We start from the raw sequence: 70536 nt of genomic DNA, 5'->3' as shown, positions 1-70536 counted from the left end.
GCCCAGGAGCCTTAGGGGGCCCATAAGGCCTCTCTTCTCCATATAGGGAGCCCAGTACTATGAATAAAGCATTATAGTTGGGGGCCCTATTACAGGTTTTGCATTGGGGCCCAGAAGCTTCAAGTTATGCCTCTGTGCAGCATGGTTTAGGTATGGGTATGGGTACGGGTACAGATACAGATAGAGGGGGGCCCCAGCTCACCTTTTGCATCAGGGCCCCTGAGCCTTTAGTTACGCCCCTGGACTAAAGCTTTGGTATTAGTGCTGTTTTGTATGTGGCTTTTCTTTCTTCTTATTGCTGCTCCATCCTTCATTATTTTTGCAGGATCTCCGTTTGCTTCTTGCTCTATTATAGAGCATATGAACCACCCCATATCCTCCATTGCTTCCTTTTATGCATCACTGTAACCGCCCTTATACGCTGTCAGCTCCATTATATTGTACATGCTGCTAGTTTGTGGAGCGCGGTTATTCTTGCCCATTTATTCAGCGTTCGCGCTACAATACCTGCACACGCATGCGCTTTGGGAGTCGGGGGATGTTTTTTATTGGTGCATGCGCTTGAGATTTGTTAGGATTTATGGGATGTGGTAGTGAGGCCCATTCGCAACCAAGATCCTACACCGACAGTTAGCCCGAAGCGGTGGGGGCATCCAGAAGACATGGCTCACACTCCCTACAGATGGCTTCCATCAACTCGTGCATTCGATGCCTCATCGAGCTGCTGCCCTTATCCAGGAGGAGGGGGGGGTCCTATGTGATATTAGTTCCTGGCTCATGACTTTTGGCACCTCAGGGTATATTACTGTATTCTTTGGCCCATTTTCACGCTCCTTTTTTTCTTGCTGAAGAGTAACATTGCTCGCCTCAAGACGTATTTTCCATGTTCGGAGGGCAGCGCTCGTGTCATGAACATAGTCACCCTCTTCCTTACTGGTTTTCATTGCTAATTTGCTACTCAAAGTACAGTTCTCTCCAGCGCAGGGGGTATTTATTAAGGGGTCTCTCACTGGAGGGGGGCTCATGGCTTGCTGTTGTGTGATGATTTGGTTCTTCTGTGGGGTAAGGCTGTTTACATCACGTTATCTAGGATTCCCAATCAGCTCATCCATTTAAAAATCCCAAAAACGTAAACTCCTGGACGGACCCCATCTGGGCCATTATAGAAAGCTGCTACAACAAGCACCAATAGGTCTCAGGTTGGGGGCAGGTTTAAGTTCATTTCTGGCACTGTGACAAAGTAAGGAGCAGTCCACCACACAGAATACGAAGGGTGCTGATAAGTCTTTGGCTTTATGTTCTTTTTTGTTTCTATGGTAACGGATGTTATATCACATGAAAGCCTTATGTGTCTAATATATGTTCCCAAAGTTTTGTCTTTGTAGCTTATGGCAGCAGTGATCTCGGCACGCGGGAAAACAAAATGGCGGAGTCTAAGGCGATATTCACAGCGAATGAGAGCAGAGGAGGGATACAATTCTTGTTTCTGCAAGGAAAGTCTGTGAAGGATTTTCCTGGTGATATGTCGCAGACATTGGGGGATCAATGCCCTTCATACTCTACAGTTAAGAACTGACGGGCCACTTCAGCCCCAATGATGAGGAACGTCCTGGACGACCGAGAGAGGTTGTTGCTCCGGAGATCATCGATGCTGCGCACAACCTCATACTGGAGAATTGGCCAATTTCAGCTGCATGAATAGCCGCCATCATAGGGATCTCTGGTGAACGGGTTTGTGTCATTATCCATGAAGAAGCTATCTGCACAGTGGGTCCCTAAATGTTTGACAACAGATCAGAAAAGCATCGAGTAAAAACTTCCCGGTCCATTTGTCAGCGTTTCCAGACTGATAAGAACTTCCTGGATGGACTGGTCACCATGGATGAGACCTGGATTTATTTGTATGACCTTGAAACCAAGGAGCAGTCAAAAGAGTGGAGGCACAGTGGTCTTCATCCACTAAGGTGATGGCGTCTGTGTACAGATATATACAGCCACCACTAGGGGGAGCTCACTACATACAGATATATACAGCCACCACTAGGGGGAGCAGTCAGAGAGTGGAGGCCCAGTGGTCCTCAGCCACTAAGGTGATGGCGTCTGTGTACAGATATATACAGCCACCACTAGGGGGAGCAGTCAGAGAGTGGAGGCCCAGTGGTCCTCAGCCACTAAGGTGATGGCGTCTGTGTTCTGGGATAAGGAGGGCCTGCTGCTAGTGGACAACCTTCACAATGATTCCACCATCAATCCAAGATATTACATTGAACTTTTGGACCAATTGAAGGCAGCTCTGAAGGCCAAAAGGCGCGGCAAGCTGTGCAAAGGAATCTTGTTCCTGTAAGACAACGCCTCCGCTCACACTGCACAAGCGACCACGACACAACTGGTGGAGCTAGGCTTCCAGCTGGTTGACCACTCACCTAATTCACCAGATCTAGCTCCCTCCGACTATCATCCGTTTCCAAACCTGAAGGGGACCACATTTCACACCATTTCTGATCCCATGGCTGCTACGGACTGGTTTGAGGCACAACCGAAATCCTTTTTGCAAGGCTTACAGAACTTGGAATACCGATGTAAGAAGTGTGTTGGCATCAGTGGAGAGGATGTGGAAGAAATGGAAAGGTTCATATTCCTATCTCGTTTTTTCTGGGTAAAGCCAAAGACTTATTAGCAGCCCCTCGTATAATGTATCAGAGCACCGCCCCTCGTATGTCAAAAATTAACAGAAACCTGCCAAAACTGAGACCTCTTAGTTTCCATTTCAGCAGTATTCTATAATGGCCAAGATAGGGTCCATCCATGGGTGTTCAAATGACCACTCAGGGTTAAGAATCGTGATGCAACATGTCCTAGGATAGCTAATTAATGACTCAATATCTAAAACTGTAATTAAAAGCAGAACAGGCAGCGGTCAGGAGGTGCAAAGGGAAGGTACACATTGGGAACACAGCATCCTATGAGGGTGCAGTGTAAAATGTCAGAACAAGCCACTTACTGGTTTGGGGGTGACTCCTGCATGGACCCCGTTCCCCTGCAGAGTACCACAGCGATGAGAAATGGAACGTGATCAGCCACAGATGTGTCCAAGGTTCCGGTTTAGTCAGTAAAATTACAGTCACAGATCAGGTTACAGCAACGCGTTTCGGCCTAGGAACGGCCTTTTTCAAGCTCCCTCGCCCGAAACGCGTTGCTGTAACCTGATCTGTGACTGTAATTTTACTGAATAAACCAGAACTTTGGACACATCTGTGGCTGATCAACTTCCATTTCTCATCACTGTGGTACGCTGCAGGGGGCCGGGGTCCATGGAGGAGTCGTACGTAAGTGGAACCAGTAAGTGGCTGGTTCTGCCATTCTCCACTGCACCCTCATAGGATGCTGTGTTCTCAATGTGTACATTTCCATTGCACCTCCTGAGCGCGGCTCGCTTTTCTGTTCTTCTTTGCACAACTTCCTGGAACGCCTCCCGGGTCGTCTGGTGGCTCTGGCTGACTGCTCTCCACATACATTGTGGATTTTGGGTGCAGCCGGAACCTTATATCATTCCATCCATTGTTTGGAGCGCTGCCCCCCCCCCCCCCCCCCCCTGTAATTAGTGATCCGTATGATGGGCTCAGATGGCACAAGAAACCGCACTACCCCATCACAGGGTCTTCAGACCGGAGAGACAAAGCTGGACCATCTACCAAATCTTCAAGGCCAAAGTCTTCTTCTTACACCCCCCACACAACGCGCCCGGGACCACACAGGTGATAACGAAGGTAATGTCAGTGGCTTTGGCAGTGGGGAGTCTCCAGGCATCCAGAAGGGACAAGGTGATACTTCGGCAGATTCCCTGGGGTGACCACCAGGCTATGGCCACACTCCTGCGACTCTCCTCTGCACGTTTAGAGGCCGCATCCATTAGCGACATGCAAGGACCAGTTGACCAATATCCACATAACATGCCCAAGTCTCACCCACAGCTGGGCAGACCACCATCTCCGGGGTCGGTCCATTGTCATCTTACTGGAGGAACAATGAAGCAGCCCACATATCTTCTCCAAGTCTCCGTATTACGCAGCATCTTATCAGCCCTATCAGGGTTCCTTCTGGTACTTCCATAGATCTTGGTCAAACTTTCTGCAGCTAATGCAACATTCAAATCTATGGAAGTCACTAAAACTACCCGCTAGTCAACTAAATAGAATCTATGTAACACATATCCAAGATCTCTGCTTAACGATACAGTGTGGGCCACGGAAAAGTAGCCCGCCTCCGACAATACTGCGACAGGAAGAATGAGCAAGTGGATTTTTTTTTTCCAAAGCTTTATTGATTTACCCACATTACAACAGGTGCTAGAAGTGGTCCCCATTCACTTCAATGCACCTCTGAGCACGTCCCAACACGTTGGCTGATACTGCCTGCAGCTCTTCAACAGTGATGCTGCAAATAGTCTTCATGACGTTTTTCTTGAGATCATCCGGGAATGGGGATTATTGGTGTATACCATCTGCTTTAAAATTTCCCCACTGATAAAATTGCATGTGGACAAGTCCGAGGACCGTGGTGGCCATAACCCCTTGCTTACAGTTCGCATGAACCAGTGCCAGTAAGTCGGGGGAGACATGTTGCCCCATCTTCTTAGAAAGAGCAGTCCATTAACGTGTCCATATACACTGCAGCATTCATGGTGGATTTGAAGAAAATTGGGCCCGCTAGTTGTGTTCCTGCTCATTTTCTTGTGCAGTGGCGTTTCGGGAGTCAGGTGGGAATTTTCAGTAGACCAATACTTCGTATTCTGTGAATTCACGTGAAACCGCGCGCCGTCCATCGTAAAAGTGCAGTAATGGATCCAAACGCCATCTGACAACCATAGTCAGTAACCACATCCAGTTATTAATGCGCTTAGCTTTGTCGCGCTCTTTCAGTGCCAGCGCACGTTATTCGGTAGGGTTTCAGGTTAATAGATTTCAGCGCTCGTCGACCCGTTGTTCCTGATCCACCAACTTGCTGGGAAAGTCTCTGAGTTGATTTCCAAGAGCTATTTGCAATCCTCTGCTAAATATCACAGACGACTTTGGACGTCCACACGGGCCGAGGCCTTAGTTTATTGCTTGTGGCAGACCCAGTTTGACGCCATTTCTGAAACACGCTCTGAATACATTTAGCGGGTGAGTTTTGTACCATGGGGGGCTGCCTCAAAGAAAATCTGGTCTTTGCCATGCATAGCAACCAATCACAGCGCAGCTTTCTTTTCGTCTACTGCAGAGGTAAAATGAAAGCTGCGCTATGATTGTTTGCTATGGGCAACAAAGGCCAAATTTTGTATAAGGGTACATTTACACGTCCCTGATATGTACCAAAAGCCGCAGCAAATCAGTGACGTTTAAACGTACCCTTAAGACAGCTTTCATGAGAGTGCGGGGCTGGGATCAGAGACGGGCTACTTTTCTACGGCCCACCCAGTATACGCGCTACTAATACAGTATCAAAATTGTTACAATGTATCAAGTGCTGCTAGAATGTTCCCATCTTTGAAAGCAAGCAGAGATCTTAAAAATGGCGAGGCACTGAACACAGTCTCTTCGATGATTGGCCCTGTAGAGCTGCAGCTTATCCTCTGCCACTTGCAGGAGACGGCGCTGTCCGGGCGGCAGCGCTGCTTCTTCTGGCGCTGGTGGCTTCTCGTGGACAGATCACTGGCGCTCCACCCGCTGAATAAGTTAGGAGTTTAATTTTGGTCCACAAAGAGGAGAACACGATAAATACTGAACCTGCTGCCACGCAGCAGGAAACACGGGAAGGAACGTAACAACCTCACCTCCGAAAACACGGGGAGGGAAGTAATGGCCCAGGCCTCGAGCAGGAAAGTAAGAGACCACGGCTCGGCTCACTTTTCTTTCTTTTCCTTTTTTACAATTTTTATACAAATTAGAAAAAAAAAAAAGCAGCCGAAACGAGCCGGGTGTCAGGAGTGCGGAGCTGCGGCGGGGGTCTCGGCTCACAGTCTCTCACTCTTGTTAGCAGCAACAGTTCAAGTCTTCTTTAAAACAAAAAAAATATATATATATGTATATGCTCCTATGTATATACAGCCAAGAGAGGGCGCCACTTGTGTACAGTCCACATGGCTCCACAAGCCTCTGCACTCAGTCCACCAGGTGCCACCGCAGGAGAATCTACCTTATCTGTAACTGGGAGAACTGGTGCACGAACCATCTGAAAGACACAAGGAGGCAGCAGTGAGGCAGCGACGGGCGGGGTCTTGTTTCTACCTGCACTAGCTGTAAAGAGTAACTAGACTTTTCACAGACTTTTGATATGTCAAAAGTTTTGATTCGTAGGGGTCCTGCTGCTGAGACCCTCAGTGATCAATGGAATGAGGGGGCTGTAGCACCCACCCAAACTCTGTACCTCCCTCAACTGTCTTCGCAACTTTCTGGCTCCTGGAGACTGATGCTTAGAGGTCTGTGCAAGCTTTCAATAGAGCTCTATGCAATGGTATTTCAGGAGCCGAAAAGCCACGAAGACAGCCAAAGGGATACAGAACTGCAGCCCCCTTTGTTCTAGCAATCTGTGGGGGTCACAGCAGTGGGACCCCCACTGATTAATACTTTTAACAATGAAGAGTTGCTGCACTTCTGACATAAGTCTCCTCTCAATGTGTTAATTGAAGAACTGCGAGGTTCCTACTCCCTGCATTACCTTAAATCCTTCCTGTTCCCTCCTACACCTCTCCCCCGTCCCTCAGCCTCTTCTCGTGCCCCCCTCCATTCTCGTGCCGCCCACCCTCCCATTTATTCCCAATACAGTGGTGCCTTGATATCCAAGGTGGAGCTCGTAAGGCAAAAAAACTCACATGTCAAAGCACTTCTCCCTATTGAAATGCATTGAAACGCCATTAATGCGTTCCAATAGGAAACTACCTGTAGAAAAAGGCTCAGGGGAAAGTCTATACTCACCTGTCACCGCCGTGTCATCCTCCCGATGGTCTGTGGTGCTGCTGCAGGCTGTCGCTCCCTCCTCCACGCCGACAGAGCATTGCTTTCTGGATTCAGGGCTTGAATGCCCCGCCTCCAGCAAGCTAATACTCTGATTGGTTAACGCAGCGCCAGCTTTCATTGGCTGACGCCACGCCGAGTTAACCAATCAGAGCATTAGCTTGCTGGAGGCGAGGCATTCAAGACCCGAATCCAGAAAGCAATGCTCTGTCGGCATGGAGGAGGGAGCAACAGCCTGCAGCAGCGCCACAGACCATCCGGAGGACGACACACCAGCAGCAGGTGAGTAGAGAGTAGAGACTACACTCCTCCCCTCCCCTTCCTAAGCATTAGCTTGCGGGTTTTTTGACTTGCAAGCAGGCTCGTACCCTGAATTTTTGCTCCTAAATCAGAGCAAAAATTCAGGAGAGAGCCTGCTCGCCAGTCAAAAAACTCGCAAGCCGAGGCACTCATAACCCGAGGTATCACTGTATCAGCAGTCAGGCTCCAAGAAAGTGATTCTAGAGATATACCTGCAAGGATCTGATACTTACTGTAGGCCAACTCATCTCCCGCTCTTTTCCTGGACTGGTCACCTCTGAGGGGAGAGAGACAGAGAGAGGACAAAGACAAGACTGGAAGGTGAGGCCGACAACATCAAAGACAGCGAGTATCTACAGAGTTGCCACCCATGATTATGGATATAACACCCCCATAGCATGTTGTCATCATGCAGTGACCTGATGATATCAAGTGATCCTTCATGGCAGAAGAAACTGACCTGTTAAATCCATTCTGCATGAGGTCTTGCTGCAGCTTTTGGTCCTGCGCGGCGTAATCCTGCAGCTCCGATTCCAAAGCCGGCGGTAAGATATTGGGGATGAACTTGGAGAAAAGTGCTGGAGCAAGCTGGACCCACTCTGAAAGAGGCAAAGGAGGTCCATAGTAATAATGCCCTGTGGGAGCACATGTTAACTGCAACTGGCCATGCCCAAAACAGGAGAAAACTCTAGAGCACCGACCACTACAAAGAGGTGGACCCCCGACTTTGGTAACACAGCAGCCGAGCTCCCCTCACTGCGGGGAATCTGAACCACTGACCAATACAGAGAAGAGGACCCTGACCCTGGTAAAGCAAGGAGTAGGCAGAGCATTGGCCACTAGTCATAAAAGGGCCTGGCTCTCCTCACAGCCAAGTGTGATCGGGCAAGAGTGGTAACTGTGTACATCGTGAGCCTACGGTTACCTGGCCTCAGTGTGTAGAGCCCCTTCACAATGCTTGCCATGGTGGAGGGAGTAATCTGGAACGGTGTAGACTGCGCCTCTAGTAACAGGGCTGAAAGAAAGGAACAGACAATTAGGTGGAATCCTCCGTAATATTCACATCTCCAGTTATGACCACGACGACCTGGGGCAGGACTGATGTCCACCAACGAGCACCCCCGACGACCTGGGGCAGGACTGATGTCCACCAACGAGCACCCCCGACGACCTGGGGCAGGACTGATGTCCACCAATGACCACCCCCGATGGCATATATCTATATTACACTCAAGTTCGGCACTATGGAGCAATTCCAGCAACCTCATTGGTTCTGATTCACAATTCAAACACTCTCATTGGGTGATTGGCTTGTCTGATTCAACCTCATTGGTTGTTTGGGTTCCCTGATTCAACCTCATTGGTTGTTAGTGCCCAACTTGAGTGTAATATAGATATATGCCCCCCGATGACCTGGCACAGGGCCGATCTCCATTAATAACCCCCAATGACACAGAGCAAGTCTAATGTCCACAAAGCCTCTCCGCTGACCAGGCTTAAGACTAATGTTTCGTAACGACCGGTGAACACTTACGCATCAAGCTGTATATGTGCTTCTCGGCCACGTGGTCGGTGAAGAGCTGGATGAGGTCGTCCTTCAGGTCTCTGTTCAGTTTGGTTTCTATATAAAACTTGTTCTGGAAGATCATGAAAAAAAATAAAAGTGATCGTGGCGGGAGCCGATAACTGCCCAACTCCTTACAGGTACGAATACACGTACCAGAAAATGGCGCAGGTTGTCCGCAGCACACGGTCCGCAACAAACTCCGCGGAAGAAAACATGTCCGTGTCTCCACTGTGCGAATTAAAAGGGAGAAATCCACTGCAGATCCGGATTATAAACCACTTTAGGATCCGCAACCATGACACGGATTCTGGCCGTCTCCACTGCGGTTCTGCTGCTGCGGCCAACCTGCGCCATTTTCCGGTACGTGTAATCAGAGCCAAAATCCGTGGGAGACTGAGGCGTTCACTTACTTCTTCGTGCATCTGTACTGTATGATGAAGAGGGGCCCGACGCTGTGTAGACTTACCATATAGATGAAGAGTGGGACGATGCTGTGCAGAGCCCCCATATACTGACTCAGGGCAAGGTTAAACTTCTCTATATAATGCTCCGGAGACGTCGCCTGCAACACAGCGAGGAAAGGGTTACTGGAAAATATAAGCGTGGACTGACTAAATGCAGCGCCACAGAGTAATGACCCCCATATAATACAAGAGAGCAGCGGTGACATCACCAGGAATGCCGCCTATCCATTCACTAGAGAGCAGCAGTGACATCACCAGGAATGCCGCCTATCCATTCACTAGAGAGCAGCGGTGACATCACCAGGAATGCCGCCTATCCATTCACTAGAGAGCAGCAGTGACATCACCAGGAATGCCGCCTATCTACTCACTAGAGAGCAGCGGTGACATCACCAGGAATGCCGCCTATCCATTCACTAGAGAGCAGCGGTGACATCACCAGGAATGCCGCCTATCCATTCACTAGAGAGCAGCGGTGACATCACCAGGAATGCCGCCTATCCATTCACTAGAGAGCAGCGGTGGCATCACCAGGAATGCCACCTATCCATTCACTAGAGAGCAGCGGTGACATCACCAGGAATGCCGCCTATCCATTCACTAGAGAGCAGCGGTGATATCACCAGGAATGCCGCCTATCCATTCACTAGAGAGCAGCGGTGACATCACCAGGAATGCCGCCGATCCATTCACTAGAGAGCAGCGGTGACATCACCAGGAATGCCGCCTATCTATTCACTAGAGAGCAGCGGTGACATCACCAGGAATGCCACCTATCCATTCACTAGAGAGCAGCGGTGACATCCCCAGGAATGCCGCCTATCCATTCACTAGAGAGCAGAGCTGACATCACCAGGAATGTCGCCTATCCATTCACTAGAGAGCAGCAGTGACATCACCAGGAATGCCACCTATCCATTCACTAGAGAGCAGCGGTGACATCACCAGGAATGCCGCCTATCTATTCACTAGAGAGCAGCTGTGACATCACCAGGAATGCCGTCTATCACTAGAGAGCAGCGGTGACATCACCAGGAATGCCACCTATCCATTCACTAGAGAGCAGCGGTGACATCACCAGGAATGCCGCCTATCCATTCACTAGAGAGCAGCAGTGACATCACCAGGAATGCCACCTATCCATTCACTAGAGAGCAGCGGTGACATCACCAGGAATGCCGCCTATCCATTCACTAGAGAGCAGCGGTGACATCACCAGGAATGTCGCCTATCCATTCACTAGAGAGCAGCGGTGACATCACCAGGAATGTCGCCTATCCATTCACTAGAGAGCAGCGGTGACATCACTGGTGAAGCTGCTTACCCAGTCAGAACTAGTGCCTGTAGGTGCGGGCACTTACCTGCAGCTCCAGGGACACCTTCTCCAGGTGGCAGGTGATTTTGCACATGAGGTCGCTGTACATCTGCTCCGAGTGTTGTTGGCAGACACACTTGTAGACGCAGCTGTAACAGAGCACAAGGCGCACACATGAGGGGGTGTCCTGTCCGTCTGGGGTCACCGGCCCCCCACATGACATTACCTGTAGATCTGCTCGTAGGAGATGGGTATGTAGTCCCCCGGGCTCTGCGTCAGCAGCTGATCGATGGCGCTCTCCAGCTTCGGCCAATACGTATTCTTGTAATCATCAATGGTGATCACGTTCATCACTGGAAGAGGGGAATGGCGCCATCAGGGGGAGCGGATCCGTCAGTACACCGTAATACCCCCAACACTAGAACCAACCTCTGTGAGCCAGCAGGGGGAGCGGATCCGTCAGTACACCGTAATACCCTGAACACTAGAACCAGCCTCTGTGAGCCAGCAGGGGGAGCGGAGCCGTCAGTACACCGTAATACCCTGAATACTAGAACCAGCCTCTGTGAGCCAGCAGGGGGAGCGGATCCGTCAGTACACCGTAATACCCTGAACACTAGAACTAACCTCCGCGAGCCAGCAGGGGGAGCGGATCTGTCAGTACACCGTAATACCCTGAACACCAGAACCAACCTCTGTAAGCCAGCAGGGGCAGCGGAACCATCAGTACACCGTAATACCCTGAACACTAGAACCAGCCTCCGCGAGCCAGCAGGGGCAGCGGATCCGTCAGTACACCGTAATACCCTGAACACTAGAACTAACCTCCGCGAGCCAGCAGGGGGAGCAGAGCCGTCAGTACACCGTAATACCCTGAACACTAGAGCCAGCCTCCGCGAGCCAGGAGGAGCAGCAGAGCCGTCTGTACACCGTAATACCCTGAACACTAGAACTAACCTCCGCGAGCCAGCAGGGGGAGCGGATCTGTCAGTACACCGTAATACCCTGAACACCAGAACCAACCTCTGTAAGCCAGCAGGGGCAGCGGAACCATCAGTACACCGTAATACCCTGAACACTAGAACCAGCCTCCGCGAGCCAGCAGGGGCAGCGGATCCGTCAGTACACCGTAATACCCTGAACACTAGAACTAACCTCCGCGAGCCAGCAGGGGGAGCAGAGCCGTCAGTACACCGTAATACCCTGAACACTAGAGCCAGCCTCCGCGAGCCAGGAGGAGCAGCAGAGCCGTCTGTACACCGTAATACCCTGAACACTAGAACCAGCCTCTGTGAGCCAGCAGGGGCAGCGGATCCGTCAGTACACCGTAATACCCTGAACACTAGAACCAGCCTCCGTGAGCCAGCAGGGGCAGCGGAGCCCTCAATACACCGTAATACCCTGAACACTAGAACCAACCTCTGTGAGCCAGCAGGGGCAGCGGAGCCATCAATACACCGTAATACCCTGAACACTAGAACCAGCCTCTGTGAGCCAGCAGGGGCAGCGGAGCCGTCAGTACACCGTAATACCCTGAACACTAGAGCCAACAGGGGGAGCGGAGCCATCAGTACACCGTAATACCCTGAACACTAGAACTAACCTCCGCGAGCCAGGAGGAGCAGCAGAGCCGTCTGTACACCGTAATACCCTGAACACTAGAACCAGCCTCCGCGAGCCACCGAGCCCCCGACTACACGACACCTTGGAAGTTTTGAGACTTTAGCGGCAGATCCTGAACTGGCTTGTGGAGATCCTGCTGGAGGCTTACAGGCAATGCTCCTTGGGAAAGGGATGCAAATTAGCTCTCCCTACAGAAACCCGTCTCCGCAGTGCCCTCTATAGGTCAGGACCTGGTGGTCAGACACACGAACTGCAGCTGCACTCACTGGGGAGGGGTTAGCGGGAGCCAATGTGATCAGAGGTCCGACAATTGTAAACCATCAGTGGTCTATGCTCAGGTTAAGTCAGCCATAGACAGGTGGGGGTCTGCCATCTGAGACCCCCGCTGATCAGGCCAGTGCATGTTAGTTCAAAAGTGAATTCTGCAGAAGCAGACAGCTCCGTTCTTACTGCAGTGGCCAAGAATGGTATTGCAGGCAAAGTTCCCATTCATTTCAGTAGGATCTTGACCTCCAATACCAAGCTTGGCCACTGCAGTCAGAACGGAGCTGTCTACTTCCTGCAGAAATGGCGCACAGCTGATCAGCGGGGGTCCCACGCAGCGAACCCCCACCTGTCTACTATTGACAACCTATCCAGAGTATAAGCCATCAACGGTTTACAACCGGACGACCCCTTTAAGGACGCAGTGTTGTGTCGCTGTATTGTGCGCCATCGCCTGCTAGTCTTAGAGCTGACAGGGGGCGTGGCTTCTGTGGGGGGTGTAGTAGCGCCATTCTGGTGACAGTTCTCCCGTTCTATTTAAGTCGCTTTACCGCTCTGATCGCCGTGGCCGCCATGCTTCTCCAGTAATTTCCTAGTTACATACGCGGCGGACAGCGACACTCCGGCATCTTCTAATCCGGTCAGATACGTGCGGTTTTATGGGTCGCCGCGAGCGGCCAACGGGTAAACCGCGCAGATCTGCAGGACGAGCGCAACCGGAGGAGCAGCGCTGCGGATTCTATATAGCAGCAGTCTGATACATATATACTGGCGGGGCTGGGGACACTCACGGAACTTGGAGGCGCTGGAGCTGATCCCCGGGAGGCCACCGCTCCCGCTGCTCTTAGCACCTCCGTCCCGTCCTCTCCGGGGGCAGAGCTCCGGGGCCGGGGAGCAGTCGGGCCGCAGCTGCCAGTGATTGTGGTTGGGATCCTCCTCCTCCATGTATCCGGCTCCGTCCTACCATCCTCGGCCCGGTGCATACACTTCCGCTCCGGCCGCACGGCACGCCGGGAGTTGTAGTCTTCCGCTTCAGCTGATCTCCGCTGGCCAATCAGCGCTCGCGGCGACGGAAGTTCCCCTAACAGACGCTGTGATCCGTTACTCCCGCGCAAACGGCAGCATATCGCGATTAGCAGCATCGTTATCGCTATTGTAAGGAGTATTAGTATTATAATCACCAGTAATATCACTAATGTGAGGAGTATCAGCACTATAATCACCAGTACTATTACTAATGTGAGGAGTATCAGCTCTATAATCACCAGTACTATCACTAATGTGAGGAGTATCAGCACTATAATCACCAGTACTATCACTAATGTGAGGAGTATCAGCGCTATAATCACCAGTACTATCACTAATGTGAGGAGTATCAGTGTTATAATCACCAGTACTATCACTAATGTGAGAAGTATCAGCGCTATAATCACCAGTACTATCACTAATGTGAGGAGTATCAGCACTATAATCCCCAGTACTATCACTAATGTGAGGAGGATCAGTATTATAATCACCAGTACTATCACTAATGTGAGGAGTATCAGCACTATAATCACCAGTAATATCACTAATGTGAGGAGTATCAGCACTATAATCCCCAGTACTATCACTAATGTGAGGAGTATCAGTATTATAATCACCAGTACTATCACTAATGTGAGAAGTATCAGCACTATAATCCCCAGTACTATCACTAATGTGAGGAGGATCAGTATTATAATCACCAGTACTATCACTAATGTGAGGAGTATCAGTATTATAATCACCAGTACTATCACTAATGTGAGGAGTATCAGCACAATAATCACCAGTACTATCACTAATGTGAGGAGTATCATCACTATAATCCCCAGTAATATCACTAATGTGAGGAGTATCAGCACTATAATCATCAGTACTATCACTGTGAGGAGTATCAGCACTATAATCATCAGTACTATCACTGTGAGGAGTATCAGCACTATAATCCCCAGTACTATCACTAATGTGAGGAGTATCAGCGCTATAATCACCAGTACTATCACTAATGTGAGGAGTATTAGCACTATAATCCCCAGTACTATCACTAATGTGAGGAGTATCGGTGTTATAATCACCAGTACTATCACTAATGTGAGGAGTATCAGCACTATAATCCCCAGTACTATCACTAATGTGAGGAGTATCAGCGCTATAATCCCCAGTACTATCACTAATGTGAGAAGTATCAGCACTATAATCCCCAGTAATATCACAAATGTGAGGAGTATCAGCACTATAATCACCAGTACTATCACTAATGTGAGGAGTATCAGCACTATAATCCCCAGTAATATCACTAATGTGAGGAGTATCAGCACTATAATCACCAGTACTATCACTAATGTGAGGAGTATCGGTGTTATAATCACCAGTACTATCACTAATGTGAGGAGTATCAGCCCTATAATCCCCAGTTATATCACTAATGTGAGGAGTATCACCACTATAATCACCAGTACTATCACTAATGTGAGGAGTATCAGCACTATAATCCCTAGTACTATCACTAATGTGAGGAGCATCAGCACTATAATCCCCAGTAATATCACTGTGAGGAGTATCGGTGTTATAATCCCCAGTACTATCACTAATGTTAGGAGTATCAGCACTATAATCACCAGTACTATCACTAATGTGAGGAGTATCAGTATTATAATCACCAGTACTATCACTAATGTGAGGAGTATCAGTATTATAATCACCAGTACTATCACTAATGTGAGGAGTATCAGCGCTATAATCACCAGTACTATCACTAATATGATGAGTATCAGCTCTATAATCCCCAGTACTGTCACTAATGTGGAGTATCAGCGCTATAATCACCAGTACTATCACTAATGTGAGGAGTATCAGCGCTATAATCACCAGTACTATCACTAATGTGCGGAGTATCAGCGCTAGAATCACCAGTACTATCACTAATGTGAGGAGTATCAGCATTATAATACCCAGTAATATCACTGTGAGGAGTATCGGTGTTATAATCACCAGTACTATCACTAATGTGAGGAGTATCAGCGCTAGAATCACCAGTACTATCACTAATGTGAGGAGTATCAGCGCTATAATCCCGGTACTATCACTAATGTGAGGAGTATCAGTGTTATAATCACGAGTACTATCACTAATGTGAGTGGTATTATCTCTCTGATCACCAGTACTCTCAACAATGTGAGAAGTATCAGCTCTATAATCACCAGTACTATCACTAATGTGAGGAGTATCAGCACTATAATCCCCAGTACTATCACTAATGTGAGGAGTAGCAGCACTATAATCACCGGTACTATCACTAATGTGAGGAGTATCAGCGCTATAATCACCAGTACTATCACTAATGTGAGAAGTATCAGCACTATAATCCCCAGTAATATCACTAATGTGAGAAGTATCAGCACTATAATCCCCAGTAATATCACTAATGTGAGGAGGATCAGTATTATAATCACCAGTACTATCACTAATGTGAGGAGTATCAGCACTATAATCCCCAGTAATATCACTAATGTGAGGAGTATCAGTATTATAATCACCAGTACTATCACTAATGTGAGGAGTATCAGCACAATAATCACCAGTACTATCACTAATGTGAGGAGTATCAGTATTATAATCCCCAGTAATATCACTAATGTGAGAAGTATCATCACTATAATCCCCAGTACTATCACTAATGTGAGGAGTATCAGCACTATAATCACCAGTACTATCACTAATGTGAGGAGTATCAGCACTATAATCCCCAGTACTATCACTAATGTGAGGAGTATCGGTGTTATAATCACCAGTACTATCACTAATGTGAGGAGTATCAGCCCTATAATCCCCAGTAATATCACTAATGTGAGGAGTATCAGCACTATAATCACCAGTACTATCACTAATGTGAGGAGTATCAGCACTATAATCCCCAGTAATATCACTAATGTGAGGAGTATCAGCACTATAATCACCAGTACTATCACTAATGTGAGGAGTATCGGTGTTATAATCACCAGTACTATCACTAATGTGAGGAGTATCAGCCCTATAATCCCCAGTAATATCACTAATGTGAGGAGTATCACCACTATAATCACCAGTACTATCACTAATGTGAGGAGTATCAGCACTATAATCCCCAGTACTATCACTAATGTGAGGAGTATCAGCACTATAATCCCCAGTAATATCACTGTGAGGAGTATCGGTGTTATAATCCCCAGTACTATCACTAATGTTAGGAGTATCAGCACTATAATCACCAGTACTATCACTAATGTGAGGAGTATCAGTATTATAATCACCAGTACTATCACTAATGTGAGGAGTATCAGTATTATAATCACCAGTACTATCACTAATGTGAGGAGTATCAGCGCTAGAATCACCAGTACTATCACTAATGTGAGGAGTATCAGCGCTATAATCACCGGTACTATCACTAATGTGAGGAGTATCAGTGTTATAATCACGAGTACTATCACTAATGTGAGTGGTATTATCTCTCTGATCACCAGTACTATCACTAATGTGAGAAGTATCAGCTCTATAATCACCGGTACTATCACTAATGTGAGGAGTATCAGTGTTATAATCACGAGTACTATCACTAATGTGAGTGGTATTATCTCTCTGATCACCAGTACTATCACTAATGTGAGAAGTATCAGCTCTATAATCACCGGTACTATCACTAATGTGAGGAGTATCAGCGCTATAATCACCGGTACTATCACTAATGTGAGGAGTATCAGCGCTATAATCACCGGTACTATCACTAATGTGAGGAGTACCATCACTAATGTGAGGAGTATCAGCGCTATAATCACCGGTGCTATCACTAATGTGAGGAGTATCAGCGCTATAATCCCCAGTACTATCACTAATGTGAGGAGTATCAGCGCTATAATCACCAGTACTATCACTAATGTGAGGAGTATCAGTAATATAATCCCCAGTACTATCACTAATGTGAGGAGTATCAGCACTATAATCCCCAGTAATATCACTAATGTGAGGAGTATCAGCACTATAATCACCAGTACTATCACTGTGAGGAGTATCAGCACTATAATCCCCAGTACTATCACTGTGAGGAGTATCAGTAATATAATCACCAGTACTATCACTAATGTGAGGAGTATCAGCGCTATAATCACCAGTACTATCACTAATGTGAGGAGTATCAGCGCTATAATCACCAGTACTGTCACTAATGTGAGGAGTATCAGTATTATAATCACCAGTACTATCACTAATGAGAGGAGTATCAGCGCTATAATCACCAGTACTATCACTAATGTGAGGAGTATCAGTAATATAATCCCCAGTACTATCACTAATGTGAGGAGTATCAGCACTATAATCCCCAGTAATATCACTAATGTGAGGAGTATCAGCACTATAATCCCCAGTACTATCACTAATGTGAGGAGTATCAGCACTATAATCCCCAGTACTATCACTAATGTGAGGAGTATCAGCGCTATAACCCCGAATACTATCACTAATGTGAGGAGTATCAGTAATATAATCACCAGTACTATCACTAATGTGAGGAGTATCAGCGCTATAATCACCAGTACTATCACTAATGTGAGGAGTATCAGTGTTATAATCCCCAGTACTATCACTAATGTGAGGAGTATCAGTAATATAATCAACAGTACTATCACTAATGTGAGGAGTATCAGCGCTATAATCCCCAGTACTATCACTAATGTGAGGAGTATCAGTATTATAATCCCCAGTACTATCACTAATGTGAAAAGTATCAGCGCTATAACCCCCAGTACTGTCACTAATGTAAGGAGTATCAGCACTATAATCACCAGTACTATCACTAATGTGAGGAGTATCAGCGCTATAATCACCAGTACTATCATTAATGTGAGGAGTATCAGCGCTATAATCCCCAGTACTATCACTAATGTGAGGAGTATCAGCTCTATAATCATCAGTACTATCACTAATGTGAGGAGTATCAGCACTATAATCCCCAGTACTATCACTAATGTGAGGAGTATCAGCGCTATAATCATCAGTACTATCACTAATGTGAGGAGTATCAGTGTTATAATCACCAGTACTATCACTAATGTGAGGAGTATCAGCGTTATAATCATCAGTACTATCACTAATGTGAGGAGTATCAGCGTTATAATCATCAGTACTATCACTAATGTAAGGAGTATCAGCACTATAATCCCCAGTACTATCACTAATGTGAGGAGTATCAGTGTTATGTCACTAGTACTATCACAGCCAAATATGTTACGGAGAACCTGGCCAGAGGGTTTATCCGTAAGTCCTCGTCTCTTGCAATAGCAGGATTTCTCTGTCAAAAAGAAGGACGGGTGGCTCGCCCTGTATTGATTGATCCTGATTAGGAATAAATACCCTTCACCCTTGATTCCGGAGTTATTTGATCACCTGCGGGGTGCTCGGATTTTCACCAAACTCGATCTGCGTCGTGCTTATAACTTGATCCGCGTCGTGCTTATAACTTGATCCGCATCCGCGAGGGAGATGAGTGGAAGACAGCTTTCAATACCCGAGACGGACACTACAAATACTTGGTGATGCCCTTTGGTCTGGTCAACGCTACAGGCGTCTTTCAGGAATTTGTTAACAACATTTTCAGAGATCTCCTTCAGCAATGTGTCGTCGTGTACCTGAACGATATCCTGATTTTTTCCCCCAGATATGCCCTCACACCGGAGGCAGGTTCGCACGGTGCTCCAGCGAGTAAGGGAGAATTGTTTCTGTTTCCTAAATTGAAGAAGTGTGTTTTTGAACGTGAGTTGCTTTCCTTTTTGGGGTATATTGTCTGCAAACTGGGTTTGCAGATGGATTCTGAAAAAGTCTCTGCAATACTGAATTGGCCTCGTCCCTCCAGCCCCACGGGAAATCCAGCAATTCCTGGGCTTTGCGAACTATTACCGACAGTTCATCCCACACTTCTCCTCCCTGACTTCTCCCATCTCTGCTCTCACACGTAAGGGAGCTGATGCCAAGCAGTGGTCCCTGGAGGCAGTCTGCTTTTCAAGCTCTAAAGGTAGCCTTCTCGTCAGCCTCCGTGCTGCACAGACCAGATGGTACTAAGTAGTTCTTTCTGGAGGTCGATGCTTCTTCCTCGGATGCAGGGGCAGTCCTACTGCAAAAAGAAGGGGCATCTGCCAAGAAGGTGGCATGCGTTTTTTTCTCAAAATCATTTTCCTCGGCAGAGCAGGATTACTCTATAGGGGACCGCGAGTTACTGGCTATCAAGATGGCTCTGGTCGTTTATCTTCAACTGCGTCCATCCTGTTGCATCTCTGTCAAAATAACCTCACTGTAGGCCAATATGCAATCCAGTTTCGAACTTTGGCCTCAGAACTGGTAGCGGCATTCTGGGAGGGACTAGCAGACTAGCAGGTCACATTAAAGACAAGTTGTCGGGTCGCGAGGTTCCTACCTCTTTGGATGACCTGATTTCTCTGGCTACGAGGATTGACCTGCGGTTCCAAGAGAGATCCAAGGAAGTTATGCAAGAGAGGTGGTCAATCTGACTGGCTCCTCACTTTCAGAGACCACTCTCCTGCAGTCCTGTAAAAAGTGGCATCTGGCAAGAAGGTGACATGCGCTTTTTTTCTCATTTTCCACGGCAGAGCCGAATTACCCTATAGGGGACCGCGAGTTTCTGGCCATCAAGATGGCTCTGGAATTTTGACGGAATCTGCTGGAGGGAGCTGCTCATCCCATCGTAATTTACACCGACCATAAAATTCTGACATATCTTCAGACTGCACAACGGCTCAGCCCCCGTCAAGCTCGGTGGGCCTTGTTTTTTTTTTTTGCACGGTTTGATTGTATATTGTATTTTCAGCCTGCCGACCAAAATATTAAGGCTGACGCACTATCCAGAGCATTTGACTGTAACAACACTGAAGAGGCTCTACAATTCATCATTGAACCTGCCAGAATGGTGACCGTAGCTCCTGTTTGGGTTAAGGATATCCCGCCAGGGAAGACATTCGTGCCTGAAGCCAAGAGGTGGTGTCCTATCCTGGGGTCACTGTTTCATATTAGCTGGTCTTTCTGGGCAACGCAAGACTAGCGAGTTAATTCGCCGTCGGTACTGGTGGCCGCCCATGATAAAGGATATCCGCGATTTCGTGTCCTCCTGTACCTCCTGCGCCCAGTATAAACCACAGAAACTGAGACCTGCAGTGCTCTTGTGTCCATTACCCATACCTGAGGCTCTATGGCAGCATATTGCCATGGACTTTATTACAGATTTACCTCCGTCCAGTGGCTGTACTGTTATACGGGTAGTGGTGGACCGATTTTCCGGTTTGCCAAGAAATTAATTGAATGCATTTTCCGCCTCTTTGTAAATTAATGGATACATTATTAGACTTCTCTTCGGCTTATCACCCTCAGTCTAACAGGCAGGTGGAGCATATCAACCAGATTCTGACCGGATATCTCCACCATTTTACCAATGCTCACCAGGATGATTGGGTGAGTCTTCTGTCCTGGGTGGAATTTTCTCATAACCAGCATGTCAGCGACTCCACAAAGACATCTCCTTTCTTCATAGTGTATAGGCATCAACCCAGAGCTCCCCTGCCAGTCTCCACGACTTCCAAGGTTCCAGCAGCAGCTTCTTCAGCAGAGAGTTTTGAATCAAAAAACATTTCTGCTTGTCCTATATTTGTGGGATTCCCCAGAAGGGATTTCCTATGGGATCTTTAAAGAAAACATAGCATTGCTTGCGCGTGTGATCAAATTTTTACCATTAATACTATTGTAAGCACTTGCAATTTTTTTTATTTGCATGAAAACCGCAAATACATGGATGCAACTTTATTTTGGGTTTTTCTTACACAAACATCATGCTCGCATTCAGAATCGTAGGTTTAAGAGTACGACAGCGTGCGGACTCCCTATTAGCCTGAGGCCTTCTTCACACCAGCCTCATTTTGATGCAAAGTATGTGTGGCAAAAAATCGTGCAATTGGAATCAATGGTCTCGTATGGGTTCCTTCAGTCGAATTACTTTTTAAGGCGCCTCAAAAATTGTGCTTCAAAAGATAGAAAATATGCAGTGAACGATATTCAATATCTTCGAAATCCATTCTTGGTTCCCTCAATGTGGAAGCTGAAAGGCTGAGCCACAAGCAAATCGAAGAATGCGTTGTAGATGATCCCTACAGAATGGGTGTCGCTCAGAGGAATCTGATGGCAACAAAAGAGAACTCAACTCTCCAAGTTTTGACCCCTGAACAAGGATCACCCGCATGTCGGGGATGCTCTCTTTGAGCTGGGGAAATATGTTCCCATTATACTTAGCCCCCATTTTCCACTACTTACAAAAATGCCTCAGTGGCTCAAGCAGGAGTTGTAATTTAAGGATACTAAACTATAGACCTTTTGTAAAGACCTTGAAGAAACCGGAGCTGCAGTAGAAACAACGTCCCTAACTGAACTCCACTCTGCTCAGATCCCCCAAACCAGGTTATAGAATGTAATGGTGTCTGGTCTTCTTTTAGCTCATAGATGGTTGACAACTTCAGATGAAAAACCAGTCCTGCTTAGATTCCTCCTTGCAAGTCGTAAAATATAGAGGAGTTGAATCGGGGTGAAGGAACCCGTTCTGTGAGGCTTCTTCTTGAGTGGTAGTCTACAGTATTCTTCTTTCGAAAGTGTCAATGATAGTAGAAACTAGGCCTTTCTGAGCCCAAGAGGAATCACTGCTTTCCTTCCCTAGAAGGCCGGTTTTCCAATGTTGGAGTTTGTTTTAAGATCATCAGATCTCAGGTCCTTTCCCCTTCTCCATCATCAGACTTGTCAATTGTGCTTAAAACATTTTTCAGAAGCACCTTTTAAGCTGCTTCAGGACATCATCTGCCGGCAGGACCTTTCTTGGAAGGCACCGCTACAGGACATCATCTGCCGGCAGGACCTTTCTTGGAAGGCACCGCTTCAGGACATCATCTGCCGGCAGGACCTTTCTTGGAAGGCGCTCTCCTTAGTTGCAACTGCGCTTGCTTGCAGAATAAGTAAGATCCAAGCCTTCTGCCGCAGAGAGCCATAGGCCCTAGCTCGTTCTGTTTGTCTAGCACGCAGGACAAGCCTATGGTGCCTTTAACCCCTTAAGGACCAGGGTATTTTGCACCTAAAGGACCAGACACTTTAGGGATTTTACTAGAGATGAGCGAGTAGTGCCTTAGCCGAGTATCTCCACGCTCGTCTCTTAAGATTCGGGGGCCGCCGCGGGTGACAGGTGAGTTGCGGCGGGGGAGAGAGGGAGAGAGATCTCCCCTCCGTTCCTCCCTGCCGGCCCCCGAATCTTTAGAGACGAGCAGGGAGATACTCGGCTAATGCACTACTCGCTCATCTCTAGATTTTACCCATTTGGTGGTTTTACTGCCCTGTTTTTTTTTTTTTCTTTAGCTACTAAAATTATTTTTGCTGTATTTTTTTCCATGACATATAGGGTGATTTTTTTCAGTTTTATTGGGGATAACAAGCTGAAAAAAAATGTTTTAAAAATTTGTATATTTACGCTAAAATAAAAATACAGGAATTAGTTACTTATTTTGTTTCGGAAATTTTGATAATTTGTATAGTCTCAGTTTACAGAGTGCATACGGCGAGGCTTTGGTTGGCGTCGGTCATTTTCTTTATATATTTTTATTTTAGTCTGTAATTTTTTTAACTTATTTTTGTAACGATTTGTAACATCTATGTCCCCCATGCCATCATATAAGACCTCTGGGGGTCATCACATTGTCTGCTAATTTCACACTTTTCCACTGTAGCCAGGGCATCCATAGGAGCCTCAGCTCCAGGGCAAAACATCCCTTTATAGTGACAGTAGGCATTGGCAGAGCTGATCAAGGTCTGCAAAGACTCTGCTGTGCCAGGGGGCCCCCGGTGATCACGTGATCGATAAGCAGAAGTGACACTTCCGCTTACTCTCTGCCCTACATACTGCTCATTGTGCGCTATGTAGCCTGGAAAGAAGATGTTAAAAACAGCTAACTGCTCCACTGCGATTATTAGAGCGGGAGCTTTAATCCTGCGCCGTAGTTTTGCCATCGGCCAGGTTTATAGGCCCAGGACCAAGCGCCGTATATGTACCACGCATGGTCCTTAAACGGTTAAAAATTAGCTGCAGAGTTATCCATAGAACAATTGATCTTTCTTGTAATTTTCCTCAAGTCTTGAGAATGAGGAACAAGAGACATTTCACTTCCTGAAGGCCAGGAGGCTCACACTTCGTTATGTTGTCAGTGTCAAAGGATTTCAAACCAGCAAGATGGAACAATACCTCTGTAGCGCCACCTATTGGAAGGCAGCATTCCTTCAAATCAATGTCAGAGCCTTTAAAGAAGTCTTTACAAGAATGATTGGGAATTGAACAGCAAGCCAGAAATCCACACACAGACAGCTACTTCGGGGGATAAGGAAGATGGAACACAAAACCTGAAGCCTTATTTCTACAATATCAGGGACGTAACAAAGGGAAGAAGGCGGCAAACCTGTCTACTAGAGCTGGTTGCATCAGAAACATCTCAAACTCACCAACTTGAGGGCCTAGATCCATTGTTGTAAATCAAGGGGCATGAGGAACAGGTTGTACTTTAGTGGTGTTTTTTTTTTTGTTGTTTTTTTTTTTTTAAACTACTTGGAAAACCCTTAAAGGGGTTGTCTCGCGGCAGCAAGTGGGGTTATACACTTCTGTATGGCCATATTAATGCACTTTGTAATATACATCGTGCATTAAATATGAGCCATACAGAAGTTATTCACTTACCTCCTCCGGTGCTGGCGTCCCCGTCTCCATGGCGCCGACCAGAGCGGCCCCATTCAACAGAGCAGAAGACCGGACAGCGCAAGCGCGTCTAATGGAAGAAGGCAACTTTAGTCGGCGCCATGGAGACGGGGACGCCAGCATCGGGAGGGGGTAAGTATATAACTTCTGTATGGCCAATATTTAATGCACGATGTATATTACAAAGTGCATTAATATGGCCATACAGAAGTGCTTAACCCCACTTGCTGCCGCGGGACAACCCCTTTAAATTCAGTCAGGCACATGGACCTGCATCACCAATGGGGTTGTCAGTTGCCTCAATGCTACAACCCAGCAGCGTGGGGCAACTGCTATATGGGACCGCACACTCAGTCCCCTGGTGATTAGGGCATTCTACCAACAGTGTCCTCTATTAAGATGACTCCGCTGACCTCCTCCCCTCTAAGGATAAGGAAAGGCTCTGCTGACCCCACCCTCTAACAACGAGAGGATTCTACGAACTCCACACCCTTTAACTGTACGCGGTGGTGTCTTATGACTCTCGTAGGAACGCATAGAGAAAAGTCACTCTCCAGGAAGCAGAACAACGAATGAATAAGCCATTTCCAAGACTCAGAAGTCACTTGAGCTTACGGGGTCACGTGGGCAGACGGAGGGCTAGGGGTGAAGTCTCACCATTGTAGCCATTGGTAAGTATATCAAAAAGGGTTTCCCCAGACTGGTTCTTTAAAGATGATGAGAGGACACGGCCGACCCCGCCCCCCCCCAGTGATGAGGGGGGCACGGCTGACCCCGCCCCTCCAGTGATGAGGGGGGCACGGCTGACCCCGCCCCTCCAGTGATGAGGGGGGCACGGCTGACCCCGCCCCTCCAGTGATGAGGGGGGCACGGCTGACCCCGCCCTCCAGTGATGAGGGGGGCACGGCTGACCCCGCCCTCCAGTGATGAGGGGGGCACGGCTGACCCCGCCCTCCAGTGATGAGAGGACACGGCTGACCCCGCCCTCCAGTGATGAGAGGACACGGCTGACCCCGCCCTCCAGTGATGAGAGGACACGGCTGACCCCGCCCTCCAGTGATGAGAGGACACGGCTGACCCCGCCCTCCAGTGATGAGAGGACACGGCTGACCCCGCCCTCCAGTGATGAGAGGACACGGCTGACCCCGCCCTCCAGTGATGAGAGGACACGGCTGACCCCGCCCTCCAGTGATGAGAGGACACGGCTGACCCCGCCCTTTAGAACCTCTTTCCTACTTCTTATATAGCATTGCAATCATGCTTGGTTTAGATGGCACGACACCTTTAAGTCAACCAGTTCAGCAATTTTTATCAGCTTACCTGAAAGGGCAAAGGGTGCAGCGCATGGCCAGCGCTGCTAGAGAAGAGTGTGATGATGATGATGATGGTGTAGGCACGCTGCCCCTGCCCTCCCGCCACTGAGTGACGGGTCGCAGTATGCACAGTAATATGGCAATGCCTGTCAGTTGGGCTGGAGGAGCGTACATACACGATCATCATCCCCCGCTCTAGAAGCACGCTGCACACTTTCAGGTAAGTTATAAAAAACGTAACAGACCGCTGAAATTATTGCGTCCATCGCTATTCTGTGCCGCTTGCAGCCAGGGCAGCAGGAGGGACCCGACAAGGCACCTTTAAAGAGGTTAAATTTTGGCACAACGTATTACTGCAAATGCACAGCAGCCGAGATGCGGGCCAAAGCCTGAAGCTTAAAAAGGGGCATTTCCAACTAAGTTATGCCCCATCTACAGGATAAGTGATAACTTGCCAACGGGTGGTGGTCCGACTGCTGGGACCTCCACAGGTCCTGAAATTCTGATGGCGGGTGTCCACCCACTGCACTATTTACTTCAATGGCACAGCTGGCGAGTGCCGACTTCAACGGTGCCACTGAAGTGAATGGGACAGACCACTGGAGGTAAGGTCGCCTGCACACGAGCGGAAATTCCGCGGCCGGATTTCCCGCGGAAGCCTGCAATCCTATGCAGACGGCCGCAATTTGGCAGCGCGAAATATCGCGCTGCAAACAAATCGCGGCATGCTCCATTTCTGTGTGGGGCTCGCAGAGCCTCGCACAGAAATGTCACTCACCCGCCGCCGGCTCCGGGCTGCGCAAGCCGGCACATCAAACAGCCGGAGCCGGTGGGCGTGGGTAAGTATGCGCTGGTCTCTGCAGGCGCTCGGGTCGGGTCCCGCGGCGAGAATTCTCGCCACCGGATCCGACCCGCCCGTCTGCAGGCGGCCTAAAGTTAAAGTGTTTACGAATCTCCAGTGGTCCCATTAACTTCAGTGGGACCACTGGAGACTGTCAAGCACTTGAATTCGGCAGTTCCATTGAAGTAAATGGTGCAGTCGCCACCAGAGTTTTGGGACCTGCCGGGAGCGATTTCTTAAGATCAGTGGGGGTCCCAGTGGTCAGATCCTCAACCAATCGGCAAGTTATCCCCTAGCCCGTGGATGAGATAACTTGCGGAGTTGAGAATACCCCCTTAATGCATCATGAAGAGGACTCCTAAGTGCAGTCACCCTATATCTCCATTGGTTGTGGGTCAATCATGACCGCTCAGGTGATACATAGCACCACCTCAGCCCTCCGAGCGGCCCTCATTGATGCCCCCTGCAGTTCCAGGTATTTGGGTATGGAGCCGCTTATACACCGACACTTCTCACATCACGAAAGACAAAACACGAATTGTTGCAGATTTATTTCCTCTGGTATAAGCAGCACTAAATCCCGTGTTGGCCAAATGACATCAAATTGCACATCAACGTGATAGAAGCCAACAAAGAAGTCAAAGAAAAGGCGAAGATCATACGAGGATTTCACCTTCCTTGTGGACACATTGAGCTGCAGAGCAAACAACCCTCCTGGGTTCAAGGTGTCACTGCATTAATGATCAGAATATCAAATGAGAATATCAAACAATGGCGGCCGGGAGACGCTTCCCACCCGCCGACGCTCTTTAAGATGGTCTCGTCTCTACTTTGTGTGATGATTGAAGAGCCATGATGCAACAAGGACCCAAATCGTTTTAGTAATCCTGGCCATTTAGCCCTAAAAATGCAAAGAAACAAGAAGGTATTACAGCAGTGACGGGAGAGAGGATGTAGCAGTTATTACACCGTTATCTACTAGACACCAGGAACCTACAGACACCCAGATGACCGAGATACGGAGGCGGCGACACCAACACTACAGGGTGCACAAGCTCAGGACTGCCAACTCATACAGAAAAAGCCCTGGACATACACCGCGCTGACAATATTGGACGCACATACAAGGGGATGACATTTCAATTTATTCCTGTCTGGTGTCAGACCGCTTTGGCCTCAAGGACTGCAGTCACCCTCCGCAGCCGCTTTCCACCAAAATCCCATAGCTGTGTGGAGGCATTTGCCCCCATTCCTGGAGAGCTATGGATAGTGATGTGAGGGATGATGGGTGCGTTGGGCGCACGGATACGGCATTCTAGTTTGTTCGAGAGATGCTCGATGGGATTGAGATCTGGATTTGGGCCAATGAAGTTTGGAGACGTTCTGCTCCTCCACACTGCATGCCATAGACATGGTGGTCGGTCATGTTGGTAGAGACACAGAGCTGTACCAGAGTATTGCCACAGGGTAGGTGATGCCACATTGTCCGGAATATGTCTCTGTACCCATTGGCATTGAGGGTGGTCTTCACTATAACCAATGGTCCTAGTCCTTCCCAGCAGAACCCCCCAACACCACCCCATAACAGAAACTCCTCCAAACTTTACTATTGGGACGCGGCAGTCACGTAGAAACAGCTTTCCAGACAACCGCCACACCCAAGAGGGACAATCCGATCGGAAGATGGTGGACTGGGATTTATCTGTCCACAACACTTGCTTTCCCTCACTTAGTCTGTCGCTTCAAGCCCCATCACAGGCGCCGCTGTGCATTCGCTGCAGTGATGTTGTATACAGCCGCTCGTCCATGGTAACCCTTCGCATGCCATTCCCTACGGAGGGTTCTGGTGCCAATTGATGTTCCAATGACCTGTGGGACCTCTTGTGCGAGGGCAGACGATGTGTGTGATGTCTTCACAGCTCCTACAAGGGTCGTTGTCCACGTTCTGTCATTTTACGAGGTCTCCCTGAACGTGGCGGCACCGCACACCGGGTGGTCTCCATTGCCCAATAAAGTGGGCAACAGTGGACTCTGGAAGGTCCAGAAGCTGCAATGTCCCATATTGATTGGTTGGTGACATCCTCCCCCACCAGAGCTCTACACCTGGTGACATCCCTCCACCAGACCCCGTTGTCCGCTCTACACCTGGTGACATCCCTCCACCAGACCCCGTTGTCGGCTCTACACCTGGTGGCATCCCTCCACCAGACCCCGTTGTCGGCTCTACACCTGGTGACATCCCTCCACCAGACCCCGTTGTCCGCTCTACACCTGGTGACATCCCTCCACCAGACCCCGTTGTCCGCTCTACACCTGGTGACATCCCTCCACCAGACCCCGTTGTCCGCTATACACCTGGTGACATCCCTCCACCAGACCCCGTTGTCCGCTCTATACCTGGTGACATCCCCCCACCAGACCCCGTTGTCCGCTCTACACCTGGTGACATCCCCCCACTTCTGGAAATAAGTGGCAGCTCCGAGTTTGAACACCAAAAGGCAAGATGTGGCAGAAGAAAGCCCACCGGGAGGACAAATAACAATCCCGATGCTCTGTCCAGAACTCTAGCTGTACTCCAATAGTGAACCCCTCTCTCTCTTGCAGGGTCACAGCGAACTCCTTTGTTAACTGTCCATATATGGGCAATGACATCAGGGGAGCCCCCCTTGACATCCGTTTTGGGTGAACGTTTCCTCCCATGAGCTGTAGTAGTGACTTGTGAGGGGATACATATATGGACTCCTGGGTGTCATTTATGACAACTTCCAGGGATCTGGCAATATGGGATTTCATAGGCCTATCCGTATGGCTAGAGGAAAATGAAGCAGGACCTACCTAGCGGCGCACGGTCGTCCATCCTTCCTCATCAGTCTCATTCTTGGTCCGACGAGGGGCTTCTTTCTCTTCCTTCTTTTCTGTGCGCCATGAACTCTTCTCCTTGTCTGCGACCGGAGCTCGTCGGGGCGTCAAACGCTCCTCTTTATCTTCTGCTCTTCGCCACGGACTCGCTGGGATAGAGACAGCATGTTAAACCTGTTCACTGACTGGACTATTCAAAACCTAACTTTTTTAGTACAAATTAAAACCTATACGGGAAAACTAAACAAATGCTTCACAGATTTACAAATTGCAGAACTGATCTAGGACAATTACCACGGACCTATGTGGCAAAATATGGTGAGGACTCACAGTGGTTGTTTGATCACAAATCCTCCTTCCCCGATTCTAAAAAAATGGGTATATATATATATTTATTGGATGGAACGTTCCAATTACGTGTCATGAGAACTAGTGATCGACAGTGGTCAGCCGGGCCGGGCGCTCTTCCAATATGGTCAGAGGTGTCAGCGCGGCTGAATCCCTGTCATCACCTCCCGAGGGAAGATCGATCTCCTAGACACATCTCTCAACCATTATATGCGATTTGCCCTCCATATATCCCGACAGATCGGATCATCCGATCATTATTTGGGGGAGTACCTGAATGAATAGGATGAATTATATTATCTGGTTCGTTCAGCCCAGTTCCGTAGTTCTCCCTGCCTACCCGGGGGCATGGTTATGGTGTCATCCTTGAACAGGGGCTCTTCCCTGTTCCACCATATGGGACGCAGCGCACAGCGTTGTGACGTCAGCGCGTGCGTGGTGATCCCTCTCATTTGCACGTACGCGATATGTGGTCATCGCGCATTAAAGCCCAGGACAGCAACAGCACGTAGTCTTCTCAATAACGTGAGACCGCACCAGTTGGTATGAACGAGGCCGTCAGCCCGAGTAGATGAAAATATATCAGAGGTATGAAGACATCAACTCATGAATGCATGTTAAATCTGGGTGTTATGTAGGTGAGACAGCTCCCCCTGTGGTCAGTGTATAGATCTACTCTCTGGAGGACATTAACGGGGCTGGCTACGCTAGTTTTTGGCGTTCTTTATGCCAATGGATCTGGGCTGGTGACCTGCTCCGTGTCCTCCCGTATAACTACTATCCGCTATTGCCCGCACTCCTACAGCTCAGTAGTAACTCTATAACCCATGTGATTGACGTACGTTCATCTCGTTCTGTTCTTAGCGGACGTCTTTCCTCTTCCTTATCATCATCTTCATCACCAGGCGAGCCTCTCCTACCGGACAAAGCAGCTTCTCCTCCGCGTCTCCAGGCCGACTGCTCTCTACAACATACAGCACAGATTGTAGACGGCCTCTAACTGCCAACCAGTGCCCAACTCCCCGTCACCCACCACCAGACTCACGGAGCCGGCCGCCGTTCTGCTTCAGAGTCCGCTACCCTTTCTCCTCTGGACCAGTCATGATCTTCAGATGGCTTGGATTCTCGAGGCGGCCCCCAGCTGTCTTCCCGTGCTTTCTCACGTTCACGCCATCCCCCTAGAAAAGGAGTCATTAAGAAAGTTAACGGGCGCTCCACTTCCATCTGGGGTCACTCTATCCAGCAGCATCTATTAGGCCGCAGTGCAGTTTTTGCGCACCAACACAACCAGCAGCGTGCAAACCCTGAACTCCAGCCGACGCTTCATGGTAAAGGCTACAGACGGTCGGCACCTTCAGATTAAAGAAAAAAGTATCAGGCTGCGACATTCATTTATTCTCACACCCTCGATAGGAAGCATTAAACCTGCTCCTGGTTTCAGATCTCTCTCTTGCGGAGGACACGCCAGACGGAAGAAATCTGCCCACGCCCCCCCCCCCCCCCTAGTATCTACACCCCCCCCCCCCCCCCTAGTGATACACGCTGGACGAGTGGAGTCTGCCCCCCATCCGTATTACACGCTGGACAGAGGGGGTTTGTGTCCCCCCCCACCCGTAATACACGCTTGACAGAAGGGGGTGTGTCCCCCCCCAACCGTTATACACGCTTGACAGAAGGGGGTGTGTCCCCCCCCACCCGTTATACACGCTTGACAGAAGGGGGTGTGTCCCCCCCACCCGTAATACACGCTTGACAGAAGGGTGTCCCCCCCACCCGTAATACACGCTTGACAGAAGGGTGTCCCCCCCACCCGTAATACACGCTTGACAGAAGGGGGTGTGTCCCCCCCCCACCCGTAATACACGCTGGACAGAAGGGGGGGGGTGCCCCCCCCACCCGTAATACACGCTTGGCAGAAGGGGGTGTGTGTCCCCCACCCGTAATACACGCTTGACAGAAGGGGGTGTGTCCCCCCCCCCCACCCGTAATACACGCTTGACAGAAGGGGGTGTGTCCCCCCCCCCCACCCGTAATACACGCTGGACAGAAGGGGGGGTGCCCCCCACCCGTAATACACGCTGGACAGAAGGGGGGAGTGCCCCCCCCACCCGTAATACACGCTTGACAGAAGGGGGAGTGCCCCCCCACCCGTAATACACGCTTGACAGAAGGGGGTGTGTCCCCCCCACCCGTAATACACGCTTGACAGAAGGGGGTGTGTTCCCCCCACCCGTAATACACGCTGGACAGAAGGGGGTGTGTGTCCCCCCCACCCGTAATACACGCTGGACAGAAGGGGGTGTGTGTCCCCCCCACCCGTAATACACGCTGGACAGAAGGGGGGGTGTGTCCCCCCCACCCGTAATACACGCTGGACAGAAGGGGGGGTGTGTCCCCCCCACCCGTAATACACGCTGGACAGAAGGGGGTGTGTGTCCCCCCCACCCGTAATACACGCTGGACAGAAGGGGGTGTGTGTGTCCCCCACCCGTAATACACGCTGGACAGAAGGGGGTGTGTGTCCCCCCCACCCGTAATACACGCTGGACAGAAGGGGGTCTGTCCCCCCCCACCCGTAATACACGCTGGACAGAAGGGGGTCTGTCCCCCCACCCGTAATACACGCTGGACAGAAGAGGTCTCTTCCACCCCCTCCCCTGGTAATACACGCTGGACAGAGGAGGTCTGCCCCCCCCCCCCCCCCCGTAATAAACTCTGAATGGGAGGTCTGCACCCCCACCCGTGGGACGCTGGATGTGAGGTTCTGTCCCTCCACCCGTAATACACGCTGGACTGAGGCGTTTGTGTACCACCCACTCCCAGTAATACATGAACAATCACCTGCGCTTAGTGCTAAAAAACACAGATGTTGAGGGGAGTGCGATTCTCAATTGCTCCAGTTCTGCAAAGTATGCCATGGTTGCTCAACCCTCTCTCCACTGATACATAACCTTGATCATTCCCCTTTCTACTACTTTGTTCCTCTCTATAGAGCCATACAGTGCAGCCTGTGTGATCTGCCCACCCAGAGAACTTGGATGCTTTGGAGCAGATCAAAAATAAAATAAAAATCAGGGTAAAAGATGGCCATGGCCTTTACCAGACACGTCATTAAAGGAAGATGTCACTTACCAGGGCGAGTTGACCCAAAGGGCTTCCAGGCCGATTGATCATCCTCGTCATCACCCCCACGCCTAGGGCCTCGGTCTTCCTCTCCACCTCTCCTGGAACCTCTATCATCTTCACCACTTCGCCATGAACCACGATCTTCCTCCAATCCTCTACGGGGTGTTCGATCTTCATCAAAGCCTCGCCTGGGACCCCTGTCCTCGTCAAAACCTCGCTTGGGACCCCTATCCTCATCAAAGCCACGCCTGGGACCCCTGTCCTCATCAAAGCCACGTCTAGGGCCACGGTCCTCATCAAAGCCCCTCCTGGGGCCACGATCTTCATCAAAGCCCCTCCTGGGACCGCGGTCATCATCGAAGCCCCTCCTGGGACCGCGGTCATCATCGAAGCCCCTCCTGGGACCACGGTCATCATCAAAGCCCCTCCTGGGACCACGGTCATCATCAAAGCCTCTCCTAGGGCCACGATCATCATCAAAGCCTCTCCTAGGGCCACGATCATCATCAAAACCTCTCCTAGGGCCACGGTCATCATCAAAGCCTCTCCTAGGGGCACGGTCATCATCAAAGCCTCTCCTAGGGGCACGGTCATCATCAAAGCCCCTCCTAGGGCCGCGGTCATCATCAAAGCCTCTCCTAGGGCCGCGGTCATCATCAAAGCCTCTCCTGGGTCCACGGTCATCATCAAAGCCTCTCCTGGGACCACGATCCTCATCAAAGCCTCTCCTAGGGCCACGGTCATCATCAAAGCCCCTTCTGGGTCCACGGTCATCATCAAAGCCTCGCCTAGGTCCACGGTCATCATCAAAGCCTCTCTTAGGTCCACGGTCATCATCAAAGCCTCCCCTAGGTCCACGGTCATCATCAAAGCCTCTCCTGGGACCTCGGTCATCATCAAAGCCCCTCTTCGGACCTCGGTCATCATCAAAGCCCCTCTTGGGACCTTGGTCATCATCAAAGCCCCTCTTGGGACCTTGGTCATCATCAAAGCCCCTCTTGGGACCTTGGTCATCATCAAAGCCCCTCTTGGGACCACGATCCTCTTCTGCACCTCTCCATGAGCCTTTATCTTCTTCCACATCACGCTTTGGTCCTTTTTCATCATTTGGCCCACTGTGCGGAAGTGCAAGATCCTCCTCAAATCGCCTTTTGGCTTCATCCAAACGCCCTTCATCATCCTTTTTGAAGTCAGAGCCTTCACTGTGGGCAGGTGCATTCTCTTCAGCCTCCGATTTTGTCGATCTGTCCGTGTCCTGTCCTCTGCGCCATTCCCTAGAATTACGACAAAATCAGATTATTATTGTATACAGCGTAAAAACCAACAGGAATACGATTTACAAAGGGGAGACAATTACACCAAACTGAAGAGGTCTAACAACAGGAAACCTACCTTTCTAAGGGTTTACTATGGTCGTCAGTATCTCCTCCTCGTCTCCAACCGCTCTCAGCCTCTCTACTGGACCAGCGACTGGAATCCTAAAATAAAAAACAGTACATTATAAGAGATCACTGGTAGCAAGCGCTAAAACAAAGCCAAGTCAGAAGTCTACAATAAGTAGATGTGAAGTCACCAGAGAGTCACCGAGGACCACACAGCAGAACCAGCCGTTACACATGGCCCATACATTACTACTCACCTGGTACACTGTAGAAAACTGCAGGCAGGTTGTAACTGGAGCTCTGGATGTGACTGGAGAACACCCCTCTTAAAGGGACACTGACCATCATAAAGTAATGCAAATAATCTGCATATACTTCTCAGAGGAGCACGAATGCTCTTACACATCTCCTCACTCACCTTCTAGGTGCTCTCCCTCGACTCACCATAAACCAAGTTATGGTGCCGTTTGGGTAGGTGACGGAGCTGGAGGATGCAATTTTAATACTCATCTGCTCCCACCGCGCAGTCTGAACATTTGACTCTTTAGACCGCCGTCTGCTGACTCCTTCATGGAGGTCTATGGGAGGGTGCATGCACAGCAGTCTAAAAAGAATCAGATTTCCAGAACACGCGTGGACCTCACCTGCTCCCCCCCAATGTGGGAAATGGGTGAGCACAAAAAAAAATAAAAAATCCCCCCCCCGCCTCCCACCTAAAAAGCACAAGTTACTTTATAGTGGTAACCGTGTCCCTTTAACTAGCCAAGTTAACAATCATGTAACTAAGGGCCACTGCCATTCTAAGGACTGCACTCGCCCCGAATATGCCCACCTTCTTGAAAGGATCATCGCCTCCTCGCCGTTCCTCATCACGTCGCCGTTCCCTCTCTTCGATCTCCAATTCTCTTTGGCGCTTCTTGCGCTCCTGCTCTTCCAGCTTCTTGATGCGTTCTTGGTATTCTCGCTGCTCAGCTTCTCTCTTTTCATTCTCAACCCGCTCTCGCTCGTCTCGCTCTGGAAGGAACAAGGAAGGGTTACAAGACGGACTGGCGACACGGAAGTCCCATCGCAATCACAGCAGCAGCGAACAAGCGGACGTCAGCGCTGCGATCTATAGATGGTCATACGCATGCTGTAGTGTTTTTCAAGTTACGAGAAAATCAAAGCGCACCAGAGGGAGACTTTACAGGTCGCGCTCTCCATCCGGGTGGGTCCTGGGAAATCTAATCTTAAAGAGGAAACTATCTGCATGCAGCTTTCAGCGCTCCGTCACTCGTAGCGGGCGGCGAAGACGCTTTATAATTAGAGATGAGCGAGCGTACTCGGAAAAGCACTACTCGCTCGAGTAATTGGCTTTATCCGAGTATCGCTGTGCTCGGGACTAAAGATGCGGGTGCCGGCACGGAGCGGGGAGCTGCAGAGGAGAGCGGGGAGGAACGGAGGTAAGATCTTTCTCTCCCTCTCTCCCGCCCGCTCTCCCCTGCTCCCCGCTGCGACTCACCTGTCAGCCGCAGCGGCACCCGAATCTTCAGGGACGAGCACAGCGATACTCGGATAAAGCCAATTACTCGAGCGAGTAGTGCTTATCCAAGTACGCTCGCTCATCTCTATTTATAATCCTTCTATTTATCAGCGTGCAGCACCCGGCAGAGACGAGTCCGACGCGGCTCATTAGTGGTTGTACATTCACTGCGCCCCTGCCCTTCATATGCAGAGCAACAGATTGTCAATCAACGGCAGGAACTGCAGGCGAGGGAACGATACAAGATTAATGAGCCCCATCAGACTCCTCCACAAACATGCCATCTGTGCCGCCCACAGCCAGGGCAGCATTAGGGACCCGACGGGTTCCCTTTAACCAGCTTGCACCTCCAGGTGGAATCATCATCCTTTAAATAAGGATCTTCTCCACCCGAGACAGAAGAGGTTTTGCGCAGTCCGATACGTGGAAGGATCTCATGGAGTCGAGTCTCTGGTCAGAGCAGAACAATGCAGAGAAGTTCGAGCAACACCGAAGTATCTGGGCAGGTTTACTGCTACCAGGTGACAGACTGCAGACTTGGACTCGACGCTCTTAATCCCTTAATGACGCCACCCTTTTTGTCATTTTTGAATAGTTGAAAACTCTTAAAGGGGTTGTCCCGCGGCAGCAAGTGGGGTTATACACTTCTGTATGGCCATATTAATGCACTTTGTAATGTACATTGTGCATTAATTATGAGCCATACAGAAGTTATAAAAAGTTTTATACTTACCTGCTCCGTTGCTGGCGTCCTCGTCTCCATGGTGCCGTCTAATTTTCGGCCTCTGATGGCCAAATTAGCCGCGCTTGCGCAGTCCGGGTCTTCTTGTTTTCTCAATGGGGCAGCTCGTGCAGGATGCCGGCTCCGTGTAGCTCCGCCCCATCACGTGCCGATTCCAGCCAATCAGGAGGCTGGAATCGGCAATGGACCGCACAGAAGCCCTGCAGTCCACCGAGGGAGAAGATCCCGGCGGCCATCTTCAACCAGTAAGTAAGAAGTCACCGGAGCGCGGGGATTCAGGTAAGCGCTGTGCGGGGTTTTTTTTTTTTAAGTCCCTGCATCGGGGTTGTCTCGCGCCGAACGGGGTGGGGTGGGGGGGGGGGGGGGGGGGGTTGAAAAAAAAAACCCCGTTTTGGCGCGGGACAACCCCTTTAACTATTTTGCTATCGCCGTTGCTGTCTGCGGGTTGTTTTGTGGGATGAGTTGTATTTTTCAGCGGCGCTATGTAAGGTACGATATACTGTACTGAAAACGTAAATACTTGCAAAAACAAGTTACATGGGGGATGCAATTCCGCCATCTTGGGGTTGGGGGGGGGACAGGGACTTGTTTTCATGGTGTACATGTTGCAGCTTTATTCTGTGGGTCGGTGTGATAACAATACCGAATCTATATTTTTCTGTACTATTAAAAAAAATTAAATCTTCGGGGAAAAAAATATATACGGACTCGTTTTTTTTTTTGCGAGACTTTCTGTAGCTTCTTTCGATACGAATTTGGGAGGTCATGTGACTTTCTGATCGTTTACCAAGTTTTTTTTCGTAGAGAAAGGGCGATCAATTTTTTTTTTTTATGTCTTTTTGTGACGACCTTCACTGTGTGGGGAATGCAGTAATACTTGCAGAAAAACTTGCAATTGATTTGACCGCTCACACAGTAAGGTAATACCATAGTATCACATTACGCTGCATTCTGACAGGCAGTCTAGGACATGCAACAGGCACACCTTGATAGGCAATCAGTCATGGCTGCCTTGGAAGCCTTAAGAATGCCCCGGGCTACCATAGCAACAGAACGCCACCTCGGAATCTTATCATGATGGGGGCCGTTCGGAACTCCCGAACACCAAATGAGGCACTGACGGGGTTAACAGTCAAGATCAGCATTAGAACCGATGGCAGCTGCTGACTGTCAAAGACAGCCGGTACCCACCTAGCATGGAGCAGATTGGCTCCCGATCCACACACCCATGACGTACATGGTAAGAAGGGGTTAAGAGACATCCGTTTATCGCAGTGGTTTGTGCTGGATGATAAATCTGGGGCAAATTTAGATGGTTTAGTCCAACTTTTTACCACCTATTAGTGGGGCTTTGTTTCATGGCAGTTTTTGCATCCCTGCATTTAGCCGATGCTAAAAGCATAAAACAGGTCATAAATGTGTTTTAAAGCACGCAAGACCGGTTCTGGGCACACTTTCAGTAGTAAATCAGCCCCATTTTGGGTCTTGGCAGGACGGCGACAGCACGCACCCTTCTTCAGCTGCTCCTCCTGGATCCTCTGCTCCTCCTCCTCCTTACTCTGGTAGTAAGCAATGCGCCGGTCCTCCTTGCGCTGCCTCTTACGTTCCTCCAAGCGAGCCGCCTTCTCCTCGGCCAATCTCTCCTGGAACTGCTTCAGTTTCTCCTGAAGATTCAATGTAAGAATCACAAAGAGCAAAAACAATGACAGCGCCTCGGCCACGGCACGGGGGCAGACAAGTAGGGGGCACCTCAAGGATCAGCACCTTTTGGCCTTAAAGCGTACCTCACTTTTCAGACTATGGCGCCGTGTGTGTAATGAGGACCACCACCACATCTGGTCATTATAGGACTTATATCCTGCACTTATCCCTAGTTTTCCCTCTGCAGGCTCCATCTCTAATTCTCAAGCCTTCTCTGAGCTGGTGGATGCAGACTGCTGCTAGGACGTCTCCATACACTGCACACAGAAGAGGAGATCCTGTGCGGGGAGGCAGAGAGGATCCTCACATGTACACTTGTGTATTGGAGAGATAGAGGATATCCTGCTCTGTGTGTGCAGTGTATGGGATAGATAGAGCTGGTGGAGCAGATCCTTTACCAGGCCCCCAGCCTTTACGGTAACCCATCATCACCCTGCGAGGCCATTAGAGCCGGAGCTGATCTGTTATCTGACAGATGCCCCGTGTCCAGCACTGAAGATTTTCCCACAACTTAAAATTGTTTCACGACCCCTCTTGTCCTTCCCGATTGCTGCTGAGCAGGACCTGTGACTGCTGCAGCCAATCATCGACCACAGCAGTCACCCAGTGATTGGCTGCAGCAGTCACAGGTCCTGCTCAGCTGCAATTAGGAAGGACAGAGGGGTTATGAAATTTTAGGTCACGGGAAAACCCCTTTATAATACTAAAGTATCATGAAACGGCAGCTGATCTGGTCTAAGGCTCATTAATGATCGCCATCAAAAGCGCATTGTGGTCACTAAGGGGTTAAAGCATTCAGTAAGAAACTAAAGACAGGCATTCATATATCCCAATTACAAGCTACACATGTTCCCAAAGATAACGGGGTCTGATGATGTCAGGCCATATCTTATCTCTGGCTATGATTTAGCACCGGAATGGAACCCACTGGCAAAGCATCACCACAGGTTACGAACGGTGCACAGAAGAACGGAGACCAAGACTGACCTCGTAGACGGAGAGGCGGGCGGACTTCAGCTTAGAAACAAACATGTCTCGATCTTCCAGCATCCTGGACATCCTGTTCTTGTGTTCCACAGCTTTCTCCCTCTCCAACATCAGAGAACTAATCTGTTGGGCACAGAAGACCATCAAATAAAGCAATTCACGCTGCCCGGAGGAGGGCGCCGCACCCCAACCCGCATACAGGCAAGGCCTTCCAGCAGGACTGGTGGAAGGTTACAATATCGGGGATGATGGGGGTAGAGGGGGAAGAATCGGTCGCTAAAGAGTCAAGCGTCCATGAAGCCAGTCACTGGAGGAACCGAGCCATTGATCTAGCCATACCCGATCAGCCTCCTGCTGCTCCCACAGCTCCATGTCCATGATCCTTTGCTCTTCATAAGCCTTCTTAATGGGGGGGATTTCTTCCAGGCGTTTTGCCCTCTCAAAATAGTCAATCTGCACAGAGAAAGGGAAAAGACAAACATCTTAAACCAATCATCCAAGCCCACCGACCGGCCAGGACCTCCAGCTCTGCCGCTTACCTTCTTCTCCTGATTCTTCAGACGTTCCTGCAGCTCCTTCTTCTCCTTCTCCAGCTGTTCCACCTGTTTGGCCATGATGAAGTCGGGGTCCAACTCCTCCAGGTTCTGCAGAGTTCACAGACACGTTCTTTAGTACATTTACAGATTACGCAAGGTTTCTTTCTACAGCTTTCCAACATGTTCCTCACCTCAATGTCTATGTCTTTGAAGGCTTTGGCACCCAGCTCTGTTTTCTTGATCTGCTCGAGTCTCTCTCGCACGGTCTTCTTCTTGATCTGCTCATGCTCCTGAAGGATGCGCTCCTTCTCTCGCTCTTTGGCCTCCAGCCGCAGACGTTCCTCTTCTGCTTTTCGGACTTTCTGGAGTTCAGCTTCTCGCTGCTCCAACTCTTCCTTCTCTCTCTGGATATTTAGGTTTTCCAGGCGTTCCTTCCTCTCTTCAATGGTCTGCCGACGAGCCAAGATGCGCTGATGCTCTTTCCTTGAGTTTTTCAAGAAGGAGGTGATGGCGAGCTGCTGCTGCTCTTCCTTCTCTTGCTGCAAGTCAAGCCAAATTTAGTTAGAAAAGCGCCAACAAACCCTCCGACTGGGATATTGCTGAACTAGATATACAGTTGGGGTTTCGGTAAGGTTATAAGACATGGAAAACACAAGAAATGTTTGAAGGAGACTGGCAGCAGTAACTACTTGAGGAGTCACACTGCTAATTAGCCTTCAACTTTGCTCTAGCACATCAGAAATAACCCGGCTCAACAAGTAGAGGAAAGCCAGTCAATGAAACGTGCTGCAGGCGAACCGCGCCGAGACTCACCAGGATGTGAGCAGGCTTGATGGTAGCCACCGCTTTGGCCAGAACAGAAGACATGGCGGTCAGCTGGTTCCGGATGTGCGCTGAGGGCATGTTCTGTAGGAAAGGTCCAAGGGGCGCGTCTTCCCGAGTAGAATAATTCAGGTCTGAGCCAAAGCTTAACGTTCTGCACGAATGGTCTATACGGACCTGCAAAGACACAAAGACCACAATGAGACATGAGAAGACCCCCTACTGGCAGAACATGTATGAAGGTGACTGGCAGCGGTAACTACCAAGTTACACTGCTAATTAACCTTCGCTGTGTTCTAGCACATCAGAAATAGCATTGCTCATCAGGATATAGAGAACAAGCCAATGAAATGTGCCGTGGGGTCCTGGAGACATGGCTCCCCGGATCACTTACCTGCAGATCACAGTGGCGGGCAGCGTCGACGATGGCTCTCTCCAGCAAAAACGCATCGACAAAAGGCACAAGCGACGTGAGGCGCGAGAACTCAATGCTCTGATAAATCTGAGCCACCTGGGTAAGGAAAACCAGTTGAGTTACCGGTCAGGCCTGCCGCCATGATGTCCGCAACCCCCACCAAAGCAGCCATGAACGGTAGCTGGAGCGTTACCTGTTGCAGCAGACGCAGGATGGTGTTGTTCTGAAGCTGCAGCATGTACTGCTGAAGCTCCGGCTCCTTCTCCGCTTGTTCCTTTACCCAGTCCAAAACCTTTAAAGGGGAAACAAACAGTTAACACGGCCGGCAAAGACAAATCTGGGGATGCAGCCGACGGCACGGGGGCTTCGTACCTTGGTGACTCTGGCAGACAGCTTCAGAGGGTGGAAATCCACTTCCAGCCAGTTGTACAGCTCCTTCACCTCCGGGACCACATACTGGAGAACATTAAACCGAACCTAGAAGACAAGAGCGCCCCCCACCGTACTGTCAGACATTGGCACATGCGGACAAGGCAAACATCTATAAATCATCTTTATACGCCGAAGTGCCAGAAGTCCTGGGATAGCGGTATGTACGCGGCTGATGACGTGGCGTTGCCTCAGGGGATGGTTTGGGAACGGTCACACGTGTGAAGTGTTATCTTGTGATTCAGGTTAAACAATGGGAAGTGTGCCCATGGCAAGGCTTCAGGAAATATGGGAACGAGGCGTGATAGCGGGCGCCGGACATTTAACATTCCTCAACGTGTACCGGGAAAGCCATGGATCCAAGCTATCAACAAGGCACTGTGCAGGCTGGTGGGGGCTCCATACTAGTATAGGGTATGTTCTCATGACATGGGTTGAGTCCACTGGTCCGTCTAAACACATCATTGACTGATGCCCTCTACGTTTCAATGCTTGGTGACCATTTGCAGCCCTTTATGGACTTCATGTCCCCCACAATGATGGGATATGCCCGCAGAATACTGCACCGTGCCATCGGGACAAGTTGTCCAGAATTGGTTGGAGGAGCATCCTGGAGAGGTCCTATGAATGGTGCGGCCGGACGTTCCCCCGACATGAGCCCAATCCAGCACTTATGGGATGTGGTGGAGAGGTCCATTCACACCAGAGACCCTGCACCTACAGTTACCCCAGAGTTGTGGGGGCATCCAGACGTCTTCCATCCACTTGTGGTTACCGCACTTTGCCGGCCTATAGGGGGTCCTACATGATATTAGTTCTTGTCCTGTGACATTTGGCATGTGAGGGTCTCCCAACTCCCGTCATCCCCATCCCCTACACAACAATGCCAACCAGCTGCTGATCTTCAAGATGTCTCGTGTGGTCCGATCACAGTATGGAAGCAGAGAGCAGCCACTCTGTCCCCTTCCCTACCACTACACACCCCAAAAGACACATAGACCCATCTCACCATATCATTGATAAGGCCAACACGGGTTGGTGGAGATTGCAGTCCCAGGAGAGTGGCCAGGCGCCGCTGCTTCTCCACGATGATGCCATCCATGTCCAGCAGACGAGCAATGTCCGTGCGCTCCGGAGTTATGGGTATGGACAGGGTGGCCAGCAGGACCCTGGTCGACATCCTGAGGGGAGAGATAAGGCAGCACCTCATTACCTGGTGGGAAGGTGCCCCATTACATGGGATCGTGTGCCCGCCGTCGCGCGGCACTCACCTCTGCATCTCCTCCTGGGTCAGGTTCTTCCTCATCTCCCTGGATAGGTGGTAGAGTCTGTGCAGAGTGGAGGCATGGAATAGCGCGTTTCCAGACTTCCAGAAGACGGTGGACACCTTGTTGTAGTAATTGGCCATCAGCTGAGGTTTCGGTGGCTTCTTGGACAAGGCAAAAAGTCCGTGAATATCTTCAACAGCTTTAAAGGCCTCCTGGGGGATGAAAGAAGCGACAGCGGAGCATGAGATACAACCAGGAGCGGTCAGACCCGCCACGATAGGAGAGTGCTAACGACCTGCCAGAGCTCCATGCTGATGGCGCTGTCCAGCTGAACCAGCCGCGTCTCCAGGTGCATGGACTGACTCTCCGGGTTGTTCAGGTTGATGGCCGTGCTCTGGTTGTGGTGTCGCTGGATCTGACCCAAGTGCATCCTCAGATTATCACACAGCTTCCGGAACTCGGCCTTCCTGGTGTAGAGCAGGCAGAACTTGAAAGCTGCAAAAAGAGTCAAAAATAGTAGAAACGGCACTCGCTTCGCATAACATATCCCCTGCCCCCCCATGGGCAGCTGCACCCACCTTGCTGGGCGATGTCATGATACAAACGCTCCACCTTGGAGTTATTCCTCAGCAGGTCCAGGCATTGTCTGTAGGATTCCCAGAGGAACTTCACCCAAGGAGTCAGCAGCAGGCGGTCCGTACGATCCTGGGTGTCTTCACCGCTCACGGCACTCAGAAGAACACTGCGGAGGGGTAAACAAGGTTGTGCGCATGTGTCAGTCACCAGACACGGGCGCATGCAAACACGCCAGCAGCACAGCTACACGCTCGCCAACGTAGGACAACAGGTTCACACACTTGCCAGCCGCATGGGCGCTTCTACACAGCCAGCCACATGGACAGCCGCACATCTACACACTCACCAGCCATGCAGACAGCAGCAGGTCCTCACACTCGCCGGGTCAGCAGTATTGACAGCCATACGTTAACCGTGCGGGCGGCAGCAGCAGCACATCCTCACACACGCACCAGGCCCGCTGGCCGCAGCAGCACATCCTCACACACGCACCAGCCCCGCTGGCCGCAGCAGCACATCCTCACACACGCACCAGCCCCGCTGGCCGCAGCAGCACATCCTCACACACGCACCAGCCCCGCGGGCCGCAGCAGCACATCCTCACACACGCACCAGCCCCGCTGGCCGCAGCAGCACATCCTCACACACGCACCATCCCCGCGGGCCGCAGCAGCACATCCTCACACACGCACCAGCCCCGCGGGCCGCAGCAGCACATCCTCACACACGCACCAGCCCCGCGGGCCGGAGCAGCACATCCTCACACACGCACGAGCCCCGCTGGTCGGAGCAGCACATCCTCACACACGCACCAGCCCCGCGGGCCGCAGCAGCACATCCTCACACACGCACCAGCCCCGCGGGCCGCAGCAGCACATCCTCACACACGCACCAGCCCCGCGGGCCGCAGCAGCACATCCTCACACACGCACCAGCCCCGCGGGCCGCAGCAGCACATCCTCACACACGCACCAGCCCCGCGGGCCGCAGCAGCACATCCTCACACACGCACCAGCCCCGCGGGCCGCAGCAGTACATCCTCACACACGCACCAGCCCCGCGGGCCGCAGCAGCACATCCTCACACACGCACCAGCCACGCGGGCCGCAGCAGCATATCCTCACACACGCACCAGCCCCGCGGGCCGCAGCAGCACATCCTCACACACGCACCAGCCCCGTGGGCCGCAGCAGCACATCCTCACAGGCAGGATAGCACCCACACACTTATTGTTAATAACCTCTCTGGAGTCTGGATGTTGTCCAGATCTTCAATATCGAGAACCATCTGCTGTGAAGACTCCTTGGCCGCCTCCGTCCGCTCCTCAGCCAGCTTCAGGTAGGCTCGGACCACATCTTCCAAAGACTTGATGTTTACCTAGAAGAGAGGCGAGAAGAGGAGGAGTCAGCCTGGTGAAGATGTCTGGGGGTCCGCGCGGCGCTCTGTGCTCCACCCTTTACCTGCTGGCAGATGTTCTTGTACTGGTAGAGGCCTTCCTTGGCCAGGTGGCTCTTGCGGAGGTCTACGCAGAGCTCCAGGTACTTCAGCATTATGGGCTCGTGGATCTTCTGCCATGTTCGGTGCTTCTTGCTCTTGATCACGTCATACAAAACGTCCAGAGCCGGCTGCTTCTTGCCGACCTCAAGGAACTCTGCAAGGAGATGGAAGAGTAAGACACAAAGCAGAGCATCCTCCAGACCACCGAGACCCCCCCAACCCAACAGGAGAGTCCTCCACACAACCAATGAGGAGCAGTCAGTGACAGGACCCAACGAGGAGCCGGCGGTGGAGGGGAAGGGGGGGGGGGAAGGCCGCAAGGAAGCCTCACAAGACGTCCAACGAGAGATCGTCTGCAGAAATTCTCCGCTCAGACTGAGTGAGGGGGTCCGCAGCCGTGTACCCCAGTAAGTCCAGCATGTTGTCACGTATGACATCACAGCCCCATAAGACATCAGCGTCACAGTCCTGTATAGCATCGTGTGCGACCCGTGGCATACAACGTATGACATCACAGCGTATGTCGTGTGACCTATGATGTCAGAGTCCTGTATATTATCAGTCTATGGGGTGGGGGAGGGGTGGGGGTGTCACACGACCGGATCGAGATTGCTGATTCTGCGACTGTATGATCGGCAGTGATACACGGATCAATTGCATTGGATTACAAATGCACATTAGTGGTCGGAATTACGTAATCCGCTCGCGGAAAACAGAAATACACCGTGTTATATATTGCCGCAGATATCGGCGCCATAAAAAAAGCTGCACGCTCATGACCGCCGGCATCGGTACGAGGCCACACGCAGTACACAGTCATACGCCGGGTCACCGACCGTGCTCACAGCTAGGATCCACTGCAGATTCCACATACAGCCAGCCCATATGTGACCTGTGATGTCACAGTCCTGTCAGAGCACTTTGTGACCTGTGATGTCACAGTCCTGTCAGAGCACTTTATGTGACCTGTGATGTCACAGTCCTGTATAGTATCAGTATAGTGACGCCACAGCCCCGTATATCATCAGTATACAGTGACTTGTGACGTCACAGCCCCCCTGTATCATGGTGTAGAGGATCACTAAGTCATCCCAGACAGATATTTGTCCAGCCTTTGTTTGAACACTTCAATTGAAGGAGAACTCCCCACCTCCTGTGGTAACCTGTTCCACTCACTGATCCCCCTCACTGTCAGAAAGCTTTTTCTAATATCAAGTTTTTTCTAGTTTCATGGTGTACAGTGACCCGCGACGTCACAGCCCCGCGTATCGCCTGCGCCTATAGCGACCGGTGACGTCACAGCCCCGCGTATCGCCAGCGCCTATAGCGACCCGTGACGTCACAGCCCCGCGTATCGCCAGCGTCTATAGCGACCCGTGACGTCACAGCCCCGCGTATCGCCAGCGTCTATAGCGACCCGTGACGTCACAGCCCCGCGTATCGCCAGCGCCTATAGCGACCCGTGACGTCACAGCCCCGCGTATCGCCAGCGTCTATAGCGACCCGTGACGTCACAGCCCCGCGTATCGCCAGCGTCTATAGCGACCCGTGACGTCACAGCCCCGCGTATCGCCAGCGTCTATAGCGACCCGTGACGTCACAGCCCCGCGTATCGCCAGCGTCTATAGCGACCCGTGACGTCACAGCCCCGCGTATCGCCAGCGTCTATAGCGACCCGTGACGTCACAGCCCCGCGTATCGCCAGCGTCTATAGCGACCCGTGACGTCACAGCCCCGCGTATCATCAGTGTATAGTGTCCTGTGACATCACAGTCCCGCGTATCGCCAGCGTCTATAGCGACCCGTGACATCACAGCCCCGTGTATCATCAGTGTACAGTGTCCTGTGACATCACAGCCCCGTGTATCATCAGTGTACAGTGACCCGTGACATCACAGCCCCGTGTATCATCAGTGTCCTGTGACATCACAGCCCCGTGTATCATCAGTGTCCTGTGACATCACAGCCCCGTGTATCATCAGTGTATAGTGTCCTGTGACATCACAGCCCCGCGTATCGCCAGCGTCTATAGCGACCCGTGACATCACAGCCCCGCGTATCATCAGTGTATAGTGACCCGTGACATCACAGCCCCGTGTATCATCAGTGTATAGTGACCCGTGACATCACAGCCCCGTATATCTTGTGTATAATGTCCTGTGACATCACAGCTCCGTGTATCATCAGTGTATAGTGACCTGTGACATCACAGCCCCGTGTATCATCAGTGTATAGTGACCTGTGACATCACAGCCCCGTGTATCATCAGTGTATAGTGACCTGTGACATCACAGCCCCGTGTATCATCTATTTATAGTGACCTGTGACGTCACAGTCCCGTGTATCATCAGTGTATAGGGACCTGTGACGTCACAGCCCCGTGTATTCCCCGCACATTGTACATTCTGTATAATTCGGGGTCTATGAGGTCATATCTGACGTCACAGTCCGGTATTATTAGCTTCCGTATGCTATGAGGCTCCCGCAGCGGCCTTGGTGGCCCGCGCTGCAGCCAGCAGGGGGCGCTCCGCCCAACTAGTCCCGGGTGACGGTGCAGCGCCGGAGGCGGCGGGCTCAGCGGTGATGGAGCCGCACGGACCGGCGGCCGCTACACTCACCGTTCGCCCTCTTCAGGGCATTCTCGGGGCGCTGGAAGTAGGCCGGCATGATGGCGGCGGGGGATCACGACCGAGAGGCTCCGGTTATTGCAGCTGCAGCATGGCGGCCACGCCAGAGAAAGAGCGAGCAGGCGGAGCGACACGTCACATCCGGCTCCTGACGTCAGAAAGCGCCACTCAGCGCCGGGAGCATAGCTCTATACTGACACCAGCGGCCGCAGGGAGAACTACACGCGCTGATCCCCACCTGTAACCACAGGCAGAACAGCTCTACAGTGACACCAGCGGCCGCAGAGAGAACTACACCTGGCTGATCCCCACCTGTGTGCTTTACACTGACACCAGCGGCCGAAGACAGAACTACACCCAGCTGATCCCCACCTGTGTGCTCTATACTGACACCAGCGGCCGCAGACAGAACTACACCAAGCTGATCCCCACCTGTAACCACAGACAGAACAGCTCTACACTGACACCAGCGGCCGCAAAGAGAACTATACCTGGTTGATCCCCACCTGTGTGCTTTACACTGACCCCAGCGGCTGCAGACAGAACTACACCCGGCTGATCCCCACCTGTGTGCTCTATACTGACACCAGCGGCTGCAGAGAGAACTACACCCAGCTGATCCCCACCTGTGTGCTCTATACTGCTGCAGCTTCCCATAGGGAGACCCCGGACACCTGACATACGTGGGGAGCTGGGAGGGTATAGTGTTGTCTTGTCACGGCGGCACTTACCAGACTCCTTCCCGGAGGGGCACACGCAGCCCACTTGGGACACCCCTAGGATAGGGAATGCCCACCAAACTGGATAACTGTCACGCGTGACGCCACCATTCCTCCCTATGCCGGTATGACTCTCTGGGACCGGTCAGAGCCCGCTATAAACCTTACTGGAATAATAAGTGAAACAATACAAGGTGGTTCAATGCAAGACTTCACAGTGCAGGTAGATGATGTCAGGTCCAGCGGCTCTGGGGGTCTCCGTGCCCGCACTACCAGTCCTATTACCCAGGCTGCGGCGCAGAGAAGCCCCAGTCTTAGTGACCTCCCCTGGCCGCCGGTATCCGGTACGCCAGCTCTGGGCGTGCACACCTGTGCACAGGGGGCATGCGCCTAGTTAGCCGGGTTACTGGGGATGTACTGCCCCGCGCCACGTCACAGTTGCCATGACACCTGGGCACGCTTGCTCTGCACTCGTTGCTGGATGTCTGCTCTCTGCTTGGCACTCACTACTTATGTCTGGGTCCTGCTGCTGTCAGGCTCTCCGCCCCAATCAGCTGCCGGGCGGCAGCTCTGACAGCATTTAAACCTCTCTGTTCCTTCAGCCCATTTACACAGAGCGATGATCGCTCAAAAATCACTAAAGAGCGATGATCGCTCAAAAATCACTAAAAAGTGATTGTTTGAGCGATCATCGTTGCGTCTAAACGCGTGGCCAGCGTGCCCTTTTCGTGCACTGCTAGGTGATCGTTAAATTCAGGCCAACCTAAAAATCGTCGTTTGGTCTTATCAGCAGTTCTCCACGGGGAGTGTTGATAGCATTGTTTCCTGTGAGAGCACACAGGAACTGAATGCAGATAAGAGCCCTCTGGCTATTAACTGCTTTCAGCTAAGGCTTCATTTGCACGCTGAATAGCTATGGAGTAGCTACGTAATAGTTTATGCAAAATGATCGCTCAAAGCTGTCACTCAAACTGTAGTTTGAGCGATCATTGTTCTGTGTAAATGGGCCTTTAAAGACGCACGTGTGTGAATAGAGATTGACTTGTAGTACCTCCACCCAGCCTTGGAGACGCATGGGTGTGTCAAATGAAGGGTGTACCTCTACACAGTGATCCAGACTTCAGACGGCCGCATAGGAAAATCAGAAGATTAGATCGTACCTCTGCACTGGCCTTGAATAAACGCAGATTAGAACTCACGGATGCTCTCTTTCTTGGGGCTCACTCCATCAACATCCAATCACATTTGGTAGGGAAATCTCTCCTCCTCTTCCATGCTTCAGCACATGAGGGCTGAAGGTGCCGCCATGTACCTGGAGCTCCTGAACAGCAACCCTCCTGAAGACATGGACTCCTTTTCCGTTCACAATCACTCTTTTTTATAACCTCTCTCACACCACATGACAAATTCATACATTTACATTCAGGCTTTGGATTTTTGCAGACATTAACCTCTCAAGTGCTGCAGCTGTGCAACACATACTGGAAATGACAAGACAGCTTTGCACAGTGCATCAACATAAGACATACATGTATGACATTTATGGAGGGGACCAGGATGATGTACTGGGTCACTACACTGCCACCAGTGACCGCAGAGAGAACTGCACCTGGCTGATCCCAACCTGTTTACTCTATACTACCACCGGTGGACGCAGAGAGAACTACACCTGCTTGATCCCCACGTGTGTCCTCGGTATTTCCACCACCTGCCACAGAGAACTGCACCCGCTTCATGCCAGTCTGTGTGTTCCAGCTCTTGTCAATGTACCCTTTCAGCATCTATACAGTAAGCTTGCTTCTGATACTTTGTGTATGTAGTAAGCTTGGTTCTGTTATCTTTCCTACATAGTAAGCTTGGTTCTGATACTTTGTGTATGAAGTAAGCTTGGTTCTGTTATCTTTCCTACATAGTAAGCTTGGTTCTGGCACCATATCGATTTAGCAAGGTTGTCTCTGGTATCATACCTATGTAGTAAGCTCAGTTCTGTTCCCGTATCTACACCGTAAGCTTGGTTCTGTTACCATATTGATGTAGCAAGCTCTGTTCTGGCACCGTATCTATGCAGTTAGATTGGCTCTGGTATCACATCCTTGCGGTAAGGTTGGCTCTGGTATCGTATCTAAGTAGTAAGCTTGGTTCTGGCACCATATCGATTTAGCAAGGTTGTCTCTGGTATCATACCTATGTAGTAAGCTCAGTTCTGTTCCCGTATCTACACCGTAAGCTTGGTTCTGTTACCATATTGATGTAGCAAGCTCTGTTCTGGCACCGTATCTATGCAGTTAGATTGGCTCTGGTATCACATCCTTGCGGTAATGTTGGCTCTGGTATCGTATCTAGGTAGTAAGCTTGGTTCTGTTATCTTTCCTACATAGTAAGCTTGGTTCTGGCACCATATCGATTTAGCAAGGTTGTCTCTGGTATCATACCTATGTAGTAAGCTCAGTTCTGTTCCCGTATCTACACCGTAAGCTTGGTTCTGTTACCATATTGATGTAGCAAGCTCTGTTCTGGCACCATATCTATGCAGTTAGATTGGCTCTGGTATCACATCCTTGCGGTAAGGTTGGCTCTGGTATCGTATCTAAGTAGTAAGCTTGGTTCTGGCACCATATCGATTTAGCAAGGTTGTCTCTGGTATCATACCTATGTAGTAAGCTCAGTTCTGTTCCCGTATCTACACCGTAAGCTTGGTTCTGTTACCATATTGATGTAGCATGCTCTGTTCTGGCACCGTATCTATGCAGTTAGATTGGCTCTGGTATCACATCCTTGCGGTAAGGTTGGCTCTGGTATCGTATCTAGGTAGTAAGCTTGGTTCTGTTATCTTTCCTACATAGTAAGCTTGGTTCTGATACTTTGTGTATGAAGTAAGCTTGGTTCTGTTATCTTTCCTACATAGTAAGCTTGGTTCTGGCACCATATCGATTTAGCAAGGTTGTCTCTGGTATCATACCTATGTAGTAAGCTCAGTTCTGTTCCCGTATCTACACCGTAAGCTTGGTTCTGTTACCATATTGATGTAGCAAGCTCTGTTCTGGCACCATATCTATGCAGTTAGATTGGCTCTGGTATCACATCCTTGCGGTAAGATTGGCTCTGGTATCGTATCTAAGTAGTAAGCTTGGTTCTGGCACCATATCGATTTAGCAAGGTTGTCTCTGGTATCATACCTATGTAGTAAGCTCAGTTCTGTTCCCGTATCTACACCGTAAGCTTGGTTCTGTTACCATATTGATGTAGCAAGCTCTGTTCTGGCACCGTATCTATGCAGTTAGATTGGCTCTGGTATCACATCCTTGCGGTAAGGTTGGCTCTGGTATCGTATCTAGGTAGTAAGCTTGGTTCTGGTACCATCTGTAATAACCTTGTCTTTGCACCGTATCTATGTAGTAAGCTCGTCTCTGGTATCGTATGCATGTAGCTAGAATGAATAGCAGAGGAAGATTCCAGAACTTAATGTGGTTCCAGTGAAAAACAGCTTTATTTAAACAGCAGGGACTAACGATCACACAGAGCATTTACAGTAGCAAGTGGAGGAAATTGTACAAATCTCATCCACCGGTTACAGAAAGTATCCGCACCAAATGTATCCGCTCTGCGGGAATTCATGGCGGATTTCACCCTCCGCAGTGTAATGGATGAATTTACAAACCCGGCAGGAGATGCGCAGCATGAGAACATTTGCAGATGACACAAAAGCATGTACAGGAATTAACACGAGAGGACGAAATACGGGTACATGTAGATCTGTATACGGGGGCAAGAGGATCTGGAGAGGTTGGGGACAGAAATGTGCGGTTCTGCACACGGGCAGAGGGAATCCATGTCACCATTACACACTAAATGGGAAACCACTGGGGACCCCGACATGGAGAAGGACTTGGGGGTTTTAGTTAACTGTAGACTTAACTGGAGCAACCAGTGTCAGGCAGCTGCTGCCAAGGCAAATAGGATCATAAGGGCATCAGAAGAGGTCTAGGGGCGCATGATGGGAACATTGTTCCTCCACTTTACAAGTCACTGGTCAGACCACACATGGGATATTGTGGACAGTTTTGGGCACCGGTACTCACGAAGGGCATATCAGAGCTTGAGCGGGTAGAAAGGCGGGCAACTAAAGTAATAAATGGAATGGGCGGACTACAATACCCAGAGAGGTTATCAGAATTGGGGTTATTTATTTTAGGGGGAAAAAAAAGACAGTTGAGGGACGACCTCATAGGTATGTATAAATATATCAGGGGACAATCCAGAGATCTCTCCCGTCATCTATTATACCCAGGACTGTAACAAGGGGGCGCTCTAATATCTATGCATAAATATATCAGGGGACAGTACAGAGATCTCTCCCATCATCTATTATACCCAGGACTGTAACAAGGGGGCGCTCTAATAACTATGTATAAATATATCAGGGGTCAGTACAGAGATCTCTCCCATCATCTATTATACCCAGGACTGTAACAAGGGGCGCTCTAATAACAATGTATAGACATATCAGAGGTCAGTACAGAAATCTCTCCCATCATCTATTATACCCAGGACTGTAACAAGGGGGCGCTCTAATAACTATGTATAGATATATGAGAGAACAATACAGAGATCTTTCCCATGATCTGCCTATACCAAGCACTGTGACTGTAACACAGGGGCGCTCTCTACATTTAGAGTGTAGGGGGCACGGCCCATGTAGGATTAGTCTGTTGTCTTGTGTAGGGGCACGGCCCCTGTAGGGTTAGTCTGTTGTCTTGCGTAGGGGCATGGCCCATATAGGGTTAGTCTAGTCTGTTGTCTTGCGTAGGTGTGGGCACAGCCCATGTAGGGTTAGTCTGGTCTGTTGTCTTGCGTAGGGGCACAGCCCATGTAGGATTAGTCTGGTCTGTTGTCTTGCAGAGGGGCACGACTCATGTAGGGTTGGTCTGGTCTGTTGTCTTGCGAGGTGTGGGCACAGCCCATGTAGGATTAGTCTGGTCTGCTGTCTTGCGTAGGGGCACGGCCCATGTAGGATTAGTCTGGTCTGCTGTCTTGCGTAGGGGCACGGCCCATTTGGGTTAATCTGGTCTGTTGTCTTGCGTAGGGGCACAGCCCATGTAGGATTAGTCTGGTCTGCTGTCTTGCACGGTGTGGGCACGGCCCATGTAGAGTTAGTCTGGTCTGTTGTCTTGCGAGGTGTGGGCATGTCCCATGTAGAGTTAGTCTGGTCTGTTATCTTGCGAGGTGTGGGCACGGCCCATGTAGAGTTAGTCTGGTCTGTTATCTTGCACGGTGTGGGCACGGCCCATGTAGAGTTAGTCTGGTCTGTTGTCTTGCGAGGTGTGGGCATGTCCCATGTAGAGTTAGTCTGGTCTGTTATCTTGCGAGGTGTGGGCACGGCCCATGTAGAGTTAGTCTGGTCTGTTATCTTGCGAGGTGTGGGCACGGCCCATGTAGAGTTAGTCTGGTCTGCTGTCTTGCGTGGTGTGGGCACGTCCCATGTAGAGTTAGTCTGGTCTGTTATCTTGCGAGGTGTGGGCACGGCCATGTAGGGTTGGTCTGGTCTATTGTCTTGCACACATGGGGTTGATCTGGTCCACCATATTGTAGGGGAGGGGAAAAGCAGGTTTCTACACAGAACATGTCTGTCCTGAGCTTATGCATGAAGAGCACCAGCAGCTGTAAGCAAGCGACCAGAAACCTGGGGCATTCCTTCAGCGATGGTGAATGTCTTGGTTCACTTGACGGCAGCAGAGGCCATCCTGATGAGATGACTGTGCTAAATCCAGGCTGGCAATTATCAGGAACCACAAGGCACAACCCAGGGGTGTTCAGCTGCCTGCATGTTGCAGCTTTGCTTCCTCTAGGGATCGGATCCCACGCGGCGGCCTCCCCTCGCGCCTCCTTCCGGCCAGGACCCCACGCAGCGGCCTCCCTTCGCGCCTCCTTCCGGCCAGGACCCCACGCGGCGGCCTCCCTTCGCGCCTCCTTCCGGCCAGGACCCCACGCGGCGGCCTCCCTTCGCGCCTCCTTCCGGCCAGGACCCCACGCGGCGGCCTCCCTTCGCGCCTCCTTCCAGCCAGGACCCCACGCGGCGGCCTCCCTTCGCGCCTCCTTCCGGGTAGGACCCCACGTGGCAGCCTCCCTTCGCCCCTCCTTCCGGCCAGGACCCCACGCGCCTCCTTCCAGCCAGGACCCCACACAGCAGCATCAGAGCAACTTTATTTTTTTTGTCATTTTTAATCTTTTAATAAGAAAATATTGTGATCTGATGCAGCCGCCCCCCAACCTCCTGGAGAGGGCGGCGGTCACAACCCCCGGTTATAGAAGAGCATCTCTTCCTTTGTTCTTTCCTTCAGTTCTTCCTCCAGATCGTCTCGTCTGATCTGAAATAGATTGTAGCAGAACATGAGCTAAATGTGAAGTACCTGCCGCCCCGGATAAGTAAAAGGGCCCCATTTTTATCCGTGGTTGCACGGCTCCATACGGACACGCACCGATCCTTTCTGTGGGAAGAGGCTGAACGATAAAGGAACCATCATTGCAAACGCGATGAGAGCGGCCAGGTGATTGAGCAGGGTGAACATCCGCGGATTCTTCATCATATGGGAACTGCGGCAAGACGGGGAGACGCAGCGTTAACGCACCAGAAGAGCGCTGAAAGAGCAAAGGAGAGCGCCACTCACCGACTCATCAGAGAGGGAATCAACGCGGTGACTCCGAGCAGAGCCGCCCGGGACAATGCCGTCTCTTGCACAGCCTGAAAGAATAGAAGAGATGGTGAAGAGGATGGTCACGTCTCTGTGGCGGTCTACTAGCAAGTCTCCTCTACTCTGACCGCCACTGCGTATCGTCTCATGTCCTCGTTTCACTTCTTTAGTGTGTAGCCCGCCTTGTAACTTCCAGCCGGTCTCTCCGTCAGCCATAGTTACAGATTTTCTTCACCTGGTTGCCCCTAGTGCCCATTGCCTCTGGCATTACCTGCACTGAGGTGTGCACTACCTGTAGACTGTGTGCGGGAGGGACAGGAGACAGACCGTACCTTCTGTGCAGCTTTGTTAGACGTTCCGACCACGTTACCCTCTTGATCCACGACCTGAACCTCCTGTTCTACTTCAGGATATCTCATCAGTAGAACGCTCAGTCCTCCTAGCAGCGCTGAAAAACACACGCAAGGCATTGATGCCCCCCTTACTATGACACTGGAGGGGTGGTGGGCACCCAGGTGTTGTCTAACCCTCAGCGGCTTACCATAGAGTGGCGTTGGGAGGATTCTACCAAAGAAGATGTGGCTGGCCGGACTGCGGATGCCGAGTCTCTTCATTGCGAGCGCTGGAGCAGCCTGCAGAAGAAGACGACAATGACGGGTCTACTCCCTGTCCGTGTCATGTGACCTGCGGAGACGGATACGAACCCCCATGCAGCTGAGGTAGACAATGGACGCGGACAGGTATAGCGGGTGCTGGGACTTCCCCTCCTGCAAGAAGAGACAGTCACTTATTTTGGCTGCGCTAAGCGCTGCCAGCCGATCCTTGGAGACGCCGCTTACCTGCAGAGAGCGGTTCCTGTGCACAAGGGTAAATCCGGCATTGTACGTCTGGAAGGGAAGCTGTGGGACAAGAACTAGATTATTGCAGGATGTAGCAGAGCCAAGCGTGCAGCTCTGAGCCGAGACTGGCCGTACCTGAAAGAGGAAGGCGGATGCGACGGTCCTGTGTGGAAACAACGCCGTCACTGCCTGTTAAACATACAAGACCTGTCAGGCCATGTGGTCTCCCCATTAGTCAGAGTGATAACCAATCCCCCCCCCCCCCGAGTCGTAAAACTCACCAGCGGCGCGCCCAGAAACAAATACGCTGCAATGCAGAAAAAGCCTCGTTACGATGCAGTCACGTGATCAGAGCGGCTACACAGACCGGATTTTGTGTCGCACGTGGTGCTACAACGTCATGTGACATTGTAGCACCCCGTGTGAGGATTTTTTTTTTGGCGGGGGAGGGGGGGTTATATTAATTGATTCATTAAAGGGCTGTGATTGGTTCATTGAGGGATGGCTTCCATTGGCTGAGCCATGGCGCTCATGAACCAATCACAGCTAGCCCTTCTTAGAGGCGGGGATTTTGATCTTCCAATACAGGAGGGGCTGGCAGAAGACTAAAGACAAGTGCCGGAGGTGAAGAGGAGGCGCTCCGGAAATGACAGCGCCTCTTAGGCCATATATTTTTTTCCTGTTTAGGGCTTTTATAGTAGGATTTCCTACAGTCAAAAGTTGCATCGCATAAAAAACGCCTTTTTAATGCAACAAAAAGGAAACATGGGCTAAAAAATTGCAAATCACGGCTGTTTCGAGCATGCCGCGCTTTTGTATTCTCGCAGTCTAGAAAACATGGCTGGTGAGGAAGAGCCTATAGGAAAGCATGGGCTCCACATACATGTGATCTGTAGCCCCGCCTCATACGTCATCAACGGAAAAATAAAAAGGTTATGGCGTTTAAAAAGTGGAGATTAAAATCCACAAAAAACTGTCGCATCCTTATATTGGTCACTAAGGGGTTAAAAACGCATACCTGTAAATAAACTTGGTGCATCTCTGGCTGTTGGATCCACATTTCTGGCGCCACTTTTTTCGGCAGTTGGGAAAAATGTCAAAAGACAGGCAAAAAAAAAGGGCACAAAGCCCGGTGGCGTGCGCCATAATTTCGACTTTTTTACACCACAATTGTCATCCACAAGCCGCGATGCGTTGGGCTGCGCACAGCTGAGGGGTTGTTACAGCTGTATCTGCAGCCTGCACTCCAGAGCGCACACATGATATCCTGCACCGATACATTGTAACAAACGCTCAGGACAAAAGATGTGTGCTCAGCTCATGGTGCTGATACACTGGAACAAACCATGAACCCCCGTCCCCTAGATGTACATTATGAATGTTTCCACTCACTGACAACAAGCAGTGATCTCGGCGAGAGATTCAAGCAAGAGGAAGATTATAGCCGCAACGTAGATGGTTAAAGGGGTCTTCTCACATCCACCGCGAGGGCTAGCGCCTACCGGAATAACCAGGTCCCCGGACCCCCGGGAGGTGGTGGGATTTTCAGGTGCGTATGTATGAGGTTAGGGAAGTAGAAGGAGCTCTAGTTAAATAAGAATGGAAATAGCCACGCCCACTATCTCAAAGAAGGCGTGGCCAAACATTGAAGATATTTAGAGTCACTGCAGGTGACACTACGTTACGCTTACCTGGCGGTCTGAACAGTAGGGGGAGCACTTGGCTGGAATCCGGGTGCACTGAGGCCTTAGGATGAAAAATCACACGTGAAATACACGTCAGCACGAGGGGGGCTCCACACTGCTCCCCCCCAACACAGACACAAATCCCATCATACCTAAAGAGCCCCCAACCCCAAGGAGAAAGCCCCCAACCCAGAAAACACCCCTGTCCATTGAGAATGGCCCCATGCCTGGAGGACCACCAGTCCCAGAGACTCTTCCCGAAGACCCCACTCACCTCACAGAGTTTCGCGGCCTCGATCACCTGTAGGACACAAGAAGGATAAATTACAACCAGCGGTCAGGGTGCCGCCAACATACCGCAGCCCGCAGTATAGCCCGCCGCACCTTCTGCTCATCCGCCTTCTGCTCTGTATTCCTGGGTCCTAGAGCCTCCAGCAAGGATTTAGATTTCTGGATTTCTGCCTGAATCAGAAGACGTTAATCACATGATCACATACCAGCCAATCACAGCCTGAACACCAGCAACAACTGTTGGTAGAAAAATAGATACCCCGGCCGTGCCGTAGACGCGAGCGTCCGCCTCGGCCGTATACACGCGCGTCCGCCTCGGCCGTATACACACGCGTCCGGCCCGGCCGTGCCCTTTTGTTTTCAGGGTGCGTTCACACGTAGGAGAAATGCTGCGGATCCGCCGAACCGGAAGCATTTCCACATCAAAACGCACAACCCTCATCCTGCAAGAGCTACTGAGCGCCCCCACCGTGTGCAGCACATGACCAGCGACGCTTAGTGGCCCTTGCTGGCTGAGGGCAGCGGCGGTACAGATTCACGTGGGCTGCAGATCCACAGCTGAATACCGGAGGGCTGGGAGGATTTTGCTGCAGAATTTGTCACAAAATGTTCAGCTGCAGGAAAACCGCAGCATTTCCCCAAGACTCCTCTGTCCCCCTATTATCCTCCCCCTCCAGACAACTCCATTCCCTCTAGAACCCCCTGTTCCCCCGCCTTCAGACAATTCTGTCCCCTCTATGCCCCTCTGTTCCCCCGCCTCCAAACCTCTCTGTTCCTCCGCCTCCATACAACTCCGTCCCCTCTGTTCCCTCGCCTCAAGACAACTCAATCTCCTCTAGACCCCTCTGGTCCCCCGCCTACAGACAACTCCATCCCCTGTGGACCCCTCTGTTCCCCCCGCCTCCAGACAACTCCGTCCCCTCTGTTCCCCCGCCTCCAGACAACTCCATCCCCTCTGTTCCCCCGCCTCCAGACAACTCCATCCCCTCTGTTCCCCCGCCTCCAGACAACTCCATCCCCTCTGTTCCCCCGCCTCCAGACAACTCCATCCCCTCTGTTCCCCCGCCTCCAGACAACTCCATCCCCTCTAGACCCCTCTGTTCCTCCGCCTACAGACCGCTCTGTCCCACCGCCTGCAGACAACTCTGTCCCCTCTAGACCCCTCTGTTCCCCCGCCTCCAGACAACTCCATCCCCTCTGTTCCCCCGCCTCCAGACAACTCCGTCCCCTCTAGACCCCTCTGTTCCTCCGCCTACAGACAGCTCTGTCCCCTCTGTTCCACCGCCTGCAGACAACTCTGTCCCCTCTAGACCCCTCTGTTCTTCTGCCTCAAAGACAACTCCATCACCTCAAGACCCCTCTGTTCCCCCGCCTCCAGACAACTCCATCCCCTATGGTCCCCCGCCTCCAGACAACTCCATCCCCTATGGTCCCCCGCCTCCAGACAACTCCATCCCCTATGGTCCCCCGCCTCCAGACAACTCCATCCCCTATGGTCCCCCGCCTCCAGACAACTCCATCCCCTATGGTCCCCCGCCTCCAGACAACTCCATCCCCTATGGTCCCCCGCCTCCAGACAACTCCATCCCCTATGGTCCCCCGCCTCCAGACAACTCCATCCCCTATGGTCCCCCGCCTCCAGACAACTCCATCCCCTATGGTCCCCCGCCTCCAGACAACTCCATCCCCTATGGTCCCCCGCCTCCAGACAACTCCATCCCCTATGGTCCCCCGCCTCCAGACAACTCCATCCCCTATGGTCCCCCGCCTCCAGACAACTCCATCCCCTATGGTCCCCCGCCTCCAGACAACTCCATCCCCTATGGTCCCCCGCCTCCAGACAACTCCATCCCCTATGGTCCCCCGCCTCCAGACAACTCCATCCCCTATGGTCCCCCGCCTCCAGACAACTCCATCCCCTATGGTCCCCCGCCTCCAGACAACTCCATCCCCTATGGTCCCCCGCCTCCAGACAACTCCATCCCCTATGGTCCCCCGCCTCCAGACAACTCCATCCCCTATGGTCCCCCGCCTCCAGACAACTCCATCCCCTATGGTCCCCCGCCTCCAGACAACTCCATCCCCTATGGTCCCCCGCCTCCAGACAACTCCATCCCCTATGGTCCCCCGCCTCCAGACAACTCCATCCCCTATGGTCCCCCGCCTCCAGACAACTCCATCCCCTATGGTCCCCCGCCTCCAGACAACTCCATCCCCTATGGTCCCCCGCCTCCAGACAACTCCATCCCCTATGGTCCCCCGCCTCCAGACAACTCCATCCCCTATGGTCCCCCGCCTCCAGACAACTCCATCCCCTATGGTCCCCCGCCTCCAGACAACTCCATCCCCTATGGTCCCCCGCCTCCAGACAACTCCATCCCCTATGGTCCCCCGCCTCCAGACAACTCCATCCCCTATGGTCCCCCGCCTCCAGACAACTCCATCCCATATGGTCCCCCGCCTCCAGACAACTCCATCCCCTATGGTCCCCCGCCTCCAGACAACTCCATCCCCTATGGTCCCCCGCCTCCAGACAACTCCATCCCCTATGGTCCCCCGCCTCCAGACAACTCCATCCCCTATGGTCCCCCGCCTCCAGACAACTCCATCCCCTATGGTCCCCCGCCTCCAGACAACTCCATCCCCTATGGTCCCCCGCCTCCAGACAACTCCATCCCCTATGGTCCCCCGCCTCCAGACAACTCCATCCCCTATGGTCCCCCGCCTCCAGACAACTCCATCCCCTATGGTCCCCCGCCTCCAGACAACTCCATCCCCTATGGTCCCCCGCCTCCAGACAACTCCATCCCCTATGGTCCCCCGCCTCCAGACAACTCCATCCCCTATGGTCCCCCGCCTCCAGACAACTCCATCCCCTATGGTCCCCCGCCTCCAGACAACTCCATCCCCTATGGTCCCTCGCCTCCAGACAACTCCATCCCCTATGGTCCCCCGCCTCCAGACAACTCCGACGCTCTAGAAATTCAGTGCATGAAAAATGGACCAATAGTAATGTGTGTGTACACCCATGTGACCTCCTTATGCGCTGCACGTTTATGCTTTCTTTATGTCCTCTGTTTTTATTTTCTGAAGGCGCCTCCATTCTATCCTACTATTGCTCATTAATGACCAGTGAAATATGGAGCGCAGATATGGCCTCCGTGTGGCGCTCCTCTCTCATGCGCCCAGAGACTTCAGACCGGAGTAGGACACGCCGCGACTATTCCTACAGTCCGTGTAATAACACACCAGTCTGTGTCGTGTCGGCGACTGGAACGGTCAGCTGTACATACAGTGCGAGGAACCTAACATTAAAGAGAACATACCCACCGCCACCCTCAAGCCCCGTCACCCTCTCCACACATCACCCACCGCCACCCTCAAGCCCCGTCACCCTCTCCACACACCACCCAGCGCCACCCTCACCTCCCGTCACCCTCTCCACACACCACCCAGCGCCACCCTCACCTCCCGTCACCCTCTCCACACACCACCCAGCGCCACCCTCACCTCCCGTCACCCTCTCCACACATCACCCACCGCCACCCTCACCTCCCGTCACCCTCTCCACACATCACCCACCGCCACCCTCACCTCCCGTCACCCTCTCCACACATCACCCACCGCCACCCTCACCTCCCGTCACCCTCTCCACACATCACCCACCGCCACCCTCACCTCCCGTCACCCTCTCCACACATCACCCACCGCCACCCTCACCTCCCGTCACCCTCTCCACACATCACCCACCGCCACCCTCACCTCCCGTCACCCTCTCCACACATCACCCACCGCCACCCTCACCTCCCGTCACCCTCTCCACACATCACCCACCGCCACCCTCACCTCCCGTCACCCTCTCCACACATCACCCACCGCCACCCTCACCTCCCGTCACCCTCTCCACACATCACCCACGGCCACCCTCACCTCCCGTCACCCTCTCCACACATCACCCACGGCCACCCTCACCTCCCGTCACCCTCTCCACACATCACCCACGGCCACCCTCACCTCCCGTCACCCTCTCCACACATCACCCACGGCCACCCTCACCTCCCGTCACCCTCTCCACACATCACCCACGGCCACCCTCACCTCCCGTCACCCTCTCCACACATCACCCACGGCCACCCTCACCTCCCGTCACCCTCTCCACACATCACCCACGGCCACCCTCACCTCCCGTCACCCTCTCCACACATCACCCACGGCCACCCTCACTTCCCGTCACCCTCTCCACACATCACCCACCGCCACCCTCACCTCCCGTCACCCTCTCCACACATCACCCACCGCCACCCTCACCTCCCGTCACCCTCTCCACACATCACCCACCGCCACCCTCACCTCCCGTCACCCTCTCCACACATCACCCACCGCCACCCTCACCTCCCGTCACCCTCTCCACACATCACCCACCGCCACCCTCACCTCCCGTCACCCTCTACACATCACCACCCTCTACTCATCACCCACCACTACCCTCTGCTCCTGTATCCCACCGCCACCATCTCTTCCTTTCACACAGTGCCACCCTCACACAACACTCTCTCCACGTATCAACCACCGCCACCCTCAACCTCTCTCCGCATCACCCACTGCCACCTTCTCCTTCCATCACCACCCTCTCGGCGCATCACCCACCCTCACTGCCCACCGCCACCCTCTCCTCCCACTACCCACCCCCTGCTGTAACTTACGTGAGATGCCAGTAACACGCTGGGATTCAGGACTTCGTGCCAGTGGGCATTTCTCTGCAGAAAGGACTGAACAATAGAATGGCAGTGGGTCAGTGAGCGCCACAACCCCCCGCTGCCACCCCCACTATTCTTCCAGAATCAGACTGGTATAATGAGGGGCACTTATTGGTGGGGGAGTAAAGAGGCCGGACACTTAGTAAGGAGCTGGTATAATGAGGGGGGCACTTAGTGGAGGGCCAACATAGCGAGGGGACACTTATTAATGGGGGGCTGGTATAATGAGGTGTGGGGGCAGTTATTAATGGGGGGCTGCTATAATGAGGTGTGGGGGCAGTTATTAATGGGGGGTTGGTATAATGAGGTGTGGGGGCACTTATTAATGGGGGGTTGGTATAATGAGGTGTGGGGGCACTTATTAATGGGGGGCTGGTATAATGAGGTGTGGGGGCACTTATTAATGGGGGGTTGGTATAATGAGGTGTGGGGGCACTTATTAATGGGGGGCTGGTATAATGAGGTGTGGGGGCACTTATTAATGGGGGGCTGGTATAATGAGGTGTGGGGGCACTTATTAGTTGGGGATTGGCATAACAAGGTTGGAGGAACAGGTAGGTGACCATCTCTGCACGCATTAGTGGGGGTAGTTATTAGTGAGAGGCAGGTAGGTGACCTCCTCTGGACTCTTTATGGGGCAGGTAGGTGACCTCCCCTTTATGCATCAGTGGGGGTAGTTATTAGGGGGGGGCAGGTAGGTGTCCTCCTATGGACTCTTTATGGGGCAGGTAGGTGACCTCCCCTTTATGCATCAGTAGGGGTAGTTATTAGGGGGGGCAGGTAGGTGACCTTCTCTGCACACATTAATGGGGTAGTTATCAGTGGGGCAGGTAGGTGTCCTACTATGGACTCTTTATGGGGCAGGTAGATGACCTCCTCTGCACACATTATTGGGGCTCGGCGCCCCCAGCAAAAGCAGTACGACAAGACCGCAGGGATGCCGGTTACCTGGGAGCCCGGAGGAGATAACCAGGGCGCAGACATGATGGGTGCTCCGCGCTCAGCCGTCCCCCGGAAACAATGAGCAGAAGAACCGTTCCGGCCGCGGCTTCTCCCGACAGAAGGTGAATTATTGGTCGGGAGGTAAAAATAGTAAATACACAACTTATACAGGCGAAACAACTAACCACTGAGCACTGCCTGCTAACCACTGAGCCACTGCCTGCTAACCACTGAGCACCGGCCACTGCCTGCTAACCACTGAGCACTGCCTGCTAACCACTAAGCACCGACCACTGCCTGCTAACCACTGAGCACCGGCCAGTGCCTGCTAACCACTGAGCACCGACCACTGCCTGCTAACCACTGAGCACCGGCCACTGCCTGCTAACCACTGAGCACCGGCCACTGCCTGCTAACCACTGAGCACCGGCCACAGCCTGCTAACCACTGAGCACTGCCTGCTAACCACTGAGCACCGGCCACTGCCTGCTAACTACTGAGCACCGACTACTGACCACTGCCTGCTAACCACTGAGCACCGACCACTGAGCACTGCCTGCTAACCACTGAACACTGCCTGCTAACCACTGATCACCAACTACTAACCACTGCAAACCAACTACTGCCTGCTAACCACTGATCACAGACTACTAACCACTGATCACCGACAACTGACCACTGCTAACCACTGAGCACCGACCACTGCCTACTAACCACTGATCACCAACTACTAACCACTGCAAACCAACTACTGCCTGCTAACCACTGATCACAGACTACTAACCACTGAGCACCGGCTATTGCCTGCTAACCACTGAGCACCGACCACTGTCTACTAACCACTGAGCACCGACCACTGCCTGCTAACCACTGAGCACCGACCACTGCCTGCTAACCACTGAGCACCGACCACTGCCTGCTAACCACTGATCACCAACTACTAACCACTGATCACCGACCACTGCCTGCTAACCACTGATCACTGACTACTAACCAATGATCATGACTACTAACCACTGATCACTGACTACTAACCACTGATCACCGACAACTGACCACTGCCTGCTACCACTGAGCACCGACCACTGACCACTGCCTGCTAACCACTGATCACTGCCTTCTACCACTGAGCACCGACCACTGCCTGCTAACCACTGAGCACTGGCCACTGCCTGCTACCACTGAGCACCGACCACTGCCTGCTAACCACTGAGCACCGACCACTGCCTGCTAACCACTGAGCACCGACCACTGCCTGCTAACCACTGAGCACCGACCACTGCCTGCTAACCACTGAGCACTGCCTGCTAACCTCTGAGCACCGACCACTGACCACTGCCTGCTAACCACTGAGCACCGACTACTGACCACTGCCTGCTAACCACTGAGCACCCACTACTGACCACTGCCTGCTAATCACTGAGCACCGACCACTGCCTGCTAATCACTGATCACCGACCACTGCCTGCTAACCACTGATCACCGACCACTGCCTGCTAACCACTGAGCACCGACCACTGCCTGCTAACCACTGAGCACCGACCACTGCCTGCTAACCACTGAGCACCGACCACTGACCACTGCCTGCTAACCACTGAGCACCGACCACTGACCACTGCCTGCTAACCACTGAGCACCGACCACTGACCACTGCCTGCTAACCACTGAGCACCGACCACTGACCACTGCCTGCTAACACCTGAGCACCGACTACTGACCACTGCCTGCTAACCACTGATCACCGACCACTGCCTGCTAACCACTGATCATCGACTACTAACCACTGCTCACCATTGATCACTGACTACTAACTACTGCTCACCGACTACTGCCTGTGAACCACTAATCACCGACTACTAACCAATGATCACTGACTATTGCCTGCTAACCAATGATTGCTGACTACTCTCTGGCTCCATGGCCCCTTACAACTCTACACTCTCTAGCTCAGTGGCCCTTAACCGCTCTACACTCATTAGCTCAGTGGCCCTCTACCACTCTACATGGTCTGGCTCCTTGGCCCCTCACCACTCTACACTCTCTAGCTCTTTGGCCCTGGACCAATTTACACTCTCTAGCTCTGTGGCCCCTAATCAATCTACACTCTTTAGTTCTGTGGCCCCTTACCACTCTACACTCTCTAGCTCTTTGGCCCCAGACCGATTTGCATTCTTTAGCTCCATGACCCCTTACTCTACACTCTCTAGCTCAGTGGCCCCTTACCACTCTACCCTCTGTAGCTCTTTGGCCATGGACCAATTTGCACTCTCTAGCTCCGTGGCCCCTTACCACTCTACACTCTGTAGCTCTGTGGCCCCTGAACAATCTACACTATCTAGCTCCGTGGCCTCTGACCAATCTACACTCTCTAGTTCTGTGGCCCCTGACAACTCTACACTCTCTAGTTGTGTGGCCCCTTACCACTATACACTCTCTAGCTCCATGGTTCGTTACCATTCTACACTCTCTAGCTTCGTGGCCCCTTACCACTATACACTCCAGCTCTTTGGCCCCATAGATTTACACTTTCTAGCTCCATGGCCCTTTACCACTCTACACTCTCTAGCTCTTTGCCCCCGAACCAACTTGCACACTCTAGCTCCGTGGCCCCTTACTACTCTACAGTCTAGCTCTGTGGCCCCAGACCAATTTGCACTCTCTAGCTCCATGGGCCCTTACCACTCTACACTCTCTAGCCCCTTACCACTCTACACTCTGTAGCTCTTTGGCCCCCTACCTATTTACCCTCTCTAGCTCTGTGGCCCCTTACCACTCTACACTCTCTAGCTCCGTGGCCCACCACTGAATGTTTCTAGGTCCATGACCACCCATCACTCTACAGTGTCTAGCTCTGTGGTCCCCCACTGCTACATTTTCAAACTCTGTGGCCCTTTACCACTCTACTCTCTAGCTTTTTGCCCCCGAACCAATTTGCACACTCTAGCTCCGTGGCCCCTTACCACTCTACACTCTCTAGCCCCGTGGCCTCATACCACTCTACACTCTCTAGCCCCGTGGCTTCATACCACTCTACACTCTCTAGCTCCGTGTCCCCTTACCACTCTACACTCTCTAGCCCCGTGGCCTCATACCACTCTACACTCTCTAGCCCCGTGGCCTCATACCACTCTACACTCTCTAGCCCCGTGGCCTCATACCACTCTACACTCTCTAGCCCCGTGGCCTCATACCACTCTACACTCTCTAGCCCCGTGGCCTCATACCACTCTACACTCTCTAGCCCCGTGGCCTCATACCACTCTACACTCTCTAGCCCCGTGGCCTCATACCACTCTACACTCTCTAGCCCCGTGGCCTCATACCACTCTACACTCTCTAGCTCCGTGGCCCACCACTGAATGTTTCTAGGTCCATGACCACCCATCACTCTACAGTGTCTAGCTCTGTGGTCCCCCACTGCTACAGTTTCAAGCTCTGTGGCCCTTTACCACTCTACACTCTCTAGCTTTTTGCCCCCAAACCAATTTGCACTCTCTAGCCCCGTGGCCTCATACCACTCTACACTCTCTAGCCCCGTGGCCTCATACCACTCTACACTCTCTAGCCCCTGGCCTCATACCACTCTACACTCTCTAGCTCTGTGGTACCTTACCACTCTACACTCTCTAGCCCCGTGGCCCCTTACCACTCTACACTCTCTAGCTCCGTGGCCCCTTACCACTCTACACTCTCTAGCTCCGTGGCCCCTTACCACTCTACACTCTCTAGCTCCGTGGCCCCTTACCACTCTACACTCTCTAGCTCCGTGGCCCCTTACCACTCTACACTCTCTAGCTCCGTGGCCCCTTACCACTCTACACTCTCTAGCTCCGTGGCCCCTTACCACTCTACACTCTCTAGCTCCGTGGCCTCATACCACTCTACACTCTCTAGCTCCGTGGCCTCATACCACTCTACACTCTCTAGCTCCGTGGCCCCTTACCACTCTACACTCTCCAGCTCCGTGGCCCCTTACCACTCTACACTCTCTAGCTCTGTGGCCCACCACTGAATGTTTCTAGTTCCATGACCACCCATCACTCCTCTCCAGTGTCTAGTTCTGTGGTCCCCGACTGCTCCAGGTCCAAGCTCTGTGGCCCTTCTTGGTCACGTAGGACGGAGACACTGTTATGATTGTTTTCCAGGGCCGTTAATACAAAGTGTCTACAGAGTGTAGGTGTTCTTGTAAAACTATTTATGTCTGCACGTAGCTCAGTTTGGCGGTACTGGACGGGCAAGACGGGCTTCATTCACATGAGCGTATATCGGCCGCACTTTAATGCCTGGCAGATATACAATGCCCATCGGATGTATTGAAGTACAATGCATCAGTTCACATGGGCGTACGGCTGCGGAGTTAAAGTGCCCGGCTGGCCCAGATAGGGCATACGGCGCGCATTGTAGTCGGGTGTCAGAAAAGATAGTTCAGGTGTGACTGCTGAACTCCCACCCCTTCCCTTCTCCTCTTCACCCCTTGCCATCTGTTTGCAATGGGAGGGGGCAGGAGCTAGTTGGTAAGCTCCCGCCCTGTACTGCCCCCTCCCATTGCTGGCAGCTGACAAGGAGTGGAGAGGGGGCGGGGCTTAGCACACTAGCTCCCCCTCCATCCGTTTGCCGAGTACGGGCAAGGTGGCGGAAAGGGGGAGGCAGTTTAGCAGAGCTAAACGGTCTTCCCCTGCTGACAGCAATCCAGGCTCAGCGTATATTTGCCGGACCGGGCCGCCCGAACGGGCGCACCAACGGCAGATTTGTGCGTCCGTTCACAGGATTGTTGGTTGCGCTGTGTCCGTGACTCGGCCACCTGAAATAAATTACCTGAAAGCGCTGCAGAATACGTTGGCGCTGTACAAATAACAAGATTTATTTTTTATATATATGTGCATCAGTTCTGGTAATTTACAGGCTCCACCGTTGAGTATCTGCACCAGTCTTGATAAATGACACAGGGGCGGGGCTTGTAACTTATCTAATAATTTTCATGTTCGTCTGCTGATGTGCACCCTTTATCTATGCTTTAGGGTGCTCCCTATAACATTACCACCAGTTAGCTTAAAAAGCTCCAGGCTCCTCCCCTGAGCATGTGCACATTGTCATCATTGATAGGCTCCTCCCCTGAGCATGTGCACATTATCATTGATAGGCTCCTCCCCTGAGCATGTGCACATTATCATTGATAGGCTCCTCCCCTGAGCATGTGCACATTATCATTGATAGGCTCCTCCCCTGAGCATGTGCACATTATCATTGATAGGCTCCTCCCCTGAGCATGTGCACATTATCATTGATAGGCTCCTCCCCTGAGCATGTGCACATTATCATTGATAGGCTCCTCCCCTGAGCATGTGCACATTATCATTGATAGGCTCCTCCCCTGAGCATGTGCACATTATCATTGATAGGCTCCTCCCCTGAGCATGTGCACATTATCATTGATAGGCTCCTCCCCTGAGCATGTGCACATTATCATTGATAGGCTCCTCCCCTGAGCATGTGCACATTATCATTGATAGGCTCCTCCCCTGAGCATGTGCACATTATCATTGATAGGCTCCTCCCCTGAGCATGTGCACATTATCATTGATAGGCTCCTCCCCTGAGCATGTGCACATTATCATTGATAGGCTCCTCCCCTGAGCATGTGCACATTATCATTGATAGGCTCCTCCCCTGAGCATGTGCACATTATCATTGATAGGCTCCTCCCCTGAGCATGTGCACATTATCATTGATAGGCTCCTCCCCTGAGCATGTGCACATTATCATTGATAGGCTCCTCCCCTGAGCATGTGCACATTATCATTGATAGGCTCCTCCCCTCAGTATGTGTGCTCCATTTATTTAAGGCTCCACCCTCACGGACATCTGCGGATAAAGTCAAGTCTTTCACAGACAATGGAGCTAAACTAGAGTCACTGGTCAATAGCAGTGCCCCACTAGAGCAGAGTTGCAATGTGAAGCATGGGGGAGTGGGGACATGGGGGGTGTATTGGGGACATAGACCGGAGGGTGGGGGTGATCAGCTATAAACTCCACAGCACACGGGTCACATGTGACAGAGCAGCTTTAATTCTATCATGTACAATCTCCAGGCGGTGGCCCTGTAGCTGGGGCCCCGCAGTCAGGGGCCCCGCTCTCCTTGCCACCTCACTTCAGTTTCTCAAAGTATTCTTTGGATCCTTCTGGATTCGGCTTAATCTGGAAGAGAGAAAAAGGGGATCATCAGTCACGTCTCAGTGCTGCAGGTATCCAGCGCCCCCTGTAGTCTGCTCAAAGTTCTGCAGCTTCCTAATAAACCGTTTCAATTTCTTCTCACTTTCAAAATCACCGTTTGCTGTCAGTGAAGGAAATCAATTGTTAGTATGGGTTTTCAGCCTCAGAATAACGTCTCACAGAGCTGCGGGTTTGTTTTATAGTGTCAGTTCTGCCGCACACAAACTGTTTCAGCTGCGTATGAATGGGTTTTTTAAAACGGCGTAGTCTGAACGGGGCCTCCGTCTAAAGTCTAGACCGCGGAGCATTTACTGCGCTGCATTGAGCTCACAGAGCATTGTCTGCACTGATACACTGTAACAAATAAGGGCAGGCTTTGAGTTGTAAATAAATGCTTCCATTCACTGACAGTAATCAGAGATATAAAGAACCAACATACAGTCTATCAGGAAGTCGCAGAGCGCTCTGTGTCTTACAGGGGGCTGCGGTGGTCCTGCGCCCCATTCAGAGATATAATGAGCAGGCACGTACCGTGGGAGAGTGAGGGGTCCAGTTGGCCGGGCAGACCTCCCCATGGGTCTCCACAAACTGGAAGGCCTTCACCAGTCGCAGCGTCTCCTCCACGCTCCTCCCCACAGGAAGGTCGTTCACGCTCATGTGTCGCACAACCCCATTGGGGTCAATGATAAAGAGGCCTCTGGAAGAGAGACGAGGGGTTGGGTACAGGCAGTGGGAGGGGGATGTAAAGGACCCCCAGATTATCTGCATTGTAGGGGGCATGTGATACAAGGGTCAGGACCCCCAGATTATCTGCACTAAGAGGTGGACCCTGTATTTACACAAAAGACGGTCTCCAAATGTGACAGGACCCCCACCCCCCAGATTATATGCATTGTAGGGGGCATGTGATACAAGGGTCAGGACCCCCCAGATTATATGCATTGTAGGGGGCATGTGATACAAGGGTCAGGACCCCCCAGATTATATGCATTGTAGGGGGCATGTGATACAAGGGTCAGGACCCCCCAGATTATATGCATTGTAGGGGGCATGTG

General features: G+C 51.5%; 4 protein-coding genes and 3 non-coding genes across 7 annotated transcripts in view; all 7 read right to left on the bottom strand.

Moving 5' to 3' along the window:
* Positions 1-5709: 5709 nt before the first annotated feature.
* Positions 5710-13539, bottom strand: CACUL1 (CDK2 associated cullin domain 1). The gene is made up of 9 exons (XM_066601372.1): positions 13317-13539; positions 10865-10991; positions 10685-10787; positions 9326-9421; positions 8827-8929; positions 8218-8307; positions 7753-7891; positions 7526-7569; positions 5710-6210 (listed from the first exon to the last, which is right to left on the bottom strand). Exons 1-9 carry the CDS (start codon positions 13468-13470, stop codon positions 6176-6178), a joined length of 891 nt encoding a protein of 296 aa, XP_066457469.1. The 5' UTR covers positions 13471-13539; the 3' UTR covers positions 5710-6175.
* Positions 13540-27048: 13509 nt separating this feature from the next.
* EIF3A (eukaryotic translation initiation factor 3 subunit A) lies at positions 27049-47490 on the bottom strand. The gene is made up of 23 exons (XM_066601371.1): positions 47341-47490; positions 44686-44876; positions 44466-44602; positions 43228-43391; positions 42945-43144; positions 42653-42861; positions 42391-42562; positions 41325-41429; positions 41146-41244; positions 40932-41048; positions 40529-40714; positions 39907-40254; positions 39719-39823; positions 39519-39632; positions 39180-39302; positions 38002-38155; positions 35060-35241; positions 34238-34323; positions 32852-34119; positions 30765-30897; positions 30562-30683; positions 29348-29520; positions 27049-27413 (listed from the first exon to the last, which is right to left on the bottom strand). The coding sequence occupies exons 1-22, from the start codon at positions 47387-47389 to the stop codon at positions 29348-29350; spliced, it is 4437 nt and encodes a 1478-aa protein (XP_066457468.1). The 5' UTR covers positions 47390-47490; the 3' UTR covers positions 27049-27413.
* LOC136626836 (small nucleolar RNA SNORA54) lies at positions 39037-39155 on the bottom strand. Its single transcript, XR_010792685.1, has one exon. It is a non-coding gene; the product is annotated as a small nucleolar RNA SNORA54 (small nucleolar RNA).
* LOC136626834 (small nucleolar RNA SNORA19) lies at positions 40372-40504 on the bottom strand. The gene has a single exon (XR_010792683.1). It is a non-coding gene; the product is annotated as a small nucleolar RNA SNORA19 (small nucleolar RNA).
* Positions 40768-40895, bottom strand: LOC136626835 (small nucleolar RNA SNORA19). Its single transcript, XR_010792684.1, has one exon. It is a non-coding gene; the product is annotated as a small nucleolar RNA SNORA19 (small nucleolar RNA).
* A 6600-nt stretch (positions 47491-54090) lies between the features above and the next one.
* SFXN4 (sideroflexin 4) lies at positions 54091-63386 on the bottom strand. The gene is made up of 14 exons (XM_066601370.1): positions 63278-63386; positions 62276-62341; positions 57666-57743; positions 57556-57582; positions 57288-57342; positions 55878-55903; positions 55732-55785; positions 55597-55656; positions 55462-55524; positions 55299-55389; positions 55090-55205; positions 54734-54807; positions 54545-54659; positions 54091-54433 (listed from the first exon to the last, which is right to left on the bottom strand). Exons 1-14 carry the CDS (start codon positions 63311-63313, stop codon positions 54356-54358), a joined length of 939 nt encoding a protein of 312 aa, XP_066457467.1. The 5' UTR covers positions 63314-63386; the 3' UTR covers positions 54091-54355.
* A 5928-nt stretch (positions 63387-69314) lies between these two features.
* The window catches only part of PRDX3 (peroxiredoxin 3), a 4762-nt gene continuing 3540 nt past the window's right edge, over positions 69315-70536 (bottom strand). Inside the window, exons 6-7 of the mRNA XM_066601369.1 lie at positions 70013-70178; positions 69315-69466 (exon numbers count right to left, since the gene is read on the bottom strand). Coding sequence (XP_066457466.1) covers positions 69416-69466; positions 70013-70178 — 217 coding nt within the window. The 3' untranslated portion in view covers positions 69315-69415. The remainder of the gene's footprint in view (positions 69467-70012; positions 70179-70536) is intronic.

The sequence above is a fragment of the Eleutherodactylus coqui genome, chromosome 4 (genome assembly GCF_035609145.1).
Source record: "Eleutherodactylus coqui strain aEleCoq1 chromosome 4, aEleCoq1.hap1, whole genome shotgun sequence".
NCBI classification, from domain to species: domain Eukaryota; kingdom Metazoa; phylum Chordata; class Amphibia; order Anura; family Eleutherodactylidae; genus Eleutherodactylus; species Eleutherodactylus coqui.
The sequence above is the reverse complement of the archived record's forward strand: the minus strand, read 5'-3'. Positions and strand labels throughout refer to the sequence as shown.

What these genes read in the sequence shown, in the direction of transcription:
- SFXN4 (XM_066601370.1), bottom strand. Translation starts at nt 63,313, where the DNA reads ATGTCTGCGCCCTGGTTATCTCCTCCGGGCTCCCAG. An exon ending in GCGTGTTACTGGCATCTCAC is followed by an intron (nt 57,744 to 62,275) that starts GTAAGTTACAGC and finishes CTTCTGATTCAG; the next exon opens with GCAGAAATCCAGAAATCTAA. An exon ending in AGAAGGCGGATGAGCAGAAG is followed by an intron (nt 57,583 to 57,665) that starts GTGCGGCGGGCT and finishes TGTGTCCTACAG; the next exon opens with GTGATCGAGGCCGCGAAACT.
- CACUL1 (XM_066601372.1), bottom strand. Translation starts at nt 13,470, where the DNA reads ATGGAGGAGGAGGATCCCAACCACAATCACTGGCAGCTGCGGCCCGAC. An exon ending in TCCTACGAGCAGATCTACAG is followed by an intron (nt 10,788 to 10,864) that starts GTAATGTCATGT and finishes GCTCTGTTACAG; the next exon opens with CTGCGTCTACAAGTGTGTCT. An exon ending in GCTCTACACACTGAGGCCAG is followed by an intron (nt 7,892 to 8,217) that starts GTAACCGTAGGC and finishes TGCCTCTTTCAG; the next exon opens with AGTGGGTCCAGCTTGCTCCA.
- EIF3A (XM_066601371.1), bottom strand. Translation starts at nt 47,389, where the DNA reads ATGCCGGCCTACTTCCAGCGCCCCGAGAATGCCCTGAAGAGGGCGAAC. An exon ending in TCCTGCGTCTGCTGCAACAG is followed by an intron (nt 41,049 to 41,145) that starts GTAACGCTCCAG and finishes TTCCTTACCCAG; the next exon opens with GTGGCTCAGATTTATCAGAG. An exon ending in TCAAGCCTGCTCACATCCTG is followed by an intron (nt 40,255 to 40,528) that starts GTGAGTCTCGGC and finishes CTTGACTTGCAG; the next exon opens with CAAGAGAAGGAAGAGCAGCA.